The sequence below is a fragment of the Leucoraja erinacea genome, chromosome 27 (genome assembly GCF_028641065.1).
Source record: "Leucoraja erinacea ecotype New England chromosome 27, Leri_hhj_1, whole genome shotgun sequence".
In the NCBI taxonomy this organism is placed as follows: domain Eukaryota; kingdom Metazoa; phylum Chordata; class Chondrichthyes; order Rajiformes; family Rajidae; genus Leucoraja; species Leucoraja erinaceus.
Window position 1 is genome coordinate 20,448,302 of NC_073403.1, and position 60,948 is coordinate 20,509,249.

Consider the following 60,948-nt stretch of genomic DNA (forward strand, 5'->3'; position numbering starts at 1 on the left):
GAGATGTGTGTAGCTATACAATCATGAGTATAAAGGGAGTTGAGGTGGAGACTGCGCGAGCACACTGCCCTAAGGTGTCCCTCTACTGATTTTCAGTGAGGAGGAGGTGTTGTTGACGATCCTAACTGATTGAGGTCTGCCGATGAGGAAATCAAGGATCCAGTTGCATAGGGTGGAGCTCCCTGAATTTGACCATGAGTTTGGAAGGGATAATCTGCAGTCACTCAAAAACATGAGTAGGAAGTAACTGCAGATGCCGGTTTAAATCGAAGATAGGCACAAAAATCTGGAGTAACTCCGCAGGACAGGCAGCATCTCTGGAGAGAAGGAATGGGTGATGTTTCGTGTCGCGACCCTTCTTCAGACCCCTCAAGGGTCTTGACCCAAAATAGGCAACTTTTCGGGCCGAAACCCTTCTTCAGTTTCGGCCCGAAACGTTGCCTATTTCCTTCGCTCCATAGATGCTGCCGCACCCGCTGAGTTTCTCCAGCACTTTTGTCTACCTTTGATTTTCCAGCATCTGCATCAGCATTCCTTCTTGAACACCCACTCTTTTTCTCCAGGGATGCTGCCTGTTCCGCGGAGTTACTCCAGCTTTTTATGTCTGTCACTGAAAATCAGCCTGAAATACATGTTCTCTTTGTCCAACTGGCCCAATGCAGAGTGCAGAAGCAGCGAGATGGCATCTGCCGTTGGTCTGTTGTGGCAAAATGCAACAAGGTCATTGCTAACAATAGACACAAAGTGCTGGTGTAAATCAACGGGATGGGCAGTATCTCTGCAAAAAAAATGGATAGGTGACATTTCAGGTCGGGACACTTCTTCAGACTAATTATGGGGGAAGCAAGGAAAGACCAGGACAAATCAGGGCCAGAAAAAGATGACCTCAATGAAGAGAGGTTCCATGATAGGCAGATTGTTGGCGAGGGACAGGGTGATCCCAAGAGGGATACATCATTGTAAACTGTGATACTGATTAACCTATCGTCAGTGAAGAAAGGGCGACAAGGGGAGTTGGGGGGGAGGGGTGTGTAAAGTGAGAGGAGGGGGGAGAGGAGTGTTTGTAGAAGTTACCTAAAATTAGAGAAGTCAATATTCATACTGCTGGGATGTAAGCTACCCAAGCAAAATATGAGGTGCTTTTGCTCCGGTTGTGTGTGGCCTCACTTTGGCAACGGAAGAGGCCCAGGACAGAAAGGTCAAAATGGAAATGGGAAGAGTTAAAATGGTAAACAACTGGGATTACCAATAGGCCTTGGTCATTACTGAGGCAGGAGTGAGATTTATGTCTGAACCAGCCTTTCAAAGTGCTTCATCACAATGGACGTGAGTCCCACCCGTTGGTTTTTATTGAGGCATGTCACCCTGCTCCTCTTGGGCATTGGTATGATGGATATCCTTTTAAAGCAGATGGGGACCTTGGACCATTACTGATAGGTTAGAGATGTCCATGAAAACTACAGCCAGTTGTTCTGCGTTTAGAGAATGCTACCTGTTGATGAAGAAAATTTTCACCCTACCTTCTCCAAAATGAGATTTCAAATCTGGGAACTAATGGCATACAATTGAACCATTGATTATAATTAGGATACCCTTCCACTTCTGCCATTTCTACAACTGAGGAAGGCCATCAGATATTTTAGCGGTTAATGTAAACTGAAATGCAGAAGCGGATTATACAATAAATGTAGCTACAGCTGTGTATATATTAAGCCTCATGGCAGTCTGCAAATGTTTGTTTAAAGAATGCCTTGCATGAGAGCTCATTTTACAAAGCAGTAGATCAAAAATAAGTTTGAATGTGGGCACTGAATATGTGGCAGGAATGGATCAGTTAGAAGCCTACTACAATTTTCGGTCAACATCAAAATCAACATCAGTAATGTGGGCATTAGGGAGGCGGTACAGGAGCCTCGGGTCTCGTACTAGTAGGATGAGGAACAGCTTCTACAACAACACTATCACATTGCTGAACTTGGAGTCCCGCCGATAGATTTCTCCAGTCTCTCCGTCCACATTGTTTGCTTATTCTGTATTTTTATTTCTATATTGCACTATTACTACGGACTGACGCTAAACTGCATTTTGTTGTACCCTTACTTGTATCTGTGCAATGACAATAAAGTTGAATTGAATTGAATTGAATTGAATTGAATTATGGTGGCACAGAGGTAACATTGCTGCTTTACACCACAGAGGCCCGGGTTCCATCCTGACTACGGGTGCTGTCTGTACGGAATTGTACGTTCTCCCTGTGACCTCGTGGGTTTTCTCAAGGTGCTCCGTTTTCCTCCCACATTCCAAAGTGGTGCAGGTTTGTAGGTGAGTTGGCTTCTGTAAATTGTCCCCAGTGCGCTGGTTGATGTGGGCCGAAAAGCCTGTTTCCACTATCTACCTCTAAACTAAACTAAACTAAACTAAACTAATGTAACAGCCTTATTTCGTGGTGAGTTATCTGAACTACACAGAGTAGTGCTAAAATGTGACAATATCTTTAAGAAACTTTGAATTTTGAACTTAAACCTGCAAATTGGCAGTTTTGGCAATTCAAACTTAATTTGAGAATTAAGGGACTGAAGTTTAGGGGTAACATGAGGGGGAACTTCTTTACTCAGAGAGTGGTAGCTGTGTGGAATGAGCTTCCAGTGAAGGTGGTGGAGGCAGGTTCGTTTTTATCATTTAAAAATAAATTGGATAGTTATATGGATGGGAAGGGAATGGAGGGTTATGGTCTGAGCGCAGGTATATGGGACTAGGGGAGATTATGTGTTCGGCACGGACTAGAAGGGTCGAGATGGCCTGTTTCCGTGCTGTAATTGTTATATGGTTATATGGTTATATGGTTAAACTAATATTTTCCACTAGCAATACTTTAAAATATAAATATATTGATATATATATATTTTTTATGTTCCCCAAGATCATTGTGGATTAGATTTTACAATATGTGTGACTTGTCAATGTGACTACTGTGCAAGGTGCCGAGATTAAGTGTTTAAAGCTCATCATGTTGGATTCAGCATTTTGAATTCAGTTGTAAAGGTTTGAAATAAAAAGCTGGCTTCAGCAAAAGTAAGCACAAGTTTGCCATTGGCCATGTGCGTGATTTTGGCGCCTTTGAGGGGGGGGGGGGGGGGGGGGGGGGCGGGGGTGGGGGGGGGGGTGCGAGATTTTGGCGCCTTTGAGGGGGGGGGGCGGGGTTAAAACGCATTTTTTTCCTACCTTGTCCTAGATTATATTTGGTTGGAGTGCAAGCTTTTGCTGAAGAATCGGTCCGACGGGCGATCTGTGTATTTTATTTTAAATCGCCCAACAAGTTCAGCGCTGGAGTAATTTTAAAATCAGCTTCTAAAGCCGTCAACGCCGACAACGGGGACGGATTTCAGATGCGGGACAGGTAAACGAAAGCCGTTTATTTTATGTATAAAAGTGGTCCTTAAGATACCTTTAGTTCACATTTTAAGTTGTGGAATGGTGATTTTTTTCCTCATACGAACCGGCAATATTTTTCATGCCGATACGGGTCTAAAATCTCTGCAACCGCAACGTTCCAAATGATCGCGTTCCAGAAAAACCCACTCGCAAGATGATTTAAACGGCCATTAATTTACAGGTATTAAACATTAAATTCCTTCCATTTGGCCTATAAATCCATGACAATGAGATTTAAAAATTATGTTATATTGTGAATTCTTGTGTGAATGTTATTTGGACACTTAGGCTATTTAAAATGTTAATCTATTCTTAAGAAATTGATAGATGTTTAGATCTAATAATTGAATTTTGTAATTAGCTACAATTAGGTTAACTAATTATATGCTTTAATTCCAAGTCATCTAAGTAAGATTGTTTCATATTTGTTTCAGAATGCTTTAATCTATAATAACTGAAATTTATTTCAGTTCTCTTAATTTTTAAGAAAGTTATGGGCTTTTGACTGTCCTCGATCACAACTTTTGTGTTAAGTCAACGGAAAAGCAATAGGGAACAAGATGCTAATTTCCGAGTATGAAAATGGCCATAACTTTTTTAATACTGAAGATATGAAAGTGAATTAGGTGTCAAATTAAATTTCTTTTTGTGCTTTATCTGATGGGGATAAATTACAGAATTGATTTTTTTAATCTCAAAATGTTGTAACATTGCTAATATGTTTATTTATTTATTTGCCTGTTTATTTGTTTATTTCTCTATATGTCTGTCTGTCTGTCTGTCTGTCTGTCTGTCTGTCTGTCTGTCTGTCTGTCTGTCTGTCTGTCTGTTCTGTCAAGCTGTTAAGCTTGAGGAACAATCACATGGTTCACTATCAACTTAGGCTTATAATGCCTTCCTTGGCCGTCCACTATACTTCATGAATAAAGCCTAGGATCGAACCACTTTCGCCAACTGCTTTGCTATGTTCAGTGAACTATGTACATGCAATCCAGACCCCTCTGCTGCACATCCACTAGAATTGTTTTCTCTCGTTCAATTTACTCTTCTCATTCTTCTAAAACACCCAGCATTTCTCAGCGTGAAATTTCATTGCCCATTTCACTAGACTCTGCATATCTATTGTCATGCTCACAGTTCAAATTTTATGTCATCTGCAAAATTGGAAAATGTTAAACAAATATTAAAGAACGAAGGTTGCGAACCCCAATTAAAGAACAATGGAGGACCCCGGTGTGGGGGGACCGTCGTGAGGGAGGTGGGGTGAGAACAATGGACAATGGGGGGGGGGGGGGGGGGGGGAACAAACGACAATGGAGATTCGACATGGGGGAACAGCAAAAGGGAGAGCCAGCGAGCTTTGTGACTTTGTCAGCGCCTTAGGCGGCTGCTATTTGTATACATTGTGTGTGCAAGCACAGGATTTCACTGTGCCTAGTGACAATGTGACATTAAAGTATTCCTAGTCCTAAAGTTTAGGCACAAAATGCTGGAGTAACTCAACGGGTCAGGTAGCATCCCTGTAGAACATGGATAGGTGACGTTTCGGGTCGTTTTGGGTTGTGAGTTACTTCAGCGTTTTGGGTTTTTCCTGCGTGAACCATCATCTGCAGTTCCTTATTTTTACCCATTAAAGTTTAATTTGTGTAAAGCGTGAAAGTCAGGTTTCTAATTATACCTGACGTTGCCTCGGCAAGGCCAACAGCATAATCGAGGATAAGTCGTACCATGGCCATTCCCTCGTCTCCCCTCTCTCATCAAGCAAAAGGTATCAGGCAATTAAATCATCCTACCACAACCAGAGAGCAGCACTGAACTACTATCTACCTCTTTGATGACCCTCAGTCTATCCTTGATCAGACTTTGCTAGCGTTACCTTGCGCTAAACGCTATTCACTTATCATGTATCTGTGCACTGTAAATGGCCTGATTATAATCATGTATTGTCTTTCTGCTGACTGGTTAGCATGCAACAAAAGCTTTTCACTGTGCTTCGGTACACTCACATCACAATAAACTAAACTGAACTGAACTGAGGTAAACACAAAAAGCTGGAGTAACTCAGCGGGACAGGCAGCATGTCTGGAGAGGTGGAATGCATGACGTTTCCGGTTGAGACCTTCAGGTAACTGGTTGGTATTTTCTGACAAAAGAATGGTCAGCTCAGTCAATTGGAATGTGCATCTCATGCAACATGAGCGATTGTAGACACTCACACCTGCATGCATATGTATCTGCTGTTGTCAAACGATATTGCTCAATTTTTCATTATGCAGCATTTCCATAGTTGAAATGATGTCTAATTATGTCTTAGGTTCTTACTAGAACACTGGGATAGCCTACATATTGCAATTCAGATTAAACTATAGTCTTCAACCCCTACAATTGAAGGAACCAGTGCCAATGAGAAGAAGCCAGCCACCACATTCACAATTCTTTATGTTTCTGCTTTAATAAGTGTAGAAACAGTATTAAGGTAATGAAGGTAAAAGTGAAATAACTGATAAATGTAAATTTTTAGAACCCTTTCTTTTAAAATGTACTCAAAATTGCCTAGACCTGTCAAGTGAAGACATAGCTTTTGAATAGAGTAATGATTTATCATTGAACAAGGTTAAAATATATATTTCACAAGAATTGAATAAAGACAGACTGTGTTTTGCATATGCAAAACAAGTTTGTACCTGTGAACAATAGGTACCATGATACACGTATGTTTATCATAATAAAAGCAATTAACTTTTATCTGTTCTTACAGAGTCGGCAAAACACACATCCCTAATGTGAAAAAACACTTTTGGAACATGCAAAATGTTTACATCGTAGCATTTGTTAAGCTTTTAAATCCATATAGTGTTCATGGTCTTGATGCTACTAATATCATCAGCACAAGTTGAGTTTCTGCTCAGTGCTAAACTCAAAAAGTTAATACATAGACTCTAATATTTCTATGGCACAGAATAACAAAGGTAAAAGCATCTATTCCATTTTAAATTTCAGATAACTTACACAAACCACTAAATCTGTGAATAGGTTACTTTGGTGAAAAACTACCTTGTAAGTAAACCCCTTATTTCAGTAATAATGCACATATAATTATAATATGTTTTTCACATAGCACATAAACCATGAGGTTATAATACTTAATACATATGATGATTTACTGATGAAAGCCCATCACACTTTGACAAAGAATTGTTTTTGTGGCACATTCATTGGATGAAATGGTACATTGTGATTTCTGCATAATTGTGATTTTTATGTTTATTAATTAATGCAGCTTGCTTAGAACTAAATGTGTAAATGTCAATAAAAATCATGAGACACATTAGATATGATTGGTAAAAGACAGTAAAATAAGGTTTACATTTATTTCCATCTTGACTTTGTCTAAAACTATGATTGTTTTTCGTAACGAGTGTTGCCTTGATTAATATCCAGTCAGCAACTTTGCTTTAAGACTTCATTTGCCTAATTGAAAAGAAATTGTAAATAAATCTTTAAGCATTATTATGTGCACCCTAACTTAAGAAGGCAAGGGAAATATTGGCCTAAAATTTCCACCAACCAACTTACCTCTTTACCCTTCCTCGACTGAGTCCCGTAGTACAGGTTCCTTCAAAGTCACAGAGTTGTACAGCACAGAAATATGCCCATCGGTTCAACTAGTCCATGCCACCCAAAATGCTAGTCTACACTAATCCCATTTTCCTGAATTTGGCCTATACCCCCCTATTCCTTTCCTATGCATGTGCCTGCCTAAATGCTTTTTAATAGCTCCCATAGTACCTGCCTGTGCCACCACTGGCACCTTTTTTCCCAGACCCCCCCATTACCCTCTGTTTGTGACACCATCCTCTGTTGCGTCACAAATCTGCCCTAAATATTTTCCTTTTATACCTATGTCGTCTAGTTTTAGACTCCCCGACCCTTGGAATAAGACTGTGATCATGTAGCCTTTTTGTGGCTCTCAAAATTCCATGATGCTCGATAAAGTCACCCCTCAGCCTGCTACGCTTCAGTGAGAACCAACCCAATCTATCCGATCTTTCCACGTTACTTAAACCTTCCATTCCACATGATATCCTGGTAAACATATTCTGCACACTTTCTAGCGCAACCACATCCTGTCTATAGTACAGTGATCAGAACTGCACACAATATTCCAAGAGATTCTAAGCCAGTCTCCTGTGTAAGATCAGACCTGGTTCAAGGTAATAATTATAACCTTCCTCAGGCTTCAGTCAGGTTAGAACAAGCTCCCTGGGAAAATATGCACTATCGGACGTACTCGAGGAAGGGTCAAGATGCTCTCCAGGTGTTAGAAATTGTCAGAGATTTAATGTTTGCAAATGTCCCTAAGCATCCACAAACATATAAGCCATGCAAAACATTATACAAATCAACCATTATAATAAACATGGTCTAATTTTGTTTTTAAATAGTCACTAGCAAACAAAAGATCCAAATTAACTCATTAGAAAAAGTTACCTTACACCCTTGCCTTTCACCTTTGCATGCATTCATCAATATTCTAATACATGGGTTTAATAATCCTCTGCAACGTTAGACCCGGCTCAAGAAGAACAGAGACAAATGGAACTGCAGATGCTGGAATCTTGAGCAAAATACAAAGTCCTGGAGGAATACAGTGGGCCAGGCAGCATCTGTGGTGGAATGGACCGACGATGTTTTGGATTGGATTTTAGGTCTTTGAGGAACCTGTGTTTCGTCACCTTGCTCCAGTAGTGTAGTGCAGTGATCTCGTCAGCAGGGAGCAAGTGTGCAGAAATACTGCAATTTTGCTCATGCTCGCAAGGGAGCTCCAAACATGTGCACAATTAGAGAGCAAAAAATAGCATTTTTGTGTGGAAGTGCAGATTTTTAAAACAGAAGATTTGAACCATTGGTTATAGCAAAATATAAATATATGGGATATATAATCATTAAAGTGGGACATGGCAGGCTTTAGAGCTAGATTGTATTGTACAACAATGGTTTATTATTCAATAAGGGCTTGAATATTGTGCTGCACATCATCAGGATAGACTTCTAGAGGGAGGCCATTCTGTCCACTGAGTCTGTGATGGACAAAAAGAGCCATGCCACAGTAGGGGACTGTAGGAAAATAAACTCATTGTGTTTTGTCTTTTGAGATATCAGTGCATATCCAAGTACTTTTTAAATGCGATGAGTATGTCTACTTCCTACCACTCATAATCAGTGAAGATTCAACTGGATACCATTTAACATTTTAACTTCTTACCAACTTGGATAATTGATCTATATTCTAATTGATGGTGTTGCCCCCAAAATATCTCCAGTGTGAATTCAACTTTACATTATATTTTTAAATAGCTTGCTTCAAAGAATGAGAGTTTCTTTCTAATAAAATGAGCTTTTAATCAAGTTTCACTGATACTGCAGGTTAGGTAATAGAGTTAATAGCATAGATAGATGCAAAGTGGCATTAATAGTTCTAGAAACTCGTCAATTGGAGAGGTTCAAGGGTCCATCTACGGAATTACAGAGACCAAGGTATGGGTGCAGAAAGTAATTTAAAAATATATTTATTATTGGCTGTTATTGCAAAGGGGTGGGATAAACAAATTGAAGGCAATTAAATAAAGGTGAAGTTAAATCTCCATCAACGTACTATTCACTTTTGGGCCAAAATCTCAGACCCAGTGCAGTATTGATTTATTAAACTAATATGGGAGTAAAGGAGCTAAATTACAAGGAAGTGCTACACAGACATAGCATCGTTATGGTTGATTCTAGTCTATCCAGTAATAACTAAATTGTGGTGCTCAAGAGAATGAATCTATTTCTTAAGGCAGATAGAAATTGTTTCCCTTTTCTGGGAGGATATAAGGCAGGGAGCATCGTATTAGATCAGCGATATTTAAGCTAGCACTTCCTCACACAAAGCATGGTGCAAATCCAGATCTATCCACTAAAGGTAGCTGGGATAGCTTGAAACTTTCAAACTGCACTGATATAATTTGTACACAAGGAGCAGAAGATGCTGAAATGTTAAGTAAAACACTCAGTGGGTCAGGCAGCATCTGTGGAGGGAATGGATTTCAGGTCGGGATCCTTTTTCAGGCTGAATAACTGAAAAAAAACACAACTCTGAAGAAAGACACAAAATGCTGGAGTAACTCAGTGGATCAGGCAGCATCTTTGGAGAAGAGGAATAGGTGACATTTCGGGTCATGATCATCCTTCAGACTGAAAGTCAGGGAAGAGGGAAACTAAAGATGTGAAAAATACAAAGAACAAATGAATGAAAGGAAGGCAAAGAACAAATCAAAGCCAGCCAGATGATCATTTTTCTTTAGACTGATATATTTTGTTGGGTAGGTTCTATGGATAGAAAGCTTATGTCTAAGCACAACTTAAAAAAAATACATCGGTTGTGAACTAATTGAATGACCATTCAAGAGGCAAATAGCCAACTCCAGTTCATTAAAAAAAAATTCATGCATGTTAAATGTTTTACATATATTTTAAAACAATACATTCCAAACATTGCAATCAGTTATACCGTTAATTACTGAATACTAACCAATAACTTTTTGCTGTTGAGCCTTTGGCTGGATTCTGCAAAGAACAAAATCATAAAAGTAGTCATGTTGTTGGATGATTTGATTATTGTTGCAATATCATGCATTGAGCACTAGGTGGTGTGAATGACCTGTTTTAGGTGATCAGATTTACCACTTCATTGCGATTAGCAAGCAAAATCACAAGATGACCTATTTTTTTTTAACCCAATTGAAAAAGTAAAAGTCTTAACAATTTAAAGGTAGTAAACAAAATTTTAAAAATATTTCAATATGATAATAAATGAAGCACAATTACCTGGGATAAGGATCACTGTGTTGTTCCCTGATGGAAAAACATAAAAAGGTTTGTGTTCTTCACTTGTATTAAGGTCCCTTTAAGAAATATTTGGCACTGAGATTTTGAATTAGTATTGGTATTGGTTTATTATCGTCCCGTGTACCGAGATACAATGAGAAACGCTTTGGTTTAGTTTAGATTAGTGATACAGAAGGGAAACAGGCCCTTCGGCCCACCGTGTCCGCACACCAACACTATCCTACACAAACTAGGGACAATTTCCAATTATACCAGGCCAATTAATCTACAAACCTCTTTGGAGTTTGAGAGGAAACCGGAGATCCCGAAGAAAACCCACGCAGTTCAAGAGGAGAACGTACAAACTCCGTACAGACAGCACCCATAGTCAGGATCGAACTCGGGTCTCTGATGCTGTAAAGCTAGCAACTCTTCCTTTTGTGTCTAAAGAAGGGTCTCAATCCAAAACGTCACCTACTCCTTTTCTCCATAGACGCTGCCTCACCCACTGAGGTTCTCCAGCTTCTGTTGTCTACTTTCGATTTTTCCAGCATCTACAGTTTCTTCTTAAACACTACGTTTTGTGCAGATCTTTTGCACCTTTTGCAAACTTAATTTGTGAAGACAAATGTACTGTAGGTCCCTTATAATCAGAGACAGGTGAATTTATAATGGGAAACAAAGAAATTGCAGAACAGTTAAATTAATACTTTGGTTCTGTCTTCACTAAGGAAGACACAAACAATCTCCCAGAAATACTAATGGACCGGGGATCTAGTGGGAGGGAGGAACTGAATGGAATCCGCATTAGTCAGGAAATGGTGTGAGGTAAACTGTTGGGACTGAACGCAGATAAGTCCTCGCGGCCTGATGGTCTGCATCCCAAAGTACTCAAGGAGGTGGCCCTAGAAAGCGTGGATGCATTGGTGATCATTTTCTAATGTTCTCTCGCCTCTGGATCCTGTGGACTGGAGGATAGCCAATGTAACCCCACTCTTTAAGAAAGGAGGGAGAGAGAAAACAGTGAATTATAGACCATTTAGCCTTACATCAGTAGTGGGGAAGATGCTTGAGCTGATAGTTAAACATGTTATAGCAGCACATGTGAAAAGCAGTGACGGGATCGGTCAAAGTCAGCATGGATTTGTGAAGAGGAAATCATGCTTGACTAATCTTCTGGAATTTTTTGAGGATGTAACAAACAGAATGGATTAGGGAGAGCCAGTGAATATGCGTATCTGGACTTTCAAAAAGCCTTTGACAAGGTCCCACACAAGAGATTAGTGTGCAAAATTAGAGCACGTGGTATTGGGGGGAGGGTATTGACATGGATAGAGAACTGGTTGGCAGACTGGAAGCAAAGAGTAGGAGTTAATTGGTCCTTTTCAGAATGGCAGGCAGTGATGCGGGGTGCCACAAGGATCAATGCTGGGACCCCAGCTATTTACAATATATATTAATGATTTAGATGAGGGGATTAAATGTGTCATCTCCACGTTTGCAGATGACACAAAGCTGGGTGGCAGTGTGAGCTGCAATGAGGATGCCATGAGGCTGCAGGATGTCTTGGATAGGTTGGTTAAGTGGGCAGATGCATGTCAGATTCTGTATAATGTGGATAAATGTGAGGTGGCAAGAACAGGAAGGTAGATTATTATCTGAATGGTGTCAGATTAGGAGAAAGTGAGGTGCAACGTGATCTGGGTGTGCTTATACATCAGTCACTGAAAGTAAGCATACAAGTACAGCAGGCAGTGAAGAAAGTTTAATGGCATGTTGGCCTTCATTGCAAGAGGATTTTAGTTTAGGAGGTCCTACTGCAGTTGTACAAGGCCCCGGTGAGACCACACCTGGAGTGTTGTGTGCAGTTTTGGTCTCCTAATTTGAGGAAGGACATTCTTGCTACTGAACGAGTGCAATGTAGCTTCACCAGGTTAATTCCCACGATGGCGAGACTGACATATGATGAAAGAATGGGTCGACTGGGCTTTTAGAATTTAGACTGGAATTTAGAAGGATGAGAGGCAATCTTATAGAAACCAATACAATTCTTAAAGAATTGGACAAGCTAGATGCAGGAAAAAAATTCCCGATGTTGGGGCTATCCAGAACCAAGGGTCAAATTTTAAGTATAAGTGGTAGGCCATTTCACTGGAGAGAGAGTTAGATTTAGCTCTAAGGGCTAAAGGAATCAAGGGATATGGGGAAAAAGCAGGAACAGTGTACTGATTTTAGATGATCAGCCATGTCCCGAAGGGCCGAATGGCCTACTCATGCACCTATTTTTCTATGTTTCTATGTCTACCGCTGCGCCACAGGGGCTGTGTACTATCCAATCAATTCAGACCAAACTATGCATGAGTACAATCAAGGGTGACAAACCTCTTGATCTCACTTCACCAGTGCATTGTGGAGGTCAGATCTTTGGGGTCATTTAGAGAGGAAAAGGATCAATATTTGAAAGGTCAGGGATTTGAGAGCTGGGGAGAACTAGCACTGAAAAGGGGTTGAGGCTTGGGGCATCTCAGCTTTGATCATCTTAAATGGCAGGACAGGCTTGAGGAGCCAAACAGTCTATTTCTGGAACAACTTTCTCATTTTTTATAATGATCTTGGCACTCATGCAGCTCCTGTGTTGCCTTGTCCGGCCCTCTTACTGACCCTGCTGCATTTCTGCAATCCACAATTCTCTCCTTTATCCTCTCTGGCTCGGTGGTTAACGGTGTATGTCTAATACCTCTCTCTTTGACAGCACATGTCTCTTTGCTGCTTCTAGTCTATCACCCACATGGCTTCGTCCAGTATTGGAATTTATTTTACAATATTCAATGTGCTTTAATGAATGTTAGTTACTGTTAGTTGCAGTATAACTCCAGTCTGGAATCAAACTAATTTTTAAATCCACACAATTTGCAAATTTAATGAATAAACGTCTCAATGTTTTAAATGTCATTGAAGTGAGAATGTCGCAGTGTCTGGCTTCTCATTGTAGTTACGTACCCTAGACACCAAATTAACACTTACAGTACGCATTGCAATTAAATTAATTGTTAGTCCCAGTTGACAGTGCTGTTGGCTTATGAACAACAGTAAAGTATTGGTTTATTTCTAACCTTTTGATTTGAAAGTTAATATAGAAAAACCATCCTCATTCAGCAAACAAACTATTGATGTAGAATATATGATGTAGAAAGATGCACTAATTCTTCGCAATACTTTGTATATTTCACATGTCACACGTTCCTATTAAACAATGGGAACTTACTGCTGGTCCATGATAAGAGGAATTCGGGATGTGTCAGAATTAAAAGGGATTCGTGGGGGGACCCTTTCCCCAGTCCTGGCATTAAACATGGGGAGAGTGGATAGAGGTCGCAAGCCATCCCTGCTTTTAGCCAAGTTCCTGAGTTCATTGGTATCATCCTGAATCGACTGGTGATGGACAAGTTGAATACTAAAAAGAAAAAGTAAAAGGTAAATAAATATGAATTTTATTTTTTACTTGTATTTATATTAAATTGACTGAAAACAACATTTGTTTAAACTGCTAGAACGGGAATCTCATTCAACTGAGAATCTTGTAAGTTTCTGATCCTGACTCTCATGAAGTCATACAGTCACCCCAGCCCTTCGGCCCAACTTGCCCATGCTGACCAAGATGCCCTATTTACAATAGTCCCACCTGCCCGTGTTTGTCCCATATCCCTCTAGACCTTTCCTATCCATGTACCTGTCCAAATATATTTTAAATATTGTTTTAACACAAACACGCACACAATCAGCAAACACAAAACTCCAACACAAACTCAAGCTTGGATGTGCCTATTGTAGCTTGGGAATGGGGTGATTGAGTATCTAAGATAGTGTTTTCTACGTAAGATTGTTGTAATGTTGTCAATTACTCCAAATGCAGCTTTACCAATGTCTTGTATAACATAACACCCAACTTCTGTACTCTATACACTGTCTGAACTATACATGAACACTTCTGGATCTCTCTGCTCTACAACCTCCTTCCTTGGTTTAACTTCACAACATACAACACCTCACATTTCTCTGCAATAAACTCCATTAACCAATCCTTACCCCACTTGCCCAAATGATCAAGATTGTGCTGTAATTTTTGGAAGTCATCTCTGGTATCTCTGCTACTACCCATGTTAGTGTCATCTGCAAACTTACTAATCATGCCTTCTATATTCATATCCAAATAATTGATGTACACTACAAATAACTATTGTCCCAGCAACAAACCCTGAGGCACACCACTAGTCACAGGCCTCCAGTCCAAAAAACAACCTTCCATCTTAACCCTCTGCTTCCTTCCATGAAGCCAATTCTCTATCCGTTCAGCTACCTCTCACTGTACTAGCAAGTATATGATTTTTTAGTTTAGTTTAGTTTAGAGATACAGCGCGGAAACAGGCCCTTCGGCCCACCGAGTCCGTGCCGACTAGCGATCCCTGCACATTAACATTACCCTACACACACTAAGGACAATTTACCTTTATGGAAAACTAATTAACCTACAAACCTGTCCGTATTTGGAGTGTGGGAGGAAACCAAAGATCTCGGAGAAAACCTACGCGGTCATGGGGAGAACACACATGCTCCGTACAGACAGCACTCATAGTTGGTATCGAACTGGGTCTCTGGTACTGAAAGCAATGTAAGGCAACAACTCTACTGCTTCGCCACCGTGCCCCCCCCCCCCCCCCCCCCCCCCCACCATGTTATTTCACTGACATGATATTTCATAGTTATAATCTTTGAAGTTGGACCTTTACAATAGATTAACGTTTGCAATCACCAGCACAAGCACGTGCATGCTGAAGTGTAAAACCAGTGAAGTGTTTGCACCAAATCATACAGTGGTTAAAGAGGAAGTGTTGGTACAGGATCAGTCTATTCCCTAAATAGCCACAAAAGTGTAACAGTGACCTAGATGGTTCTTCAAATTAAGCATTATGTTGAAACTTGATATTCATGCCATTGGTTCTATTAATAGAACGGTAGAAAAGCAGACAATGTTGTTCACCATGGCAACCAATGCTTCAGTCACCTGCTTTAACACATGAGCCAATGCATTCATTACTATTTGAGAAATTAAAAAAAAAGCTGCCGACATGAGATATCTAAAACAAAACAGATAAATGCTGGCAACACGCAACAGAACAGGCCGCACCTGATGGAGGAGAAACAGTGGCTGTGTGTCAGGTCAGAGACCTATCATTAGAACTGAAAGGAGACATTGAAGAAGCTTGTAGATCTGCTAGGAGGGTACTGGAGCATGATGAAGGAGTATTCATTGCTATTCTAGGCTAACTCGTTGCAGACAAAGTGAAAGCAGTAATGTGCTTGTCTGCAACCAATCGTCCCTGCCCCATTAAAGACAGACACAAAAAGCTGGAGTAACACAGCGGGACAGGCAGCATCTCTGGAGAGAACGGTATAGGTGACGTTTCAGCTCGAGACCCTTCTTCAGACTGAGAGTCATGGCAGAGGGAAACTAGATGTATGAAAAGGTGCAGAACAAAGCAGACAATGGTCAAAGAGCTCACAATCGTCCGTTGTTGGCTGAGGAGGAGGTAAAAACAAAAGGATAAGAACAGTAAAACTAGCAAGACGACTAAGGTGTGGGGGGCAGGGGGGGGGGGGGGTGGAGAGAGGGGCTGCAAGGGTTTCTTGAAATTAGGGAAATCAATGTTCATACCACTGGGTTGTAAGCTGTCCAAGCGAAATAAGAGGTGTTGTTCCTCCAATTTGCATTTGGCCACATTCTGACAGTGGAGGAGGCCCAGGACAGAAAGGTCCATGTGGGAATGGGAACACAGTAAAATGTCTGGCAACCAGGAGATGGCAAAGGCCAGCCACATTACCGTTCCAACATTTATAAGCAGCTGCCTCCAACCCGTGTAAATTAGATTGCATAACCATCACTAACTTTAATTTCACTATAACTGTCACAAACTCTGTAGCCAGCATTGATTACTAATGGCTTTCTCATCTCTGAAAATTGCCAATATGCCTCCTCTTTAATATTATTTCTCTTCTGATGTATTCCTGTAAATACTTCAGTTAACTTCTTATCATTGGTGATAAAACGCTAGACATTTTGCATTGCATAATGTGTTTCTGCAAATTAATACAGTTGAGACAATGTCTTCAAAATACCCATTGTTCAAAAATTGCTATATTCATCAAGTTTATTTTAATTAACAAGATGAAAGGAGAGAAAAATCAACTCACTCTGAAGTCTTTGCATCTCGTTTTTCCCTGCAATTGAACAAAACAAAAAGGTGTCAATGGTACTTTGAATAAAGGAAAGGGGAAATCATTGGAAGTTCAGCTATCAAAATGAGGAGAAACCCATTATGAACACCACGTTCAAATCAGTTTTGCAAAATTACTAGGCAATTTAGTCAGAAGTGCCCAATTTAACATCAGAAAAGGATCCTCTTCATCAATTTGACTTCTAGCATACCATTTTAAGATCACCCCGTGAGGCTTATGTTTCCCCAAGATGTACATTCTTAAAAGAAAACTTACACTCCCTCTCGACGGCAGCACATTATGTAAGCAAGGATGAGGCACAGAAATAGACCAATTACTAAAGGGACTGTTATTGTGACCACATAGTCCAAATAGTAGTCTCTGGCTTCAAGGAAATCCGGGGGAGGATCGTATTCTCCACTATCTGTAAGGATGCCGTCCCCAGGAACCACCTCGACCTCTGGGGAATCTGGTTTGGATTTATCGATCTGTTAAGAAAAATATGATGGATTACTTAGTGTGTCTGCATTATAAATAAATATATATTAACATGTTATATTTGTTGTTTTACGTTCAACATTTAAGGCACATTTAGACAGGTACGTGGACAGGATGATCAGCCATGATCATATTGTTGGATGATCAGCCATGATCAGGAGTTGGATGATCAGCCATGATCATATTGAATGTCGGTGCAGGCTCGAAGGGCCGAATGGCCTACTCCTGCACCTAATTTCTATGTTTCTATCTACGATGGGTTTAGAAGGATATGGGCCAAACACAGACGGGTGGGACTGCATGTTGGTCAGTGTGGGCAAGTTGGGCCTGTTTTCACGCTGTACGACTCTATGACTATATATGTGTTAATTTTTTCTTAAGCTCTTTATTTCAATCTCTGCTCCGAATTCAAAGTCATTTAAAGAAATATTCACTTTTTGGGATCTGTGAATTACTCACTAGGCCAGCATGAATTGCCCTGAACCTGAGTAGGGAACTGTGAACCACCCTCTTGTACTAATAGAATCCTTACGTAAAGGTCTTTTTACATTTGAAGACACAGAGTGCGGGAGAAGTTCTGCAGGACAGACAACATCTCAGGAGAACATGGATAGCAATGTTTCGGGTCGGACCCTTCTTCTAGACCCGAAATATCACCTATCCATGTTTTCTTGAGATGCTGCCTGGCTTGTTGAGCTACTCCAGCACTCTGTATCTTGTTTTGTAAACCAACATCTGCAGTTCCTTGTTTCCACTTTCACAGTGGTGTTGCTGAGGTAGTTCATTATTTCATGTGATAGGAGCAGAATTAGGCCATTCGGCCCATCAAGTGTACTCCACCATTCAATCATGGTTGATCTATCTTTTCCTCTCAACCCCATTCTCCTGCCTTCTCCCCATTACCCCTGACACTCACGCTAATCAAGAAACTAAAAATATCCATTGCCTTGACCTCCACGGCTGTGCTGTTCCAAGTTCCAAAATGTAGACATAGAAATGATGAAAGATCAGCAATATATTTCCAAAGTTGTGTGATTTGGAGGAGAACCTGCAAGCAGTGGTGTTCCCATGAACCTGCTGCCCATTCCCTTCTTGGTGGTGGAGTTACAGACCTGAGAGGTGCCAGTGGAGTTGGTTGGATGAGTAACTGCATTCTGTAGGTGTCACCCACCCGTGGTGTGAAGAATGAATGTCCGGTGATAGTGGTTGAGTTACCAATCAAATAAGGATATTTCTTTATGCTTCTATCTTTTGCCTTGTAGACAGTGGAAATTATTTAAGTTGCCTGGAGATGAGGCACTCATTGTAGGATATCCAATAAATGGCCTGGTCTTGAAGTCACTGTATGGATGTAATTTTCCTTTTGAGTTACTGATCAGTGTTGATCCCTAAGGTGTTGATGATGGGAATCGTCGTTTATTTGAAAGGTCAAAAATACTTTCTTTTGTTGATTATTTGAACCGTGAAAGCCACACTCCTTCCGTGGGCTTTAATGGTTTGAAAGATACCTTCCACTTCCCAGCCTATGCCTGAATAATGCCTTGCATTATATCTTGCTCCTTGCAGGTTAATCACAATTAACAGAGAACCAGTGAATGGAATTTAACAGTGTGTAATAATCCGTGAAAACCCCACCTCTGACTTGTTTAATGTTACGATCTCCTACCCATAACATCACAGAAGGGGGTATTCAGACCATCCAGAACATGCTGGCTCCATGGCAATCAATCCCATTTGTCCCATTCTCCTTCTCTGTATTTCCCTATTACTCATTCCCTCTGACACTTGCCCATCATCTCCCCTATTTTCCATTCACCTGCATTGAGTGGACTGTATAACAGCCAGTTAACCTTCCAACACATCTACGGGATATGAGGGGAAGCTGGAGCACCCAGACAAAACATCTTATATGAAGTAATTATCCAGGGTAAATCATCAACAACCTCTCCCCATGGCAACCGTGACGATTTTATCCTTCCACCACCAACAAACGGTCATTTAACCTTTGTTTATTTTCTCCTTTTCCCAGTTTTGACAAAGAGTCATCGATCTGAAGGGTTTCGTTGTCTCTTTCCACAAATGCCCGCCAGCGTTTCCAGCAATATCTGCATTTGCTTCAGACTTCCACCATCTGCGGATGAATGATTTTCACCCACTTGTGCAGTAACCAGGCGACATGCCAAGGGCTCCCTGCTGCTTGGATGATCAGCAGAAAGCAACATGCAATGTTGCCAAATTCCACACTGTTTGTTCACTGCTCACTACAAAATTTCATCAATCCATTTGTTCAACGCCCACTGCAAAATTTCATCAAGGTATCATTACTAGGAATACAATTCTATACTCAATTTTTTTCCAGTCAAAATTTTACACAAAAAAAAAGCAGGGTCTATTTCCAGTGATTCTTTAGAACTTGGATTCTCTACAACCAGAAATTGGACGCTTCCAAGATGGCGCCCACCCAAGGCGACTATTTGTGTGCTGGCCACAGAAGCAGATCTACAATCACATATTACAATCGCTCCACACACCTAAATCACTATTCTATACACTGTAAATGGCTCAATTGTAATCATGCATTGTCTTTTCGCTGACTGGATAGCACGCAACAAAAGTTTTACATTGTACCTCGGTACACGTGACAATAAACTAAACTGTACTGTACTGTAGCTCTTATGCAAGGAGAAACAGCAAGTATTTGCAGTGCTTTTTAGTGTTATTGATAACTATTACAAAATGGTCATAAGTGATAGGTGCAGAAATAGGCCATTCGGCCCATCAAGTCTACTCTGACATTCAATCACAGCAGATCTACCTCCCCCTCCTAACCCATTTCTCCTGCCTTATCCCCATAACCCCTGACCCCAATTTCAAATCAAAATGTTACTTTACAATAATAATAAAACATACCAATAAGATATTGCACCAATCAATAATGAACTGAGGACTAAATGTGTCTTCACAGTTGCTGGGTTCGAATTGGTCACTGCATTGTTCTCCTCCAAGTACTTCCTCCTCCAGGCAAGAAGGGAAGGGCATGTTGGAACCAACCTTTACATACACACTGCAAAGCAAGCACATCAAGTTATGCATTTCTCAATGAGATATATAATGCAAGGCATATTTTAAACTACACATTTGTGAAAGTGTACTCGTCGTTAAATTGGCAAAGGCACAGGCAAAATTAGACGCCATTTGGTAAAACCTCAGAATATTTCTATTATTTGCATTAAAAATATACTCTAAGCTGTTATCCACAACAACAAGCTGCTGTTGTTATCTTAGAATGTCTCAAAATATCAGACATTTATGGATATTGAACTGCGGAATAATAAATAACCATTCAGTTATTGCCAGTATGACTTTGAAGTACCTATTATGGGTTTGTTCAGAGGATGTAGTCATTGTTGTCCATCCCAAAATGTCCCTATGCCTCAGGAGTTTGCTAAATAATCTCAAATGGCAGTCAACACATTAGTGGGCCTAGAATTACACATAAATCAAACTGTAAGCTTTTGATTATTGCACATACCCATCCCTGGGATTAATGTAGGATTAATGTGGATGATTAAAGTGGTCAGCATAGACTCAATGGGCCAGGTAACCTGTTTTGGGGTAGAATAATGCCATGATCTAAACATTCCACAATCTATAACCCCTGCAATAGATTCACAACCATTATTATTGGTCTTCTCTTACTCTAGATTTTTTTTGATACCTCAATTTTAATTCCCAAGCTGCTGCAGTGGGAATTGAGCTCTCATCTAAGGATCAACTGTCAAGGTCTTGGGCTAGTTATCCAACTTAAAGTCCCTGTCCCACTATCACGACCTAATTGCCGACCTCTGCTGAGTTTGCCCTTGACTCATACTCGCAGCATGGTCGCCACAAGGTCGTAGAAGATCGTAGGAGGTCTTCGTAACTCTTCCTCATGCTCGTGAGTGATCTCCGCGTACTCGTGGCCTCAAGTAGGTCGCGGCGTTTTTTCCAGCCTGATAAAAAATGTCCACGAGTAAAAAAAATGTCGACATGGAAAAAAATGATACTTTTTACTCGTAGGTAGGTCACGACGTTGTCGTAGGTACGTAGGTCGGTAACTGGCCCGAGAAAAAAAAAGTAAACATGACATAATTTTATCATGTGATCATTTTCCACGTAGCTAGTCGTAGTTGGTCTTTGGTGTGCAAGGCTGATGTCGAGGGGGGTTGTAGGAGGTCATAGACATAGTCGTAGGAGGTCATAGACATAGTCGTAGGAGGTCTTTTACTTCGGCGAGTCAACCCGACCTTGACATTTTTTTCAACTCATCTAGGGTCTTCTAAACTTGTGAATTAGGTGGTCCAAGTGGGACAGGCCCTTAATGGTGACAATACTGCACCATAGGATAGTGCTGGAGCTAGGAGAGTGGGTGCACAGTTGCAAATTTAGCAAGGTATCTGGCGATGCAGCACAGGACAATAATCAAAAGCTTTGTTACTAATCAACTTGATGCCAATGCAAGATGTACCAATTCTTCTGAATGTTTACTGCAAGACCCCATTTGCACACACAGTTGTCCATGAGATTTCTGTGTTTCCCTTAATATCATAGTGAAGGACAACATGATGCATAGGGTCACAGAGCCATACAGAAAGTGGGATGACATGGGGCTAGTGTGGCCAGGTGGTCAATGGTCAGCCCAGACCAAACAAGGGCCTTGTTTCCACACTGTATCTCTAATGCTAAACAGAAACTCAATCGTTCCTGCCTTTGCGAGGTGGGCAGAAATCAGATATTATGGGGAAAACGACGCCATCACAGGGCGAACATACAAAGACAACATAGAGAGAGAGCACTGGACATCAAGATTTAAGCCAGGTCTCAGGAGATGTGATATAACAACTCTAATAGCTATGCCACTGTGTCACCCACAGCCAGAACCTTTCCAGATAGCTTTCCAAATAGCTGTTTCCAGCATGAATCTTCAGGCTGGGGATATTTCATTTTCACAAATGCTTAGCTTGCCAATATATCCACTACTTCAATCTTCATTGCAACTCACTCTTTGTGTGGTCCTCATCATTCTTCATTTAAAGCACCCATGGGGTACCTTTGGACATAAAGCGCTGGAGTAACTCAGCACGTCAGGCAGCACCACTGGAGAACAGGGATAGGTGATGTTTCTGGTTGAGACCCTGGCAGCCACACAGCCACGACTGTACAGCCATGTACAAATCTAAAGTTCAGCATGTCCCCTTCAACTCTCACCAACTTCTACAGATGCAGCATAGAAAGCATTTTACCAGGATGCATCAAAGCTTGGTTTGGGAACTACTCCATCCAAGACCGCAAGAAATTGCAGCAGGTTTTGGACCCAGCCCAGACCATAAAAACAAACCAACCTCCCTTCTATTGATTCCATTTATACCTCATGCTGCCTCGACAAGGCCAGCAGCATAGTCAAGGATGAGTCGCACCCTGGCCACTCCCTCTTCTCCCCTCTGCCATCAGACAAAAGGTATAGAAGTGTGAAAATGCACACCTCCAGATTCTTCCCAGCTGTTATCAGGCAACTGAATCATCCTACCACAACCAGAGAGCAGTGCTAAACTACTATCTACCTCATTGGTGACCCTCGGACTATCTTTGATTGACTTAACTGTTCACTAAATGTTATTCCCTTATCATGCATTCTATACACTATAATGGCTCGATTGTAATCATGCATTGTCTTTCCGCTGACTGGATAGCACGCGACAGAAGCTTTTCACTGTACCTCGGTACAGGTGACAATAAACTAAACTGAACTGACATCATCAACAAACATTCAGACACAAGAGACTGCAGATGTTGGAATCTTCAGCAAAACACAAAGTGCTGGAGGAGCTCATAATGATACAGCTGGTAGAGTTGCTGCCCCACAACACTAGAGACCCAGGTTCAATCCTGACCTCGAGTGCTGTCTGTGTAGAGTTTGCAAAGATCCATGCAAAATAAAATAATTCACATGAAGCAGTTTGTTTAATTGCCCCAATTTTAGGTTCTGGGTGAGCCAAATGCAGGCTGGAATTTGGGGCAGAATTTACAGTTGTGTGTGGTGGGAAAGGTTTTAATAGATTTTAGAAATTGACTGGATAATTATTATTAATGTTTCGTGAGCTCAGGTGGGAAATGTGCCTTTTGAGTAATCTTTTCAGTTTGCAATGTTAATCACATTCAAGAAATGAAGTTTGACAAAATCGTATGTATTGTAGAATTCATTTTCCTTTATATGTGTGCCACCTACTGGTACTAAAAGTGACATTGTTAAGAAAAATCTATCAATGTTCTCCCAGTGTCAGGGCAGGCCATACAAATCACATCACATCACTCCTCCTGAAAAAATTCATATAAGGTATCCATAACTGTGGAACAGCAGATAGAGCTACTATCTCACAGCACCAGAGACTCGGGTTCGATCCTGACCTCTGTGTGGAGTTTGCACGTTCTACATGTGACCACGTGGATTTCCTCCGGGTGCTCGAATTTCTTCCGATATCCTAAAGATGTGCGGGTTTGTCCTCTGTAAATTGGCCCTAATGTGTAGGGAGTGGTGGAGAAAGTGGGAAAACGTAGAACTAGTGTGAACGGGTGATTGGTAGTCGGCATGTACTTTATGGGCCTAAGTGTCTGTTTCCATGCTGTATTTATCTTTTCAATTGGTAGCTCAATTCAGTGAAGGTGGTGGAGGCAATTCAACTTTATTTTAAAATTTGGATAGTTATATGGATGGGACAATGAGGGTTGGTCTGAGCAGGTATATGGGACTAGGGGAATTATGTGTTCGGCAACTAGAAGGGTCAGATGGCTGTTTCCGTGCTGTAATTGTTATATGGTTATATGGTTATCTTTTCAATTCAATTCAATTCAATTCAATTCAATTCAATTCAATTCAATTCAATTCAATTCAATTCAATTCAACTGATTTAAATGTTGTGCTGGACATGATGTCAAGCTAAACCAATCTCATCTGCAGTTGTTTGTTGGGTTGAAGAAGGAACTGACTTTGTTACTGGGAAAGGAGGACATGAATCTGCCTCATGATTGTCCGCAGGATGTTTGCTCTTCCCTGTTTCACCACAATCTGGGCGAAATAGAGATGTATGCAGGATCCATACTTGACAAAATGGGTTGCATATTGATGAACATGTTACTGGCAGGTGTCTTTAATACAATTGTGAAGTACATAGAAATATATATTAATTACACAAAAATAAGCTATTGAGCACTCTAGATGTATATGCCACACTCAAGCCTTGTCTTTTTCCCCATTTCCTCCAACATTAACCAATTTATTTTCCGATTCCTTTCACTCCTGTATACATGTCCACATTTCTTTAACAAGTTCTTCTAACCAATCGCTTCATCATTATCTTTCTCCCGAATTTTCTATTTAATGTATCAGTCAGTTTTCAATTCAACATAAGTATGAATCTACGCAGTCAATCCCCTTCTTAATTGAGTAAAGAAGCCCCTTCAGTCTGATACAGTCACTCTTTTTTTCTCTTTTTGTAGATGCTGCCTGATCCATTGAGTGTTTCCTGCATTTATGATCTCCAGCATCTGCAGATTGTTGGACACAACAAGCTGGATTAACTTAGCGGGTCAGACAGCATCTCTTGAGAAAAGGAATAGGTGACATTTCGGGTCGTGACCCTTCTTCAAATTGGAAGTCTGGAAAACGTAACCTATTCCTTTTCTCCAGAGACGCTGTCTGACCCGTTGAGTTACTCCAGCTTTCTGTGTCTATCTTCGGTTTAAACCAGCATCTGCAGTTCCTTCCCTCAAATTTCATCTGCAGTTTGTTTTAGACTTTCATGCTATTTTTATGTTCATCTGAGTACAAGCATGAAAATAGTTTAGTCGGATTTTCCAATTCTTTGACATTATTATATTACTCAATTTGCATCCGTCAGCGGCATTATGGTTGCAACAGTTTATCCCCAAGGCAGAGCCTCTTTCAGTAAAATGATAAAAAAAAAGCAACTAGACAGATAACACTGTAAATGATTGAGCTGTTGAACAGAGAGTCACAGTGCAAAACAGGGCAGCACAGGAACAGGCCCTTTGGCTCACAATGATACCATGATAACCTAATCTCCTCTGCCTGCACTTGATCCACACCCCCCACACACACACCCACATGCCTCATTAAAAGCCTCTTAAATGCCACAACCGTATCTGTCTCCAACACCACCCCTGGCAGCACGTTCCAGGCACCCACCAGTCTCTGTGTAAAATACTTGCTCTGTATATCCCTCTCACCTTGCAACTGTGCAACAACACTATGCTGGCTGAGCAACTCTTTGAAAAGTGTTCTGCTTCTTTTAGCAGTGGGCAGATTTGCTCAGGGAATCTCCCATTTAATTGCCAAGACAACTATTACGAAGGTTAGTTAGCATTGTTTTCCTGGGATTTTCATGGCAATTAGTTGAAGAAGGAAAGGGCAATAGATCTCTTTAGGAATTTATTACTTCCAAGATTTGATGTAATAAACATATTGTATGTGGCGCTAATAACTATATATTATTTCGTCTTCAATAGAGACTTAGAGTCTTAACAAAGCTGTGTAGCGCAGAAATGGGCCATTGGCCTACATATTCATGTCTGTCTTCATACCTGTCTATACTAATCTCATTTGCCTGCATTAGGTCCATCTCCTTCCGTACCTTCCTATTCAAGTCCCTCTTGAAATGGGGGGGAAAGTGCAGAGACGATTTTCGAGAAAGTTGCCAGGATTCAAGGGCCTGAGCTTCAGGGAGAGGTTGGACAGGTTAGGACTATTTATTGCAGCTCCGGAAACTGAGGGATGATCTATTTAAATTGTTGAGGAGAATAGATTAGTAGAATGTATAGTCTTTTTCCCCAGAGTAGGGATTCAAGAACATGGTGAGAAGGGAAATATTTAATGGGAAATGGAGGGGCAACATTTTCACATAGAGGTATTTGGAACAATCTGCCAGAGGAGGTAGTTGAGGCAGAACATTTGACAGGTTAATGGATAGGAAATGTTTAGAAGGATATGGGTCAAATGTAGGCAAATGGGATGATCTTAGACGAGCCCCTTGGTCAGCATGGATGAGTTATCCCGCAGGGACTGTTTCCGTGCTGTATGACTCCATATGCTTCCAAATTCTAGCCATTGCAACCAAATCCATCACCTCCTTTGGCAGCAAATTTCAGACATCAACCACTCTCTATGTAAAAAAAGCTTTCTCCTTTGAAACTCCTTCCTCTAACCTTAAACCTGCCTTGATGTATTATCAACTGGTATAAAAACAATCAGGTTATATTGTTTCACTGCAGACTATACTGAGATAGATCAGCATCATTCTGCAGAGGTCAATTTATCTACCTCTGACAGACTTGGATTGTTTTCTCTGGACTGCAGGAGGTTGAGGGGAGACCTGGTGGATATACAGTATATTCAATTACAAGAGGCATAGACAGTGGAGGTCGACAGCCAGAACCTATTCTCCAGGATGGAGACACTGCAGTGAATAGCTTTAAGGTGAGAGAGGCAAAGCTTGAAGGAGATGTGAGGAGCAAGTTTTGTTCACTAAAGTGCCTGGCAATTGCTGCTTGGTCTGGAGGAGGCACATTCATTAGTGGCATTTAAGATGCTTTTGCATAGGCACGTGGATATGCAGGGAATGGAAGGATATGGATCATGTGCAGGCAGATACGAGTTGGTCTTGGCATCATGTTCAACACAGACTTTGTGAGCTGAAGGGGCTGTTCCTGTGTTGTACCGTTCTACGTTCTACGTATTGGAACCTATGGACAACCATGTAATGAAGCAACAATAAAGCTACTAATGTCAGTATCAGCAACACATCTGCAGAAAGGTAATTCTGAATGAAGCTGAGCTATGTTTGAAAAGCCAGATCTAATATATGTGGCAGGAGGTTAATTTTCAGCAGTAACTGGGCTCTTCACACAGGTTATGGTTGCCATGGTAAATTTTGTCCACTGCCAGATTTCATTCTGTACTTGATTGCAACAAATTAAAAATAGTCTCCAAGCACAGCAACAATACTCAAAGCTACTGTCGACAGTGAAATGTAATGCAATATACTTCCACTCATTTGCTTCTTGCAGAGCTATCTATATAAATAGATGAACACACTAATTACTACTAAGGTTTGATGTGTTTTTTAATTCAGTGAAGGAAGCAGTGTTTCCCTGGAAATACAAATTCAATGTTTGTAGAGAACTGCGTTTGTTTCATAGAAAACTTGACTTCAAAATATAATTTTCTGTAGTGCCATGAACACTGTATAACGTAGCAGTATTGTGCAGGGTTTGTATATAACTATTTTTTATTTATTGAAGCTTTTTAGTGCGAGGGCATCATTTAAAAGTCATCATACACAAGACAATTAAATAGCTCATGGGGATAAATGATCGAGCTATTACACTCCAGGATGTGGTGCTTGGCAGATCAGATATCTGCTATAAACGTGGGGCCATCCTATAATTCCTTTTTCCCTATTCTTTCCTCATAGCCCTGCAAATTGTTCACCTCATGGCTGTGACTTTTCGAAGTACTCATTGATTCGATTTCCACCATCCATTCAGGGAAAGGGTTTGAATTTTTAACACTCCCCATTTTGCCTTACATCCCCAAATCTAACTGGAGAAATGTGGATTGGCACAATAGTGAAGTCGCTAAATTGAATAGAGAGATATCACTTATCGCAAGACATAAAATGCTGCATCAACTCAACGGGTCAGGCAGCATCTCTGGGGAAAATTAATAGAAGATAACTTCTACAGGTGCACAGTAGAGAGCATGCTGACTGGTTGCATCGTGGCTTGGTTCGGTAATTTGAGCGCCCTGGAGAGGAAAAGACTACAAAAAATAGTAAACACTGCCCAGCCCATCATCGGCTCTGACCTTCCTTCCATTGAGGGGATTTATCGCAGTCGCTGCCTCAAAAAGGCTGGCAGTATCATCAAAGACCCACACACCATCCTGGCCACACACTCATCTCCCTGCTACCTTCACGTAGAAGGTACAGGAGCCTGACGACTGCAACAACCAGGTTCAGGAATAGCTAGTTCCCCACAGCCATCAGGCTATTAAACCTATCTCGGACAAAACTCTGATTATTATGAACCCATTTTCTGTTATTTGCACTTTATCAGTTTATTTATCCATGTGTGTATATATTTATATTATGATATATGGACACACTTATCTGTTTTGTACTAAATGCCTACTATGTTCTGTGTGCTTAAGCAAAGCAAGAATTTCATTGTCCTATACAGGGACACATGACAATAAACTCACTTGAACTTGAACTAGGAGTCGTTTCGGGTCGAGACCCTTCTTCAGACTGATCCAGATTTCTCCAGCCTCAAGAAGGGTTCTGACCCGAAACGTCCCCAATTCCTTTTCTCCAGAGATGCTGCCTGACCCGCTTAGTTACTCCAGCTTTTTGTGTCTAACTTCGGTATAAACCAGCATCTGCAGTTCCTTCCTACACATATCACCCATTGAAATGAGGTGCTACTCACACAGCAAGAAACAGCCAACAGAGAAACAGGACCAGACAATGCAATGAATTGTCAGAATTGCCATTCATAAAATGCAGGTGGTGATGATGTCAACCAGAGGAAGGTGGTAAGTATAATTCCTGTTTTTTTAAAACATAAATTGTCTTGGAATTTTTTTTGTCATTTAGATTGGAGACTGTTACTTATAGTGAGACAAAAAAATGTTTCCTGTTCCAGTAACTTTGACCATTCAGAAAACCTCTCCCGTGTCCTTCTCACCTCCAGTTGTACAGATACCAGGACATCATAGCATAGTGGATTAGCAACTCTAACCTTTGACAAATATTTCAGAGACACAAGTTCAGTGTTTACCAGCCTATTTGGGAATTTAAATTCACTGTATTAAATAAATCTATTATACATGGTGTGTCATAAAAAAACTTATCGGAGGTCACGGGGAGAATGTACAAACTCCGTACAGACATGCACCCCAAAGTCAGGGTCGAACCCGGGTCTCTGGCGCTGTCAGGCAGCAGCTCTACCACTGTGCCACCGTGCCACCGAAGTGTTCCATTTAAAGTCAATTAGTACTGAGCAACAGGTCGTTTAGTTCAACGACAATATTTCATTGTTCGGTGCATTTTTAAATCCAATAGAAAACATATATGTACAGTCTAAGCACCTACAACATTATTGCCTATCACTTCTCACCCCTCTTTCCTTCCTTCAATGGGCAATGGAACCCGGCCTCCTCTGTCCAGCGCTGAAGTGATGTTGATCATGGTCAAACGGTTTGATCCCCATATGCTCGCCGCTCTGTCCTGGAAATATTGTTGCATTTCCAAGGGCAATACTTCCTCCACATTTCTGTTTTCCACGTAGAACTCAACATGGTATGGCAATTTCAACCCTACAGCAAGAAAAAAAGATCTCAATTCAACCAATAAAAGTTAAATTCCCTAGTGTATATGAGGTGAATAGATATTGCCTTTCACTCTTTGCTGGTACATATTTGTCAAAATAATATAAGATAGAGTTCTGCCCAAAGGGCAAATAACAGTGTGTTTGCAGAAAGTTGCTGCTATATGTTCACTTCACTAATTCAAGAGGGTAAAGAGGATAACGAAACAGGACGACTTGTAGTTAATGGCCATTTTTGACATCAGGATATCCCAGAGGCAATTAAAGTGCATTTGGAAATGTGGTCGCCTTAAAAAAAGTGGGAGATAGGCACAAAAAGCTGGAGTAACTCAATGGGACAGGCAACATCTCTGGAGAGAAGGAATGGGTGACGTTTCAGATCGAGACTCTTAAATTTGGTAGACAATGTGAGAATTGCAAACACTCAACAATCTGCTAATAACCAGATAATAGAATCATACAGCACGGAAACAGGCCCTTCGGCCCAACTCATCTATATTGACAAAGTGCAACGAGACACTATGAGTCAGGTATGAGGACATGTACTGGGGTCAATCAGAGGTTGAAGAATTGGATGGTCACTCACCATCATAATGCAGGATCCCATTTCCTTCCCCTATTGCATCAAGCTTCTTCATGCACCATCTCATTACTTTGTAATGAGTCGCGCTTAGGACATGATTCTGAATACAATTGGTTTTAATCAATCGGACCATTTACTTTTTAATGTATCGCGTTCGATTTAAACCATTACAAACTTAAAGGCAAACAGCAGAAAATCTTAATATATCCGAACAGCTAAAAGAACATTTATTCTTACAAACGTTCCCTTTCTCATTAGACATGGCTTTGCTCTTACTTTTCATGGATTTTTAAACGAATCTTGTGGTGAAACACATTTTTCAGCTTTTCTCAAATTGTGGCCTTAATTGACCAACTTAACCTGCTGAACTGCAGTGCTCCACACATGCATGCCTGTGTGGCTGGTTATAGAGAGAGCATTCATTTCCCAATTATTCTGGCAGTGGCAATTCATTTTGCTAAGGGATGTTTTGCAGTGTGCGTCATTGCGTTGTCAAAGACGGCTGAGTTTCTTCAAATTCAATCAATTCTGATATTCAAACAGACAAACTAAATGGACAAAATAAGCTCCAGCTGAAATCCAAACAGCATCTGCAGTCTCTTGTGTCTCCAAACAAAGTGATTCACGTTAGTTATATGTTGTAGTTTATTCAAAGCAACCAATAATATGATCTTCCTCCAACCCTACCCATACCCCTGAGTCCCTGAGAGAAATGTTCATGGTGTTCAAATTGTCTGACACAAAGACTTAAAGTAAAATGTTGCCTCAAAAGCAATTAACCCACCATCATTGAATCGTCGAAGGTAGACAAAATTGCTGGAGAAACTCAGCAGGTGAGGCAGCATCTATGGAGCGAAGGAAATAGGCAACGTTTCGGGTCGAGACCCTTCTTCAGACATTGAATAGTCAGTCATTTTGGGGATTATTTAATGGATAGGCAACAGTAATAGGGAGCACAATTAGTTTAGTTTAGTTTAGTTTAAGAAGTACAACAATTAAACAGGCGCCCTTTGGTCCAGTGAGGCCACAGCGACCCCCCATTCACACTAGTTCTATGTTATCCCACTTTCCCTACACATTAGGGGCAATTTTACAGGAAGGAATTTGGAGAGCCTGGAGGAAACCCATGTGGTCACAGGGAGAACACAGACAGCAGCCAGTCAGGATTGAACCTGGGTCTCTGGGGCCATGAGGGATCAGCTCTACCAGCTGAATCATTGTGCCGCCCTGGCTATCAGTAGAAGGAAAATCAGCACTGCACCAATTTGCCATGTCCTAGCTGCCACATACATAGATACACAGATACATAGACAATAGGTGCAGGAGTAGGCCATTCGGCCCTTCGAGCCAGCACTGCTATTTAATGTGATCATGGCTGATCATCCACAATCAGTACCCCATTCCTGCCTTCTCCCAATATCCCTTGATTCTGCAAGTCCTAAGAGCTCTATCTAACTCTCTTTTGAATGCATCCAGTGAATCAGCCTTCACGGCCTTCTGAGGCAGAGAATTCCACAAATTCCCAACTCTCTGTGTGAAAATGTTTTTCCTCAACTGTTCTAAATGGCCTACCCCTTAATCTTAAACTGTGGCCCTGTTTCTGGACTCCCCCAACATTGGGAACATTTTTTCATCGTATGACAGACCCGCCATCCCGGGAATTAACCTCGTGAACCTACGCTGCACTCCCTCAATAGCAAAAATGTCCTTCCTCAAATTAGGAGAGCAAAGCTGCACACAATACTCCAGATGCGGTCTCACCAGGGTCCTGCACAACTGCAGAAGGACCTCGTTGCTCCTTTACTCCTCTCATTATGAAGGCTCTCATTAGCTTTCTTCACTGCCTGCTGTACCTGCATGCTTTCTCTCAGTGACTGATGTACAAGGATATATTTAATGGATAGGCAACAGTAATAGGGATATATTTACAATATATATCAATGATTTGGACGAAGGGATTGAATGCAACATCTCCAAATTTGCGGATGACACGAAGCTGGGGGGCAGTGTTAGCTGTGAGGAGGATGCGAGGAGGCTGCAAGGTGACTTGGATAGGTTGGGTGAGTGGGCAAATGCATGGCAGATGCAGTATAATGTGGATAAATGTGAGGTTATCCACTTTGGTGGCAAAAACAGGAAAGTAGACTATTATCTGAATGGTGGCCGATTGGGAAAAGGGGAGATGCAACGAGACCTGGGTGTCATGGTACACCAGTCATTAAAAGTAGGCATGCAGGTGCAGCAGGCAGTGAAGAAGGCAAATGGTATGTTAGCATTCATAGCAAAAGGATTTGAGTATAGGAGCAGGGAGGTTCTACTGCAGTTGTACAGGGTCTTGGTGAGACCACACCAGGAGTATTGCGTACAGTTTTGGTCTCCTAATCTGAGGAAAGACATTCTTGTCATAGAGGGAGTACAGAGAAGGTTCACCTGACTGATTCCTGGGATGTCAGGACTTTCATAAAAAGAAAGACTGGATAGACTCAGTATGTACTCGCTAGAATTTAGATGATTGAGGGGGGATCTTATAGAAACTTACAAAATTCTTAAGGGGTTGGACAGGCTAGATGCCGGAAGATTGTTCCCGATGTTGGGGAAGTCCAGAACAAAGGGACATAGTTTGAGGATAAGGGGGAAATTTTTTTGGACCGAGATGAGGAAAACATTTTTCACACAGAGAGTGGTGAATCTCTGGAATTCTCTGCCGCAGAAGGTAGTTGAGGCCAGTTCATTGGCTATATTTAAGAGTGAGTTAGATGTGGCCTTTGTGGCTAAAGGGATCAGGGGGTATGGAGAGAAGACAGGTACAGGATACTGAGTTGGATGATCAGCCATGATCATATTGAATGGCGGTGCAGGCTCGAAGGGCCAAATGGCCTACTCCTGTACCTATTTTCTATGTTTCTATGTTTCTATGACACCCAGATCCCGTTGTACTTCCCCTTTTCCTAACAACACCATTCAGATAATAATCTGCCTTCCTGTTCTTGCCACAAAAGTGGATAACCTCACATTTATCCACATTAAACTGCATCTGCCATGCATCTGCCCACTCACCCAACCTGTCCCAAGTCACCCTGCATCCACATAGCATCTTCCTCTCAGTTCACACTGCCACCCAGCTTAGTGTCATCTGCAAATTTGCTAATGTTACTTTGAATCCCTTCATCTAAATCATTGATGTATATTGTAAATAGCTGCGGTCCCAGCACGAGCCTTGCTGCACCCCACTAGTCACTGCCTGCCATTTTGAAAGGGACCCGTTAATCCCTACTCTTTGTTTCCTGTCTGCTAACCAATTTTCTATACCAGTCAATACCCTACCCCCAATACCATGTGCTCTAATTTTGCCCACTAATCTCCTATGTGGGACATTATCAAAGGCTTTCTGAAAGTCCAGGTACACTACATCCACTGGCTCTCCCATGTCCATTTCACTTGTTATATCCTCAAAAAATTCCAGAAGATTTGTCAAGCATGATTTCCCCTTCGTACATCCATGCGGACTTGGACTGATCCTGTTACTGCTATCCGAATGCTCCGCTATTACATCTTTAATAATCGACTCCAGCATCTTCCCCACCACCGATGTCACGCTAACTGATCTATAATTTCCTGCTTTCTCTCTCCCTCCTTTCTTAAAAATTGGGATAACATTAGCTACCCTCCAATCCACAGGAACTGATCCTAAATCTATAGGACATTGGAAAATGATCACCAATGCGTCCACGATTTCTAGAGCCACCTCCTTGAGTACCCTGGGGATTTATCAGCCTTCAGTCCCATGAGTCTAGCCAACACCATTTCCTGACTAATGCGAATTTCCTTCAGTTCCTCCGTCACCCTAGATCCTCTGTCCCCTAGCACATCTGGGAGATTGTTTGCATCTTCCTTAGTGAAAACAGAACCAAAGTACTTGTTCAACTTGTCTGCCATTTCCTTGTTCCCCATAATAAATGCGCCTGTTTCTGTCGTCAGGGGACCCACATTTGTCTTAACTCAATGGATAAACTAAATCCTGCAAGATCACTGCATGACTTTGTTGAGAAACGCGAGTAGCAACGTGTATATATAAAATGCATCACGTGAAAGAAAGGAAGAGAAATCTTTAGTTCCTGTAAAGAAAAAACCCAGCAATGGCGGCACTCTTCGCTGAGTCAGAAGGTTGCAGGTTCAAGTCTCCCTCCAGAGACTTGAGCACAAAATGTCAAGCATACGTGACTGCCACATGTTCAGAGGTTCTTCTCTGGATGTGACTTGAAACCAAGGTCACATCTACTTCCTCACATCAACAGAAAAGGTCTCATGGCAGTAATTGCCAGGACAGCAGCAGAGTTTCCCTCAGTATTCTGGCCAACATTTCTCAATCAATCAATGTTTCCAAAAACAAGTATTTTTATTCAGTGTCCTGTTACTATTTATGGATGTTTCTTCTGTGTAAATTGACTCCTATGTTTCCTACATTGCAAGGGGTGACCACACTTCATGAAGTGCTTCATTATCTTTAAAACAAGCCAGGTTCACATGCAGGGAGTACTGTGAGTAACAGGTACAATGAAAAATCTTTCTTACAGAGGCACAAAGACTCAGACAAACACACACAAAAAAACACAATTAGAAATGAATTACATTTCATGTTTTAGGTTTGGGATGTCTTGAGTGGGAAGTGAAAGGTGCTTCATAAAAACAAGTATACTGTATATGGTGCAGTTCAACCACTGCTCACTCTAGGAGCAAATATGGCATCTCACCTCCTGGTTCTCCAACATTAATGATGACGTTTTGCCTTGATGTCTCAAATGTCTTCCTATTAACAGCAGTAACCTAAACAAATGATAAACAGAATTGATTTCACATTTTATGTATGTACATCAATTATTTTTTAGTCAATTCATAACACATAAAATCCACATTACCAGTTTTTCTCCTACGTTGACTATTATCTTAAATCAATGGGGTTTTTGCAGAGAAAAAGACGCCGTTAGGCAAATCCATTTGGCAGCACAGTGATGAAGCTGGAGGTGTTGCTGCCTCACAGCACCGGAGACATGGGCTTGATCTTCATCTCAGGTGCTGTTTTGTGCGGAGTTTACACATTTTCCCTGTGACTGCGACGTGAGTTTCCTCCTGGTGCTTCCGGTTTCCTCCCACATCCCAAAGACATATGGGATTGTAGGTTATTTGGCCTCTATAAATTACCCTCATAAGTAGGGAGTGGATCCGAATGTGGGTTAACGTGGAACTAGTGGGAACGGGTGATCAATGATCGGCATGTACTCAGTGGGTTGAAGGGCCTGTTTACATGCGGTATCTTTCATTCATTCAATTAAAAATTAATCTTCATTTATCAACAATATTTTTCTATCAATATACACCCCTCTTCCGTTTTGATTTTGAGACCAATCAACATCTAGCTAACCAAATAAGCAAAAAAGTATTTATTTCACCAAGTTAAACGGGTGAAATGTAATTTTTTAGAGGTGCCAGTTTGTCTTAGCCATGCATAACATCACCAAAAAAGCACTGCCTTAAATATAAATTAATGAAAATGGTATTGGTACGTGAAAATGAATGGATCTTTGTCTTGCATTAATTATAAGCAAGAAACATAAAAAATGAATTTAGATGAAGAATGTGCAATATTGTGGCCAGTGCAAACCAACTTGTTACAGGTCACAATCATGGTGAGCTAGAATAATAAATACAAGATTGATTATAAGGTTGAACACTTGCGCTCAGTCCGCCTTGGCATTCCTGATCTTCCGGTTGTCAAATATTTGAACTACTCTTCCCACTCACATACTGACCTCTCTGTCCTGGGCCTCCACCACTGTCAGAGTGAGGCTACACGCAAATTGGAGGAACAGCACCCCATATTTCACTTGGGCAGCTTACAACCCAGCCGTATAAACATTGATTTCTCTAATTTCAAGTAACTCCTACATTCTCTACCCCCTCCTTCCCCACCCTAGTCGTTCAACAGTTCCACTGATCGCATTCTTGTTTCTCTCTTGTTATCACACCTTCCCAGCCACCGATGAGCCACCCTTGTGGGCACCACCCTTCCTGAGGTCATCTGGACCGGCAACAGATGACCTCAGGAAGGGTGGTGCTCATCGGTGGCTGGGAAGGTGTGATAACAAGAGAGAAACAAGAATGCGATCAGCGGCCCTTTTCTCGCCTCCAGTTTAATCCCCACCCCCAACTCTACTTTCAGTCTGAAGAAAGGTTTTCTTTTTCTCTTCTTTTCCTCCAGGTATGCTGCCGGCCCCACTGACCCACTCCAGCATTTTGTGTCTATCTTTGATTATAAGTAAAGCACATTGCAGTGTGAATATTTTTTCCAACAAGCGTATAATATTATCAACATATTAAAGTACAGTCAATTGGGCAGAGAGAAAACTTTATACTTCAATTATTTTCTCTCCGACATCTTTCATGGTTGGCGTTCCATAAAGAATTCCATCATGGTATTCAGTCCGCTGTATAAAACGAAGCCAGCGAGGGCGGTCAGGGTGGTCATGGAGGTTGGTGTTGAAAGTGATGGGGATACTGGTGATGATACCTAAAGTAGAGAGCAGAGGTGAAATAAAAAGGGAATAGCAGTTTTACATTAAACAAGTAAAACGCAAAGAGCTGGAGTCAGTCTAAAGAAGGGTCCCAACCTGAAACTTTGCCTGTCTGTTCCCTCCATAGATGCTGCCTGACCCGCTGAGTTACCCACTTTGTGTCTTACTCAAGATTCTAGCATTTGTATTTCCTTGTGTGTTGCATTAAATGGACAAGGAATGGAACAGTCTTGATGAAAATTAATTCACCTGCAAAGTTAGTTCTGTTTTTCTCTGCTGTGTTTCTGTCTCGCCAGCTGGGCCTTTCCAGAAATTTCAGTTTTTATTTATAATTAATGAGCTTTTCTTCTCAACCAGAATAATAATTGTAAAATGTCTTTTGTGTTCATGGAATGAACAGCAGGTAAACAGGATAAAAACACAAAGTGCTGGATGAACTGTCGGTGCTCAATATGTGGCGACTCTTTGCATACATGTATTGTATACTAAGCAAAGTATTTCACTGTACTGAGTACATGTAACAATGAAGAATCAATCAATCAATCAATCAATCAATACAAAGAATCAATCAATCAACTCAGTGAGTGAGATCAAATCTGTGGAGGGAATGGACTGATAACGTTTTGGCCCTACTTCAAAGTCAAGAAACATCACCTGCCTATTCCTTCCACAGGTGCTGCCTGACTAGTTGAGTTCCTCCAGCATTTAGTGTTTTGTTCAAGATTCCAGCATCTGCAGTTCCTTATGTCTCTTAGTAAACAGGCTATACAGTCCCAACTGGCCCATGCTAAGATGTACACCCCATATGAGCTTCATGCCGCATCTCATCATCCAGCTCCAACAATCCCTGTGCACTAGCACTATCCGACACACTAGCGACAATCAATCTACAAGTTACTGGAGCCAATCAACCTACAAACCTGTACGTCTTTGGAGTGTGGGAGGAAACCAATGTACTCGGAGAAAACCTATTTGGAACTAACCTGGTCACACGGAGAAGGTAGAAACTCCGCACCCGTAGTCAGGATCGGCTCTGTAAGGTAGCAAGTCTACCGCTGCGCCACTGTACCGCTCAATTAATTAACTTGAGCTTTTCAAAGGGCCTTATGAACTTGGAATCTTCTGATTGTTTCCACTCCCTATAACTGCCTATATCAATTTGGGTTTGAGCTAAGTTTCACAACCCATCTCTGGTTTCCTTCCAGGGAATGCTACTGTGAATAACCACACAAGTATATTTACACTTGGGAACAGAATGTTCATTACATTTTATTCTAAATATATGATTTACTCCAATATTTAACTATTTGGAACTAACCTGAGAACATAATTAGCCCATAAGGCTGGGAAATGATAAGCGCAAATTCATGGGAAATTTTATTCTAAAAAATCAGCACTGAAACCCTAGATATATATGTTTCAAAATTGAAAATATTCATAAAAATTATATTCGTGTCATATTACTATTTTCCATGGCTAGATCCTTTTCAAAATATAACTCTTTATTTCACAATTGATCTGGGCTACCACACATAGAGGGTGATTTAGACTGTAGATATCAGCATTGGATTGATAGTTCCAGCCAGATACATCTTCATTGATGAGGCTTGCTGTCTGTCTGGTTGGCAGTGTAGCGTTCCTGTTTTGGAGAGGACTCAGTGCATGTCTTCATCACCGCATCATCAACGCTCTCTTCCCAAAGTTAGAAACAGATGTATTTCAGGAGAATATTTGCTCTGTAATTAAGGTCAGATGGGGTTTGCAATCTCAAAGGGACTTTGCAAACCAGTTTTGATATTGCACCAAATTGTGTTCTCATCTCATGCTTGACGGTTAGTTTGTGTCTTCTTTGGCATTTATGTCGTCATAGAGTTGTACAGCACTAAAACAGACCCTTCGGCCCACCATGTTCATGCCAACAAAGTTGGCATATTGGGCTGGTTCCATTTGCCCTCATATGACCCTTCCAATCCACATATCTGTCCAAATGTCTTTTGAAAGTCACAATTGTATCTACTTCTGTAGCTTCCTCTGGCAGCTCATTCCAGATATGGACTACCCTCTGAGTTGAAAGGTTTCTCTTAAACTTCTCCACTCTCACCTCAAGCCAACGCCCTCTAGTTTTAGAATCCTCTACCGCAGGAAGAAGACGCAGTGTTCACTTTACCCATGGTCCATGATCTTGTACACTTCTATAATGTCAACCCAGTCTTCTACGCTCTAAAGAATAAAGTTCCAGCCTTTTTCAACGTCTCCCAATAACTCAAGCTTACAATCTGAAAACGATTCTGGTAACTGAATATCGATGATTCAGCATCAACACAAAAGACATCAACACATTAATGCTAAAGTGGGTGTGTAAATAGATAGTAAGATTGTTTTCCTCACCACTTGCTTCTTGGAATGAACGAAACCCTGCTTGAAAGTAGTCCCTCTCTAGTACATGTATAAAAAAGACTCCTGCCATGGGACTCACATTCTGATCAGCGAATATCGTGGTCAGGAACACTGCAAAGCAAAATATATAATGTAAATAAATGCAACAAACACTCTTTTTGCAAATTGTTATTGAGTGATATGCAATAATTATTTTTATTTGAAATTGCTATAAACTTTAATTTGTGTTAATAAAAATGTAGTTGACTGTGCTGGAAAACTAGTAATGAAGAGATTATAGTAATAATAATAATTGACTTCTTTCGGAAGATCTTTTTTATCTCTGAAGATCTGTCCTGGACCCACAGATGGCACGGTTGCGCAGCAGTAGAATTGCTGCCTCACAGCACCAGAGACGCGAGTTCGATCCTAACTGCGGGCACTGTCTGTATAGAGTTTATACGTTCTCCATGTGACCATGTAGGTTTTGTCTGGGTGCTCAAGTTTCCTCCCACACTCCAAAGACGTAGAGATTTGTAGATTTATTGGCTCCTGTAAATTGTAAATTGCCCGTAGTGTGTAAAATACTGCTAGTGTATAGTGCAAGGGGTGATTGCTTGTGGACTTGGTGGGCCAAAGGGCGTGGAAAGGGCTTGATTCCACGCCGTATTTGTAAAGTAAAGTAAAGTCCAAAGTCTAAAGTGCATTGATGCAACCATAAAGAAAGCCCAATCAATGCCTCTACTTTCTTAGAAGATTGAGGAGATTCAGTATGTTCACAAATACTCCCTTGTTTGAACTTCTACAGGTGTACAGTAGAGAGGATATTGGTTGGTTACAGCAACTCGATTGCCCATGAATGAAGGAGATTACAAAAAGTAGTGGATTCTGCCCAGTCCATCATGGGTACTGACTTCCCCACCATTGAATGGATCTACAGGAGGGGCTGTCTCAAAATGGCAGCCATCATCAAGGACCCACATCACCCTGACCACACTCTCATCTCACTCCTGCCATCAAGAAGAAAGTATAGAAGTCTGAAAACTGTAACATAGCAGCTTCTTTCCTACAACCATCAGGCTATTAAATACGACAACCTCCAGAAAAGCTCCAAACTATATAGATGAGGACATTATTTTTGACGCATTACAATTGTCTATTTAATTGCCTGTTTTTTTTATACACACTGAATAATTGTTGTTGTTTATTATGGGTTTTACAGAGTAATATGTTTACATATCTTTTGTGCTGGGATAACATAGAACTAGTACATGGGTGATCATTGGTCAGTGTGGGCCGAAGGGCCTATTTCCACGGTGTATCTCTAAAAACCAGAAATGAAACAAAAAACATCAGTTCATGTTGGGATCTTCTTTCAAAAAAGGTCTGAAGAAAGTCCTGATCCAAAATGTCAGCTGTCCATTCCCTCCACAGGTGCTTAAGGTGAGAGGGGAAAGATTTGAGGAAACTGAAGGGCAACTTTTTCCGCACAGAGGGTGTGGGTGTATGCAATGAGCTCTCAGAGGGGTTAGTAGAGGCTGGTACTATAATAACATTGAAAGACATTTGAACTGGTACATGGATAGGAAAGGTTTAGAGGGATATAGGTCAAACATGGGCAGGTAGGACTATTGTGGATGGGCACTTTGGTCGGCATGGGCAAGTTGGGCTGCAGGGCCTGTTTCCATGCAGTGTTAAGCCTGTGTCCCACTGTACGAGGTCATTCAAGAGTTCTCCCAAGTTTTTCCCCGATTCGAACTCGGAGAATGTCCGTAGCGGGCCCGTAGGAGTTCGTGGATGTCTCGAAGCAGCTCGTACAAGTAAAAAGTAACAATTTTTTTTTATCACGAGTATTTCTTTACTCGTGGACATTATTTACAGGGATGAAAAAACGTCACGAGTTTACCGGATGTCCCGAGTACCTACCGTTAGCATTACGAGCCACTACGAGACATCCACAAACTCCTACAGACCTGCTATGGACATTCTCCGAGTTTGAATCGGGGAAAACTCGGGAGAACTCATGTATTACCTCATACAGTGGGACAGGGACTTTACTCCATGACTCTATGCTGCCTGACCTGTTGAGTTTCTCCAGCACCATGTATTTTGTTCAAGATCCCAGCATCTGCAGGTTCTTACGGCAGGATTCTTGGATCTTTCATGATTGGCAATAAAAGCCATGGGAAAGGCACGATTAATTCACACAAGGCTGAATGTTTGTTTTGACACTAGGTGGCAGTTTAAATTTGCAAGTTAACGTTAAACAAAAGAAACATCAGAGAGGCAAGTGAGGAAAGGGAGTTGCAACAACTTCAGCCACTCTTGTGGGAAATTTATTTTGATTTGGTTTAATGCTCTTGCGTGTTGTTATTAATGATGTTATACGAACAGTAGAAATGTAAATGATTGAGGTGATAATGTAAAGTTTAATTGGACATTAAAAACAAGAGCCGGAACCACTTTTTTTCCCCCTTGGTTAAGCTTTGTAGGAATCAGAGAATATAACTTGATTTTGATTTCTTTTCACTTCAGCTCTCCATGTGCTGTCATATTTTAAATCATTTCAATATATTGGACTGCATGTTTAGGAAAAGAGATTGACTGTTTACAAAACTGCAGGTGCTGGAATCATGAGAAAAACACAACGTGCTGGAGTAACTCAGAGGGTCAGTTGGCATCTGTGGAGGGAATGGACAAATGGCATTTCAGGTTGGGACCCTTCAAACTAATTCAGATAGAAGTATATCAAATTATGAGAGGCATAAAGAGGGTAGACAGTCAAGGTGGAAATGTCAAAGATTAGAGGACATAGCTTTAAGGTGAACACGGCACTGCTTAAAGATGTGTGGGGCGAGTTTTTTTTTTACACGCAAGCGGCACGGTGGCGCAGCAGTAGAGTTACTGCCTCACAGAGCCAGATATCTCGGTTCAATCCTGACTATGGGTGCTGTCTATATGGAGTTTGTATGTATTCCCCATAGCCGCGTCGGTTTTCCATGGGTGCTCTGGTTTCCTCCCATGCTTCAAAGACTTTGATAAAAATTGTAAATTGTCCCTACTTCACTGGAGTTTAGAAGGATGAGGGGGCATCTTATAGAAACATATAAAATTATAAAAGGACTGGGCAAGCCAGATGCAGGAAAAATGTTCCCAATGTTGGGCGAGTCCAGAACCAGGGGCCACAGTCTTAGAATAAAGGGGAGGTCATTTAAGACCTCCCCTTTAGGTGAGAAAAAACTTTTTCACCCAGAGAGTTGTGAATTTATCGAATTCCCTGCCACAGAGGGCAGTGGAGGCCAAGTCACTGGATAGATTTAAGAGAGAGTTAGATAGAGCTCTAGGGGCTAGTGGAGTCAAGGGATATGGAGAGAAGGCAGGCAAGGGTTATTGATAAGGGACGATCAGCCATGATCACAATGAATGGCGGTGCTGGCTCAAAGGGCCGATTGGCCTCCTCCTGCACCTATTTTCTATGTTTCTATGTTTCTACTTTATAGGATAATACTGGTGTACTGGGATCGCTGGCCAGCCCGGAGTCTATGGGCCGAAGGGCCTGAATCCACATTGTATCTCTAAACTAAACAAAGCAGAGGGTGGTGGATGCCTGGAATGCACTGCCAGAGGTGGTGATGGAGGTATGATAGATGCTTTTAAATAGGCGCATGCATATGCAAGAAATGAAGGGACATGCATCACATGCGGACAGATGAGATTGGTTTATCTTGCTATTATGTTCAGCACAGACATTTTGGGCCAAAGAGCGTGTTCTCGGCTGCATTTTTCTCTGGTCTGTTCTATATCCTATCTGGCATTTTGTCAAAAATCTGTCTGCCAACAAATCTACCAACATACCCACGTATATTGAATTGAATTGAATTGAATATATTTTATTAACCATGTATGTATACATACAAGGAATTTGCCTTGGTGCTTTGCTCGCAAGTAACAACACGATATACAGTAGACAATTAAGAATAAGACGTTATAATTTAAACATGTGAAGAATGAAATAAAATACCAGAGCAAAAGGAGGCTACAGTCTTTTGGCTGTTGAGTAGAGCTACTGCTCGTGGGGAAAAAAGCTGTTTTTTATGTCTGGCTGTGGCAGTTTCGACAGTTTGGAGTCGCCTTCCAGAGGGAAGTACTTCAAAGAGTTTGTGGTCAGGGTGAGAGGGGTCACAGATGATCTTACCAGCTCCCTTTCTGGCCCTTGCAGTGTACAGTTCGTCAATGGAGGGAAGGTTGCAGCCAACAACCTTCTCAGCTGATCAAACGATTCGCTGAAGCCTCCGGATGTCATGCTTGGTGGCCGAGCCAAACCAGACCATGATGGAAAAGGTGAGGACAGACTCTATGATGGCAATATAAAATTGGACCATCATTGCCTGTGGCAGATTGTGTTTTCTCAGCTGCCGCAGGAAGTACATCCTCTGTTGGGCCTTTTTGACTGTGGAGTCGATGGTGGCCTCCCATTTAAGGTCCTTGGAGATGATGGTTCCAAGGAACTTAAATGACTCCACAGTTGTTGATGGTGAGTGGGGAGAGGGGAGGGGTAGCTCTCCTAGAGTCTACAATCAATTCCACTGTTTTAAGAGTATTGAGCTCCAGGTTGTTGCGATGGCACCAGGACACCAGCTGTGATACTTCTTGTCTGAAGGCAGATTCCTCCCCATCCTGGATCAGACCAATCAGGGTTGTGTCATCCGCAAACTTGAGAAGCTTGACAGAGGAGTCTGTGGAGGTGCAGTCGTTGTTGTAGAGAGAGTAAAGGAGAGGGTACAGTACGCAACCATGCGGAGCTCCTATGCTGAGCGTCAGCAAGTCCGAGATGTGTTTTCCTAACCTCACATGCTGCTTCCTGTCTGTCAGGAAGTTGGTGATCCACTGACAGAGGGGCTCAGGCACAGTCAACTGGGAGAGTTTGGAGTGTAGAAGCCCTGGCACAATGGTGTTGAATGCAGAGCTAAAATCCACAAATAAAATCCTTGCCTAGGTTCCCTGGCGGTCTAGGTGCTGGAGGATGAAGTGCAGGCGGAGGTTGACCTCATTGATGACTCCCAGATTATCTTTGATCGGACATTACTGGCTTTACCTTGCACTAAATGTTATTCCCTTATCATGTGTCAGCACACTGTAAATGTCTCTATTCCAATCACATATTATCGTTCTGCTGGCTGGTTCGCAAGCAACAAAAGCTTTTCATTGTACTCATTACATTTGACAATAAACTGAACTGAATGCTTTAATCAAGCCTCCTTTCACTTCTAAAATCAAGCAGGTGGAAGCCCTGGATACCTTTTCTTCAAAAAGAACCCACCTACACCGTATTTATCTGCTAAATCTTCTCTGAGTTTTACCCAACATATTAATCACATTAATATCTTTCCTTAAATAAGGAAACCAATACTATCCACGGTACACCAGATATAGTTTCACCGATGCCCCATGTAACTGGACATTAGACTTAAACTGCATTGAGTCTAATCCACTATTTAATAACATCACAGCTAATCTGATTATAAGTATAATTCGTCATTCCTGTCCAGCTCCCTTGTTTATCTTTTATCTTCTGCCTTAAAATATTCAAACACCTTGCTTCCACCAGTCTTTGGCAAAGAGAGTTCCAACGACTCATAGCCTTCTATGGGAAATAAACACCTAGTCTCTGCGTTAAATGGGTGTCCGTTCAGTATCAAATAGTGACCTCTGGTTCCACACTCTCTCACAAGAGGAAGCATGCTCTCCTACCTATACCTGGCCAAGACCACCTCATGATCTTACATGGTGGTTTGGGAACAGCTCCTTCCAAGACTGCAAGAATTGCAACAAATTGTGGACGCAGCCCAGACCATCATACAAACCAACCTGCCTTCCATTGATTACATTTATACCTCACGCTGCCTCAGCAAGGCCAGCAGCGTAATCAAGGACAAGTTGCACCCTGGCCACTCCCTCTTCTCTCCTCTCCCATCGGGCAAAAGGTATAGGCGTGTGAAAGTGCATACCTCCAGATTCAGGAACAGTTTCTTCCCAGCTGTTATCAGGCAACTGAACCATCCTCCCACAAGTAGAGTGTAATCATGCACTTACTATCTACCTCATTTGTGACCCTCGGATTATCTTTGATCGGACTTTACTGGCTTTACCTTCCACTAAATGTTATTCCTTGGAAACCTGGTTCAAGTATTTATCTGGTAAATCTTCTCTGAGTTTTGTCCAACATATTAATCACATTAATATCTTTCCTTAAATAAGGGGACCAAACTATCCACGGTACGCCAGATATAGTTTCACCTGTGCCACATATAACTGAAGCATAATCTTCCCAGTTTAGTATTCAATGCTTGTCACAAAGTGATATTCGGTTAGCTTTCCTCATGACTTGCTGCAGCTACACAGAGAAGATAGACAGTCAGGACCTTTTTCTCAGGGTGGAAATGTCAAAGACTAGAGGGCACAGCTTTAAGATGAGAAGGACAAAGTTTAAAGGAGATGTGCGGATCAACATTTTTTTTAACAGAGGGGGGGTGGAACAAACGTGCCGGGCTGGTGGTGGAGGCAGAAACTATATACGTATTTGAGGCTTTTGGATAGTTTCATGGGTATGCAGGGAATGGGGAAATATGAATCACATGCAAGCAGAGAAGATTAATTTAGTTTGGCATCATGTTCGGTACGGACATTATGGGTCAAATAACCTGTTCCTTGCTGTACTGTACTACCTTCTATGTTCTTTATATACAACAGTCTTTCCCAAATATATCATTCATCTTTGGTCATCATTTACCTTTGGTCCATGGACATTGCTATTCCTTTTTGAAACAGAATAAATTAGGCAAATCTAATACGAACTTTACAAAAAAATGAAAGAAAAAATGCAGATGCTGGTTATCTGAATCAGAAACTGTGTTTATATTATAAAGCAATGGTAAACAAGTCTGTTATTCCTCGGCCATATTCATTTCTTAGCAGCTTATGTCTCGTGGTGAGTATAACCTTCTCCTGATCTGGCTCACCATATAAAACCTGCACAAGAGGAACTTCAGAGTGACGAATTAACATTATTGGGCCTCACATAATGGTTTCCTTCAACAATATGCCTTAAAGGGCCTGTCCCACGAGCATGCGACTCAGCATGCGGCAATCGCGATCTAACGTGGTCGCTTGAGCCGTACGGGGCCGGTCCCACTTCGATCGCCGGAGCCGTATGGAGTTGTGCTGAGCTGGTCCCGACATTGCGCGGGGCTCCGGAAAACTGACAGTGTTCAAAAATTCTGCGCGGCAACGGCCTACTGGCGCGCAGCCGCATTGAGGCTGTGCGCACCGCCTCGACGGGCATACGCAGCGTCTTGAATCCGTACGCAGCGTCTTGACGCCGTACGTCAAACTTCACGAGGACTTCACTCGAACTTCACGTCACTCACTCGACCTCCGCGCGGCCCCCGCTTCCGGTTTGGTCGCGCTCGCCACATGCAGTCGCATGCTGGTGGGACCAGCCCTGTACGGGGATCACTCGACCTACGCGCGACCCCCGCGAGGACCCCGCTTCCGGTTTGGTCGCATTTGCCGCATGCAGTCGCATCCTCGTGGGACAGGCCCTTTACTTTAGTTTACTTTAGAGATATAGCATGGAAACAGGCCCATTGGCCCACTGAGTGCACTCCGCCCAACTATCCCCGTACACTAGCACTATTTTAATTTTAATAATAATAATAATAATAATAATAATAATAATAATAATAATAATAATAATAATAATAATAATAATATGTCATTGCACGTCAGTGCAATGAGATTTAGTATGCAGCTCCAACCGATGTAAAAGAAGAGTAAAATAAATAAATAAGCTGTGTGTCGTGACCATCCGAGGGAGCCAGTCCAGGGGGGGTGGGGGGCACTCAGCAGGGCCGGTTCAGAGCCGCTATAGCTCTTGGAATAAAGCTGTTTCTGAGTCTGGAGGTTCGGGTGTAGAAGGCCTTGTAACGTCTGCCGGAGGGAAGTAGTTCGAACAGTCCGTTACAAGGGTGTGAGGAGTCTTTATGGATGCTGACGGCCTTCCTGAGGCACCGTGTGTGGTAGATGCCCTCCAAGGCTGGTAGCTCTGTCCCAATGATCCTCTGCGCTCTGTGGACGACGCACTGAAGAGCTCTCCTCTCCGCCTCCGTGCAGCTGAGATACCACACAGAGATGCCATACGTTAATATGCTCTCTGTGGTGCAGCGGTAGAACGTTTTCAGCAGCTGTTGGGGCAGACCAGTCTTTTTTTAATGTCCTCAGGACGTTTGCTGTGCCTTCTTGACCAGCGCAGCGGTGTTGGTGGACCATGTGAGGTCCTCAGAAATGTGAGTGCCCAGAAACTTAAAGCTGGACACTCTCTCCACACTGTCCCCGTAAATGGAGATTGGGGCGTATTCTCCATTATGGGACCTCCTGAAGTCAATAATCAGCTCCTTGGTCTTGGAGGTGTTTAGTGACAAGTTGTTACGTGCGCACCAGTACGCCAGGTTCTGCACCTCCGCTCTGTATTTTATTTCATCACTGTTGGTGATCAGCCCAATCACTGTTGTGTCGTCTGCAAACTTCACGATGGTGTTGGTGTCGTATGCAGGAACACAGTCGTGAGTGAAGAGGGAGTAGAGCATGGGGCTTAGTACACAGCCCTGTGGTGTGCCGGTGCTCAGGGTGATAGTGGAGGACAGGTGCGGGCCCAGTCTCACTGCCTGCGGTCGCTCCATCAGAAAGTTCAGGATCCAATCGCATACCGGCGAGCTGAGGCCTAGATGGTGGAGTTTGGTGGTAAGCTTGGTGGGGATGACCGTATTGAATGCAGAGCTATAGTCAATGAAGAGCATCCTCACGTACGTGCCCTGTCTGTCCAGGTGAGTCAGGACAGTGTGAAGAGCCAGAGAGATGGCATCCTCTGTTGATCTATTTGCCCTATATACAAATTGATGAGAGTCCAGTGAGGCAGGGATGCTGGATTTGATGTGGGAGAGGACCAACCTTACAAAGCACTTCATGGGTATTGGAGTTAGGGCAACCGGGCGGTCGGTAGTCGTTCAGGTTGGTGACTTCAGACTTTTTCGGCACCGGCACTATGGTGGCTGTTTTCAGGCACTTGGGGGCCGTTGCCAGAGATAGAGACAGATTGAAGATTCTCGTGAATACCTCCGCCAGCTGTACAGCACAGTCCTTCAGTACCCTTCCCTGGACTCCATCCGGGCCTGCAGCCTTGCGTGGGTTGATCCTACGCAGAGCACACTGTACCTCCTGAGTGCTCAGTGTTAAGGCCTGTCCCTCCGCCATGGCCGGGGTTATTCCACTCATGGTGGTGTTCCCAGTTTCGAACCGGGCAAAGAAGGTGTTCAGTTCGTTGGCCAGTGTGATATCACCGTGGGGGCAGGCGGGGCTGCTCTTGTGGTCAGTGATGTCCCTGACACCCTGCCACATGCTTCTGGTGTCCGCGGTATTGAAGTGGTCTTCCACCCTTTGCCTGTGGATGTCTTTGGCCTTTTTTATGCCTTTGTTCAGGTTCGACCTGGCCGCACTGTAGGCAGAAGTGTCCCTGGATTTAAAGGCATTGTTGCATGCCCTTAGCAGATCCTGAACCTCCTTGTTCATCCAGGGTTTCCAGTTTGGGAACATCTTTATTTGCTTGTCCACTGTGACAGTCTCCACACAGCAGTTGATGTAGGAGAGCACAGTGGATGTGTACTCCTCCAAGTCTACCTCTGTACCACTGGTAGCCTGTTGTGCAAACAGGTCCCAGTCGGTGCGATCAAAGCAGTCCTGGAGTTGTAGAGTGGCATCCTCGGGCCATATTTTGACCGTCCTTATGCAGGTTTGGTCTTGCGGATGAGGGGTTTGTATGCAGGCAGTAGAAACAGTGAGAGGTGATCGGATTGTCCCAGGGATGGGCAGGAGAGAGCTCTGTACGCGTCCTTGATGTTGGTGTACACTTTATCCAGCGTGTTTGAGCCCCTGGTAGGGCACTGCACATGCTGGTGGAATTTGCGGAGTGCAGCTCGTAGGTCGACCTGATTAAAGTCCCCTGCAACAATGAAGGCACCGTCGGGGTGAGCATCCTGCTGCTTACTGATGGCCGAGTGCAGCTGTGCTAGCGCTAGGTTAGCATTAGCCTGTGGTGGGATGTATATGGCCATGATGATAACCACAGTAAACTCCCGAGGCAGATAAAACGACCTACATTTAAACAGTAGGTATTCTAGGTCTGGGGAACAGTAGCTCTCTACTGCAGTGTGGTTGGTGCACCAGTCATTGTTGATGTAGATGCAGAGCCCGCCACCCTTGCTCTTACCGGAGTCCTTTGTTCTATCAGCACGATGCAGTTGGTTAGGTCCACAGCCCCATCGGGAACCAACGCGCTGAGCCAGGTCTCTGTGAAGATCAGCACACAGCAGTCTTTCAGGGATCGCTGGGTGTTGATCCAGAGCCTTACCTCATCCAGCTTGTTGGTGAGTGACCGGACATTCACGAGAAAGACGCTTGGGAACGACGGTCTTTGTGGAGCCCTCCGTAGCCTGTCCTGCACCCCTGCTTGCTTTCCACACTTCTGCTTTCGCTCCCGGCGTTTGCTCCGTCTCCTACCCTCCGGAGTGGTGATCCAGGGGGCTGTTCTGCCCAGCTCCATCGGGATTTTGGTAAGGGTACTGTAGTACTCACACGCCAGTTTCTCGCAGCCACGTCCAATATTAAGCAGTTCCGTGCGGCTCCATGTGCGACCCCTCGCGATTGCGATGCGGGTCTTGGATTTCCTCGTCCTGGAGGCGAGTTTGTTCCTATGGTTTCTGGGGTTACTAGGGGTTCCAGGGGTTCTGAGATTTTTAATTACCTTACTTTCACAGCCGTGTTCGGTACCGGGCTGCTCCGAGTTAGCTCGGACTTGGGAGCGCAAAGCCGTTGCGTCTGAACGCGCCGCCATCTCAGGTGAGATTAGGAACACATTAGGAACAATTTACGGAAGCCAAACAACCTGCAAATCTGTACGTCTTTGGAATATGGGAGGAAACCAGAGCAACCAGAGGTCGCAGGGAGAATGTACATTCTCAGTATAGACTGCACCCATAGACAGGATTGAACCCGTGTCTCGGGCACTGTATGGCAGCAACTCTACCGCTGCGCCACTGTGCCACCCCCGCCAGCTTCTTCTCAAGATACACTAATGGGGCAAAGAAAGCTGGGGCTGCTCTTCATGCCAATACAGAACCTTTAAATCTCACAAAAATCCTTGCTTTTTAAGCCCCTAAATGGTTTATATGTAACATCTCTACTACACTCCGTTCCCTATTTTGGCTGCTATGTCATACAATCTTAGCATTCCAAAATAATTTGTTATTTTAGTTTGAAAATCAGCTAAAGATATGAAATCAGTTGAGCACTGCATGCCATTTCATCTGCTAGTTTAGTTTAGTTTAGTTTAGCGTGGAAACAGGCCCTTCGGACGACCGAGCCTGCACCGATCAGCAATCCCCACATTAAACACTATCCGACACACACTAGGAACAATTTACATTTAAACCAAGCCAATTAACCGACAAACCTGTACGTCTTTGGAGTGTGGGAGGAAACCGAAGATCTCAGAGAAAACCCATGCAGTCACGGGGAGAACGTACAAACTCCATACAAACAACACCTCTAGTCAGGATCAAACCTGCTACAAGCACTAGAACTCTACCGCTGTGCCACCCCAAATGCCACCATTTATTTTGTAGAGATTTCTAGTTCATTGTAAATGTAGACTATGCAATCGAATGTACTGTTATTTAGCATCAACTATAATATCTACTTGGTCTCTCTTCATGTGTCAGGACTAAATGAATTAGCTCTTTTGCTAGAATAACATGCTGCACTGCAATCATGAATCAGGAGCATAATAGCCATCAATCCCTTGGGCCTAATCCGTTATTAAATAAAATCGTGGCCAATCTGATCGTAATCTTAACTCCACATTCCCATCTGCTTCCAGTAACCTTTCACTGACCATTGAGATATTTTTAATCTTAAAACAAATATGTTATGTGTTTTAAAGTCCTGAGGGGTCCTGGGAGGGTGGATGTGAAGAGGTTGATTCCTCTTTTTAGTTTTAGTTTTAGAAGTACAGCGCGAAAACATGCACTTCGGCCCACCGAGTTCACGTCGACCAACAATCCCCGCACCCTAACACTATCCTACACACTAGGGGTGATTTACAATGATACCAAGCCAATTAACCTACAAACTTGGAAGTCTTTGGAGTGTGGGAGGAAACTGGAGCTCCCGAAAAAACCCACGCAGGTCATGGGGAGAACGTACAAACTCCATATAGGCAGCACCCGTAGTCAGAATCAAACCCAGATCTCTGGTGCTGTAAGGCACCAACTCTACCGCTGTGCTGCCCCTTGTGGGTGAGGGAGGTCATTGAGGTCGCTGGACCTTTTCTCTCCAACATCAGAATGCTACAACTCAACATTCTGCATGCTGCTCCCTTTTCTTTCTGCACTACTATTGCTCTTGTGTATGGCTTGATCATACTCTGGTATTGTACGATTTCCGAGGTGTCGGATGTAGGAGGGAAGAGATTGGACAATGGGGGATAGGATAGAAGCGAGGTATGGTTTAGTGGGGCAAGAGCAGCAGAAGCAATGGGTCGGCCGGTGTCTACCCATCCTTATTCTCCAGAGATGCTGCCTGACCTGTTGAGTTACTCCAACACTTTGTGTCTATCTGCGGGTCTTTATTTCTACACAGGGATTCAAATTTTTGTTTACATGGTGTCACTAATTTTTAGATAGTGATCTGGTAAAATGTTTTCTCTTAGAGGATCTATACATTTTGAACAAGGCCACAATATGTCACGGGCCAATGCTTGCAATTCAACAAAGGATGATCTCCCTTCATGTAGGTACTTACCTAGCACTTCCAGTCCTTACCATCAATTCTCATGTGGTAACCCATCCATTCTCCAAGATTGCAAAGCTCATCCATTTTCCCCTGCAACCATCAATGTCCCAATCCAAGCTTTCTCACCTGCTTCAGTGTTCGGCAGGGGAAAGTTGTTTGGTGGCTTGCCATTGACAAACAAAAGCAGCCCCATTCATGTTCTTAGGCCAAGTTCCATTGAATAACATGGAACTACTCAATTACTCAAGATTAGAAAATTCTAACACCTTTTTTTTAAAAAGGATTAGGATACTGGGTTTGGCGATCTAAATGCACAGTGATCAGGCCAATTTTGTTGCTCCGAACAGCTTCATATTTAACTAAAATGTTATCTCAAACCATGAGAGACATAAAAGACACAATTGTGTTGCAAAATTACATTATTTTTTTCTTGTAGTTTTGTTCGCAGCCCATTTTAAATATTGCTGAAAATACATCTGCCACATTTAGCAAAACAGAAATTTATTAACAGTTGATTGAAAAAACACTTCTGGCATACATTCCTACTGTACATCCTGGCCTTATGCTCACAGAGAAATCAATTAAGCTATACTTTACACATGTTAAATACAAGGAAATAACACATCAAATGGTCTGAATTTCAAGAAAGACAATATTGAATCTCTCTTCTGTTCAAAAATAGGATATAATGGTAGATAACATGGCAAAAACACATGTTGGTATACAAAATATACTTGCTTTTATATGTACATTCTAATATATAAATCTGTTTTCCAGTCTTGATGGAAAATCCTGACAATGCAACAAACACTTGCCTGCTGAAGCATAAATCCAAACTGTGACTCTCGCCATCTTCCTCTACAAGGTAAAGGGAAAGTGCTTGAAGTTTGATGGACAGCAGCATAAGGGTGACACATTAATATCAGCTGCCGCATTCTAACACTCGATGTGGCCGGCTTTCTGTCACAGTACTATTTTTGTAAGCTTTTTAATCCCCAGCCATTTTGACAGCTATACATTTGGTAGCAAGAAGTTTGTTTTCAATTCTAAACAGTCCAAAGTGAAATTCTGGCTGTCACATAGCAACGTTCCACTGTGCCTTTTCAATGGAAAGCTGTAAAAACATTTCCCCCCTTCCTTTCCACCCTCCCCAATAATCAGTCTAAAGAACTGAAACGTCACCGAGCCATTATCTCCAGAGATGCTGCCTGATCCGTTGTGTTATTCAGGCGCTTTGTGTCTATCTTTGGTATAGACCTGGTATAGTTCCCTTTTATTGCATATATGACAGAGTTGTGTGACTAGTATGGAATATAAAAATAAATGTTAATAGTGTTACCAAACACACATTTACAATGAATGTTGCTAACCCTCAAATCACTGAGATGTTGTGATAACACATATTAGTGACAACAATTCATGCCCTTGAAACCATCTCAATTGACAAGGATCTGGGAAGTAATAGTACCACTGATATTATTTTTATGTTTGATGGCACAAAGAACATATAAATTATATACGGTATAGAGTTTACACAAAGTCTAACAACAATTTTTTTGATTAACCAACAATTTTTCACGCACTTCTTTTTTCCATTGTGACTGAAATCTTTGTTGTTACTATCATAATTTGCCATTTTAGATTGCAATGGTTATATGGTGATATTTTTGATAACATATAACAGTGAAAATCATGAATGAGATCATTTTAAGATCATCTGAAAAGGGATAATGCTTCCACCAGCGCGTTCTTATTAACCACCACACAGCTGTATCCAATAAATTCTGGTTCAATATCGGCCCATCCTCTTACTCATGCACATAAAAAAACGAATGAGCTATAAAACACGCTGGCCATGTTAAAACCTCCTTATAGCAGTAGATTCTAGGGCCTATTAGCAGCATGGGACTTCACCAGCAGTGACCTGAATTTGAAAATTAGGCCATTGTGTTCTCAAAATGGAGGGTGGTCCAATTTTAGTGTTCAATCCAAGAGCAGTAATAGCGCTGTAGTACCAATATGCATAACCTCGTTAATCAACTCAAATACTTAACAGAATTTGAGAGCTGGAATTTATTTTGCTCCAGTTTCTGTGGTGCTCCCATTATGTCTCGAAACATTCAGTGATTATCGGGAAACATATCTGTTCAACCAGGCTTTGAAATGAAGAACGCAAATAGTTTCATTACCAGACCATTTCCTGCCAAGACGTTGCCTGAACTCGTTTAGATTTAGGTTTAATAGTATCACACGTACCAAAGTACAATGAAAAGCTTTGTTTTGCTGCTAACCAAACAGATCAGACATGCCATACATAGTTCAGTTTAGTTTAGAGAGACAGCGCGCAAACAGGCCCTTCGACCTACCGAGTCCGCACCGACCAGTGATCCCCGCACGTTAACACTATCCTACACACACTAAGGACAACTTACATTTATACCAAGCCAATTAACCTACAAACCTGTATGTCTTTGTAGGAGGAAACCAACAATCTCGGAGAAAACCCATGCAGGTCACAGGGAGAACATACAAACTCCATACAGACAGCACCCATAGTCAGGAACGAACTCGGGACTCTGGTGCTGTAGCGTGTAAGGCAGCAATTCTACTGCTGCCCTTAAATACAATAAATTCAAATTCAAGTACTATAGGTACAGCAAAGAGGAAGATACAGAGTGCAGAATATAGTTCTCAGCTTTGCAGTGCATTGAAGCTCAGCAGATCTATGGACAAAGTCCAATATCCTCAATGAGGTGAAGGTGAATAAAATAGTAACCTTATGAAAGGAACAGTAGTTTATGGAAAGAATGTTCATAAGCCTGATAACAGAGGGGAAGAATCTTTCCCTGAGTCTGGTGATGTGCGCTTTAGAGTTTCTGTACCCTTCTGCTGAATGGGAGCAGGGGGAAGAAGGAATGATCGGGATGGGACAAGTCTTTTATTACGTTGGCTGCTTTTCCGAGGCAGCGTGAAGTGTAGATGGACTCAATGGTGGGAAGTCTAGACTGTGTGATGGACTGGGCTACATCTACAACTCTTTGCAATTTCAGGATCAGGCCCAAGGGATTGATCGGTCCGAATTGTTTGCCAAAACAAGCTGAGCACTTTCCCAAACAAGCCTGTTGAGTTACGCCAACTCTTTGTGTTTTGCTCTGGATTCCAGCATCTGCAGTTCTTTGTGTCTCCATAGATAACACTGTCTTGCTTCATTCTCTGACATAATGAAGGGATATTATATTCTTGCCATAATAGACCAGGAAAATATTTTGTTTGTTACTTGACGTGAAAACATTTTTTTTATTATGTTCTGATCCATGAAAACATTTCTTGGTCCTTAAAACTTAATTTAAAAAATGTAATTTCTAATTCCCTTAAATATAGCTCTTGTAATTTCAATATATTTCAATAGATTTCTTCATGATATTTGATATACAATAGCACAATATTTCTATGCATGTTCTGACCTCTGTTTCACGCTGACATCTTTCAAATGTTAGACAGTGATTGCACTTTTACTTAATTGAGGGAATTCCTTTGTGTGAATGGTTGCTTTAGCAATTTGACGTCATGGTTGTTGCTGAGCGTGAGGGTGTCCTTCTGAATAGACAACATCCGTTTGCTGGAGGAGGGAAAACCATAGCCCATAGCATCACTTAATCTTGGCAGCTTGCTTCAAGGTCAGTAGTTAGTCCCTTTGCTTTGTTGCTGATCACAGAGTTTTTGCCGGTGGAAATAATGCCACGCCATTGCACCGCAACTTCAGGTAACATTTACACACACAACTGCCTGGCTCAAAAGTCCCAATTGTCGTTCACAAATTTTGAGTTATTTTCTGGAATAATTATAACTTCCAAAAGTCATGGAGCAGACCCCCAAATGTCATGAGAATATGTTAATGAACCGCTACGGTGCAACAGAAAATCAGGTCCCAACCCTGCCCCCCTTGTGTTCCATTTCATTAAACTAAGATGATTGGAACTGGTCCACGCAGATGTTTTCTTACGTGGTCATTAATCACACTTCCTACCCCCAACCTTTCCCTGCCTTCAGTACACAGCTGTTAAACTTTTACATTGACCTTACCACACTGGCGACTAATCAAGCTGCTGCTCTCTGAATTTATTGCAAACACTACTATGTGGGCTGACCAGCAAGGGAGCGGAGGATTGATCTTATATTTTCATTTTAGCCGGACGCTGATCCGTCAAATGCGTTTCACTTCTGTTATATGTTTGATTTCACTACTGTGCAAATACAAAGGCCATGGCAGGGAGCTGCGTAGATTGTAAAGTAATTGAAGATTGTGTGTCTTTTTTGTCATGGTGCCAACTGCATCTCAATGTTAGCACTCATCCCCCTGTGTCAGAACATTTTCACAATCCAGGGAATAAGGGTTTCTACTGAGTCTGGAGTATTTCCTTCCTTGGGTGAATTACACTGTACCTTGCTACATGGGACAATGAAATACTATTGAACAATTGAAACATTGAACCATTTCAAAACTTTAGACCCAATCGTAAGACCATAAGACATAGGAGCAGAATTAGGCCATTCACCCCATTCAGGACGGCACGGTGGTGCAGTGGTAGAGTTGCTGCCTTACAGCACCAGAGACCCGTTTGATCCCGACGATGGGTACTGTCTGTATGGAATTTGTATGTTCTCCCCGTGACCACGTGGGTTTTCTTCGAGATTTTTTGTTTCCTCCCACACTCCAAAGGCATACAGGTTTGTCTGTTAATTGGCTTGGTAAAATTGTAAATTGTCCCTAGCGTGTGTAGGATAGTGTTAATGTGCAGGGACCGCTGTTCGCTGCAGACTTGGTGGGCCGAAGGGGCTGTTTCTTCTGCGCTGTGTCTCTAAACTAAACTAAACAAACGCCTCATCGAGTCTGCCCTATCAATCATGGCTGATCATCATACATATTACGAGCGGGAATAGACTGTTTGGCCCATCCAGTGTTCTCTCACATGCAATGATGTCGTGGCTAATCAGATTGCAACCAAAAAAGTGCTTTTTACCGGCAGCAACCTTCCAGCGCTTGTTTATTGAGAATATGTATAGATTTGCCATAAAAATATTCAAAAGACTGGTTTGTGGAAAAGTGTTCTAGAGACACAAAACTCTCTGAGATGAAAAAAAATCACTTAATCATTGCTTGAAATAGGCGACCTCCTATTTTTAAACAGTGGCCCCTTGTTCCGGAATATCCCACAAGAAGGAGCATCTTCTCCACATCCATCAATAGTCCTCAGAATCAATCAAGTCCTCTCTCATCTTTCTAAACTCCAGATAATACAGGCCCTGCCTATCCAACTATTCTTCACAGGGCTATCTGTTCAATCCAGGTATCAGTCAAGTAAACTGTCTCTGAACAGCTTCTAATGCAGTAATATACTTCTAAGAGGCCAACAATGCCCACAGGATAGACACAAAATGCTGGAGCAACTCGTCGGGACAGCTAGCATCTCTGCTGAGAAGGAATGGGTGACATTTGGGGTCGAGACCCTTCTTCTGACCCGAAACATCACCAACCCGACCCAACCCAAAACGTCACCCATTCCTTCTCTCCAGAGATACTGCCTGGCCCGCTGTTACTCCAGCATTTTGAGTCTATCTTTAGTGTAAACCAACATCTGCAGTTCCTTCCTACACATTTCGACTGCCCACAGGTTTCCAGATAGAGTGTCACTGATGCCATATGTAACCTTCCTACTTTTGCATTCAATTCCCATCACAATAAACAAGAACATTCTCTAATTATGCCGTGCCTGCAAACTAGCCTTTCGCAAACATGTCATCAATCAGGTTTCCCTTGATCCACACAAATGTGGAGACAGAAGGAACAGCAGATGCTGGAATCTTGAATCAAACACAAAGTGGTGGAAGAACTCAATGGGTCAGGGAGCATCTATGGAAAGAATGGGCAGTCAACGTTTTGGGTCGGGAACCTGCTTCAGACTGATTGGAGCTGGGAGGGGAAAGAAAGCTGGAAAAGAGAGGTGGGAGTGGAACAAAGCCTAGCAAATGATAGGTAGATACAAGTGAGGGGTGGGGCTACATGGCAGATGGGTGAAGAAAGGCAAGAGGTGAAAAGGTGTCAGATAAGGAAAGAAAAAAAAAGAGTGAAATGTACCAGCAGAGGATGGGATATGGGTGAACGGGGACAGGGAGGACTGCACCACAGTGCTGCTCTAATGTGTGCTCCAATACATGACTAGGATTTTTGGTGTTAGTTCTGTAGAAGATGAACCAGCAACATTCTCGATCACACCCTTGTCACTTCGCCAGGGTCCACACAATTACACATCAGCCAAGTAGATTATTGCAGAGCAAAGAGTCACAGCGGTCTCTGGTTGAACTTTAAGGCCATCTCAGGTTCTTTACGAACCAGCAATGTGCACCAGACTTGCTGTAGCAAACTTGGGTAACATAGGATTATTAAGTCTGGCAAAGGCAGTTACCAACAAGATGTATTAAAAACATTTATATGTGTATGTGTGTGTGTGTGTGTGAATTAACGATCAATGAAGGCCGTGCCACCAGAAGGGGCACGGCCTTCATTTTTTAAACACTAATAACTCCTTTCCTTGTCATTGATGGGAAAAATCCTCGGCACCTGATGAACGGAGGGGGACTCTGAGTAAGATGGCCAAAAATCACAGCCGTACGTGGTAGCGTTTTTTCTAAAATCAATATAAAGCGCAAACAGGAAGTGGTCAAGGTTAGACTTTTAATTATATAGAAGGCAAGGCAACTTTAATTAGGCAAGGCAACTTTAATTAGACAAGGCAACTTTAATTAGACTAGGCAACTTTAATTAGGCAACTTTAATTAGCCAACACATCTTTAGCATTTCAAAACCATAGCCAACACAGCTTTAGCATTTCCACACCAAAGGCAACACAGCTTTAGCATTTCCAAACCAAAGGCAACACAGCTTTAGCATTCCAAACTATATTTTCAAACCACATTAAGGGCACTGACAGGTCAGTAAAACCACTCACAGGGAGACGTGATCCTCTCACTCCCCCATCTTGCAGAGACTGACTGAGGCACTCAATAATTCCAGGTTTTATAGTCCCTCCGCAAGGGGCGTGGCCTTCAGGAGAGAGAATCTCAACATTTTTGAAAAACTAATAACTCTTTTATTTTTAATTGATGGGAAAAATCCTCTTGTCCTGTGCAGTGGAGGGAGACTCCGAGTAAGATGGCCAAAAATCACAGCCGTAAGTGGCAGCGTTTTTTTTTAAAAATCGAGAAGAAAAAACAACAATTTATACACATCGCAAAATAAGATCAGCTGTAAGTAACAACTTTTTTTAGATAATTGCAAGCTCCCAATTGATATTTAAGAACACATGAATTTATAAAAGATTTTCAGGAGTCAATTGTACCATTTATTTAATTTATACACGCAGCAGAACAACAGGAAGTCAAGATCAGACTTTTAGTAGTATAGATTTGATATTGGTCTCTATTCTTATTTTCAAACCTGAAGGAAGATAAATCATTGTGGGTCAGGTAATTTGGTGTGTGATTGCTAAAAATGCACTTATAGCATTATCCCCGCACTTCCTCTTCTTTCCCAAACTCTTCCTTTTCCTCCTCTTTCCACTTCTAGAACATAGAACATAGAACAGTACAGCACAGAAATAGGCCATTTGGCCCACAATGTCCCTGCCAAACATGATGCCAAGTACATGATCCATATACCTCTCCATTTCTTGCATATCCATGTGCCTATCTAAAAGCCCCTTAAATACCACTATCCTAACTGCCTCCATCACCATTCTTGGGCACACATTTATTTCCTCCTTTTGTTCCTCAGTTACTACAAAAGACCACAAGAATACTGTGCTTTGAACTTAGCACCACAGGTTTGTGTATCAACACTGCTGAATATGGCAAGGTGTTTCCAAAGCAAATGGGCAGCACAGTGGCACAGTAGTAGAGTTACTCCCTTACAGCACCAGAGACCCAGGTTCGATCCTGACTATGGGTGCTGTCTGCACGGAGTTTTACATTTTCCATGTGACTGCGTGGGTTTCCTCCGGGTGCACCGGTTTCTGCCCACACTCCAAAGACATACAGGTTTGTAGGTTAATTGGCTTCGGTAAAATTGCACGTTGCCTCTAGTGTGTAGGGTAGTGTTAATATGCAGGGTGGTCACTGGTCGCCGCAGACCCGGTAGGCTGAAGGACCTGTTGCCACACCGTTTCTCTAAAGTCCAAAGCAGTCTGTTCACTTAGAGTCGCAGAGGAACACTGGACAGAAATACACCTTTTGGCCCTACTAGTCCATGTCCCATCTAGCATCAAATTATACTAATCTTATACTAATCCCACTTTATTTTCCCCAAACTCCTATCGACTCTCACATGAGTCCACCACTCACCTACACGCCAGGGACAAATTACGGTGACTAATTAAGCTATCATTATCTGTCCATCAAATCATCGTTTCTGTTTAATCCAAGCATTGCATTTGTTACTGTTCTTCTTTGCAATATGGCAGACAGCACAATGCACTCCACAATGCACTGCATGCACAGTGTTGAGCAAATTGCAAGCAAATGGAAAAGAAAACCCATTAAGTTCAAACAAAGGGTCCCACAGAACCAGATTTCATGGCCTGTGTCTCATCATTATCGTGCTGTTGTTCATAATTTTGCTGTGCTGTTCCTGCATTACAACACAACTGCAACTAGATGTCAAAGGACATTCTGAGGTGTAGACTACCCTTAAATAGATTGCAGTGAGTGAAACATCTTCAAATTGATTCTTTGAAAGGAAAGAATCCCTTAGACACCTACAAATATTTAAACCATATCACAATGAAATTGCTTTTTCGTTATAAAGAAGACATTCATCTTGTACACAATTTATTCCATTTTGTAAAAGATTAACTTGAGCATTAACATGTCTTGGAATCACATAATGCAATTGACCTTTTCCAATATTTTGTTCTGGCGTTGCTTGTTTTCTCGTGGCTAAATATAGCGGTG

The 60,948-nt window shown here is 42.1% G+C and overlaps 1 protein-coding gene across 2 annotated transcripts; it reads right to left on the bottom strand.

Moving 5' to 3' along the window:
• Positions 1 to 6,789: 6,789 nt before the first annotated feature.
• Positions 6,790 to 52,857, bottom strand: sgca (sarcoglycan, alpha). 2 transcript variants are annotated; one of them, XM_055657267.1, is made up of 12 exons: positions 52,758 to 52,857; positions 39,052 to 39,171; positions 36,505 to 36,659; positions 34,846 to 34,918; positions 29,302 to 29,500; positions 19,981 to 20,134; positions 16,849 to 17,060; positions 16,549 to 16,575; positions 13,565 to 13,753; positions 10,300 to 10,326; positions 10,004 to 10,038; positions 6,790 to 6,903 (listed from the first exon to the last, which is right to left on the bottom strand). In XM_055657267.1, the coding sequence occupies exons 1-12, from the start codon at positions 52,792 to 52,794 to the stop codon at positions 6,896 to 6,898; spliced, it is 1,236 nt and encodes a 411-aa protein (XP_055513242.1). In that variant the 5' UTR covers positions 52,795 to 52,857; the 3' UTR covers positions 6,790 to 6,895. The 2 variants fall into 2 exon arrangements, with proteins under 2 accessions (XP_055513242.1, XP_055513243.1); XM_055657268.1 differs by lacking the exon at positions 6,790 to 6,903 and having other exon boundaries at positions 9,999 to 10,038.
• Positions 52,858 to 60,948: the final 8,091 nt, after the last annotated feature.

Bases quoted from the DNA above. Each gene is read 5' to 3' on its own strand.
- sgca (XM_055657267.1), bottom strand. From the start codon at position 52,794: ATGGCGAGAGTCACAGTTTGGATTTATGCTTCAGCAG. The intron at 13,754-16,548 runs GTGAGTTGATTT...TTTTCTTTTTAG, and splicing joins CGAGATGCAAAGACTTCAGA to TATTCAACTTGTCCATCACC. The intron at 10,039-10,299 runs GTAATTGTGCTT...TGTTCTTTGCAG, and splicing joins CACAGTGATCCTTATCCCAG to AATCCAGCCAAAGGCTCAAC.